This window comes from Podarcis filfolensis, assembly GCF_964270895.1.
Source record: "Podarcis filfolensis genome assembly, chromosome: 5".
In the NCBI taxonomy this organism is placed as follows: Eukaryota; Metazoa; Chordata; class Lepidosauria; order Squamata; family Lacertidae; genus Podarcis; species Podarcis filfolensis.
In genome coordinates this window covers 51,584,520-51,656,608 of record NC_139608.1, presented here as the reverse complement: position 1 = coordinate 51,656,608, position 72,089 = coordinate 51,584,520, and the positions used below count along the sequence as shown (strand labels likewise).

Below are 72,089 nucleotides of genomic sequence, written 5' to 3'. Positions count from 1 at the left end.
AGGATCATAGCTGTCAACTTAACAGATTTGAAAATAAGGGACCAGCAGCCTTGAAAATAAGGGACCAGCAGCCAAAATAAGGGACCTGCAGCCTCACCTGTTCCAGGCACTCCAGTCTTCCTGTCCTCCTGCAGTCTGGTCAAACTCATGCTGGTAGCTTCGAGAACACTGTCCAACCAACTTTGTAACCAGAGGTTCAACTGAATAGAATCTGAATCACATGCACCACAAGGCCTATGCAGCCTCAACTTAAGATGGCTCCCAGGCCTGGCTTTGCACTGCAAAGTTTGCAGCAGCACGTGCAACAAAATGGCGCCCAGCATTCAAAAACCTCCTCAGCTTGCATTAACTAGCCACACACAAGGCATGCAAGCTCCACCCCCCAGTCGTTCTTAAACTTCTTATTGGGTGAGCAACACAGCCAAGCAACACAGTTGGAGCTTCCCTCCTCCCTGGCCGGCAGGGAGGGAGGAAGAGGAGCTGCTTCCTTTGAAATTTAAGGGACATCATTTAAGGGACATTTAAGGGACATCCATCAATAAGGGACAGCAGCGGGACATGGTGCTGGAATAAGGGACTGTCCCTTCAAATAAGGGACACTTGACAGCTATGGTCAGGATGGGGAAGCTGTAGCCCTCCAGATGTTATGAGAGTAAGAGTCCCACTAGCCCTAGCCAGCATGCCCAATGCTCAGGAAGGATGGGAGCCGCAGTATTCCAGCAATATCTTCAGGGCACACAATACAGTGTTTAGTTGCTGGTGGAACGTAAATTCAGTCTCTGCAACAGAAAATTAGTTTTTTGCTTGCGCTGGATAAAATGAGTTTAATCACTGTGTTTTGTTTTAAGGCATCTGGACTATATTTTACAAAGTAGACATATTGAGCTTGAAATTAGAAAGGGAGAAGACGGTGGACAGTCACATTTACAGTCTGAGACAGATAATCCAAATAGCACCTCCCTACTGTAAAATACAACAGCCTTATAATAATACAGTAAATAGCTCAACATTTGCTACTCTTTAGTAATGATCAAAGTCCAAGGAATGGCAAGTTCAAAGCATTCTGTCAGGTTCGGTTTGGGGTAGCAAAGCCCTTCCATCACAGAGACCACTCCAAATTCCAACACTGGCTTCCAGTAAAGAAAGTCTTGTTTCCATTATGGACTGAGCAACAGACATAGCTTTGCCCCCAGAGGACCTCAATGGCAACTGGAAACTGACTTGCCTCCATCATGGGTTGAATGAGAACCAGCTCATCCTCAGGGTCCCTTCCAGCTCTACAATTCTATAATTCTCAGTCCACCACTCTTGCTTCAGAGGACAGCATCAAGTAAGACGGAGATTGAAGGCAAGAGGAAATGACAGGTGAGTAATCCTGTCACTATAGAGACATTTCTTGGACATCATTTTTATTACGATAATTTTTTTTGTAAGCCTCTCAAGTTTATAAAGCATAATATAAATAAAATGAGAATTAAAATCTATCACCTGAAGCAGTTATCTCATTCTTCCTAATGGCAGGGCCAGTTGGCTCTTGGCAGTAATGTAACCACCTCAATTTTTGCCCTAGTTAGCAAAAGGATAAGGCTAGATATACTGTATAGGACTCTGTTCCTGCTTCCCCAGTTTAGATTGCTCTGGTAGTGTACTCCCCACAGGACAATCGGGGTTTCAAATGATTTATTGGCTTATTGTGCATGTCTCCTCAGAAGTAAATCCTACTGAGTTCAATGGGGTTTACTCCAAGGTATGTGTGCACAGAATTACAACCTTACTTATCCTGGTAGGTAGTGAAGAGAACTAAGACTGCAATACTATACACACTTTTTGGAGGCGTGTCCTACTGAACTGCATAAATGTGTATTGCACTGTGAAATGTCATGTTCCTAGTGACTCAAATAGCAGGTCAATTGTTTAAATGCTCTCACTGCATTTAACCAAGCAGAATATGACACATAACTTGGCTTTTTCTCTCTCTCTCTCTTCTTTATCTCTTTGGAAGACTCTAATTTGTCTTAATGGGAGCTTGATGTGATAAATATCAGAATGCAGATTAATATTTCAAACTGCACTCAGCATGGCTAACCTATTATTGCATAATAAATAGATGTATTAAATGTTTGCTCCTAGAGGTCTTTTCTTGAACTTAAGCATAAGTTATCTAAACATTTGAAAAAAGATTTATAGTTATGAAGAGGCCTATATGTCAAGCAAAGTTTTATGATATGTTCCATAATAAATTAGAAATAAATGGATACAGGTGACTGTGGAATTTATAGCCTTTAATGTTTTAATGTTCCACTAAAGGGGGGAAATAAACTATTATTAAGGTCTAAGAGGGTAATACAAGAATACCATCTACAAATTGTCAAATTAAATCCTTATTAGGTAGTTGAGCTGGAGAATACTTTAAATTTGACTAGTAGTCAGGTAAAGGGCTTAAAAATGTGCAGAATGTATTGGGCTACTAAAGATAGGACAGCAACCTTGATATAGTTACAGATAGGTAGCCGTGTTGGTCTGCCATAGTCAAAACAAAAAAAATTTTTTCCTTCCAGTAGCACCTTAAAGACCAACTAAGTTAGTTCTTGGTATGAGCTTTTGTGTGCATGCACACTTCTTCAGATACACCCTGAAGAAGAAGTGTGCATGCACACAAAAGCTCATACCAAGAACTAACTTAGTTGGTCTTTAAGGTGCTACTGGAAGGAAAAAAATTTTTTTGTTTTAACTTTGATATAGTCATTTTCTTTCTATCAACAAGGTTCAAGCTATTCGTGCCTGCTAGAGGATTTCAGTTCTGGAAGGAGTTGGTTAAAGTGGGAAGCTGTCCTTCAGATACTGGGATAAGAATATAGGAAGAACCTGCTAGTTCAAGCCAATGGCCCATCTAGCATCTTGTTATCACAGTGGGCATGAGCACAACAGTACTGGCTTTCAGAGGCATACCACCTCGACAAAGAAAGTGGAAGCCTTATTTATGAAGTGGTTCTGGACTGTACCATTTTGCGTCATAGGTGGACATGTTTGAATACCCGCTTGGGAAAAGCAGCACAGCAGGAAGATAGGAATGTTGAACCCTGCCCTAGTGGGCTACAGGAGAAGAATTCAGGCATGTACAGTCTTTCCTGTGGCCTGAAGTGGCACAGCCTAAGAAAAGCTTCACTTCTTCCCTCTGCTGCAAGCCTCGATCCAGTGGGCACAATGCAAGTGTACATAAATCCCTTGGAATTGAGAAGACTAAGTGCTAAATGTATTCTTAATACCTACAGCTCCCATCTAAAGCCTCTTTAATGTACCCCTAAATGACCTTAACTTGATTATAGAAAATTACGATTCTCTCAAGCAGGTTTGACAATGAAGATTTGCTCTTGCCTGCAGAAAGCCCCATTCACCAGAAATAGCTAATTTACCAGCAGTAACAAACCACCTAATGGAAGCACACACACATGAAGGAGCTATGTCCAGCAGAAAAGTATGGTATCAGCTTTGCATGTATTGTATAACTACGAATATAGATATTGTAGATCTATAAAATCTACTTGGAGAACACATTGTGCTCCAGTGACTGATATATTCATATAGAGAAGGTCTGGATAATGGTGTTCATGCAGGTTTGATAATTTTTAACAGATATTATAGCTCTAATCTAGTATCAAGTATTTTTTAAAAAATTGCTTTCCATAATGATTACAAACTATATTTTGAAATCATTTACGTCACAAGATACAGAATGGTCACTGTGGCTTGTGTCCAACCCAAATTAATGATATACTTGCATGTAGGCTGTTCAAATTAATGTGAAGAAGTAGTCATCATGAGTAATTTAAATATCATTGAAGTAAATAAGACCTAGGAGATGCGGGTGGCGCTGTAGTCTAAAGCACTGAGCCTAGGGCTTGCCGATCAGAAGGTTGGCGGTTCGAATCCCCGCAACGGGGTGAGCTTCCGTTGCTCGGTCCCAGATCCTGCCAACCTAGCAGTTCAAAAGCACGTCAAAGTGCAAGTAGATAAATAGGTACCGCTCTGGCGGGAAGGTAAAAGGCGTTTCCGTTCACTGCTCTGGTTCGCCAGAAACGGCTTAGTCATCCTGGCCACATGACCCGGAAAACTGTCTACGGACAAACGTCAGCTCCCTAGGCCAGTAAAGCAAGATGAGCACCACAACCCCAGAGTCGTTCACGATTGGACTTGACTATCAGCGGTCCTTTACCTTTTTTTTAAAAAAAAGACCTAAGGAAAACGAACTTGGAAAGGGCTGCAGTTCATTGATGGAGATCATGCTGTCTGGCTTAACTTCTGGCATCTTCAGGTAAGGCTGGAGAAGGCCCCTGCTTGAAACCCAAGACATCCACAGATGATCAATGTAAATGACCCTGAACTCTGGGATCAATAGTCTGCCTTGGGATAAGACAATTCTCTGTGTTGCATCCAACCCTTTGTGAATCTGGTAATTTGGTTGCTCTTGAGATAAATACTCCACCTGTAAAAAATATGGCAGGTGAATAGCCTGGGGCAAGGTCTGCATACATGCAAAAGAAATTTAAATTTGGCCAAAAAAAGGAGTGGAAAAACAAAGGCTGCTTGGAACAGCCTGCTGCCCTCTCTTTGTCCATATATGAGCAACACGCTGCATGGAAGACACAAGCCAGACACATCTGGGGGTCTGGTGTAAAGGACAAAAATTACTTTAAGGTTACATAGATCCGATCCATTATCACTGTGTCTGCACATTAACACATCAGTACAAAAGTGGGGTGTTTTAAAAGGCCTCTGAGAATGCCACGATGGCAGTTAACAGCTAAAAGGAACCACATGCCATTAGAGCCCTCTCCCTAATAGGGAGAGACATTTATTTTAAAAGAATCCATTCTTTTGGAGGCCTGGCTTTTAAGGCTAATAACTCACTGTGTTAATCTATTTGATCTACTGGGCTGATCTGCTCCAAAGGTCAGAGACCATGCCTTCTTCTGCTTGTGTAGTTCCAAACATTGTTTCTGCTCTGCAAATAATAATGGTTCTGATAATGACACTCCATCAGCTTGCAACAGACAGCAGATAAATCTTGCGCATGTACAGCTGCCTGCACCGATTTCAGCTGGTTCTCTGTGGACCACTGGTGCACAGTCAGACAAGCCACCTGACTGCTTCTGAAAGTAAGGCATCCTCTCTTTTTTTGGCCAAAGTTGTGTTGGAAAACAATCAGTCCCGGTTCCTATTTTTATCTGTTTGTTTGAACTTCTTTATTTGAAGATTTTTTCCCCTCTCTCCCCCAATTACAAAACAGCAATACCAACATTTCACACATTCGTTTAAATTGCAGCCACCAATTTTCTAGGATCAGGTTTGTGAGAAAAGTTAAAGCACTTATTCATTCATGCACCAAAAAAGGCATGAAAATTATACATTCAGGCGCCAGCTTCCAACTTCCATGCCATGTGAGTAATATAGTCTATTACACTGACTTGCAATTTAGGCTTCAGACTCCCACGCTATACATTGATCTTTCAACCCTAACCATCTTTCCCCTGCAGACTGGGGCCGTGGGTCAACCACCTGCAGTCTTGTGATTTACTGAAGGAGAAGCTGCAAATCCCAGCAGCGTCTGACACAAACTTGCCACTGCCACTATCTACATCTCCCAGGTTTCTTAAGTTACTGTGCTGTTACGAAAGCAGCCACCATCTTTAAAAGAAATAGCACCGCAACACACAAAACCTATGTTTGTTGTGGCATGGGAGCCCACTCAAACATTAGCTCATAGAGACAAGGCTGCTGCAGCAGTAAAGACAGGAGGTACCATATTTTTCGTCCCATAGGACGCACCGGCCCATAGGATGCACCTAGTTTTTTGAGGGGGAAATAAAGGGAATTTTTTTCCCCTTTATTTCCCCCCCAAAATCAGGTTGGGGAATCCAAACCAGGTCGGTGAACAGCAGGATGGTGGTGCTCCGCCTCCCCGCTGTCCCCCGAGCTTGTGGGGCTGCCCGATGTCTGCCAGAAGCGCGAGGCGCTCTGCTTCAGCGCTCCCCGCGCTCCGTGCAGCAGGCTGCTATCCGTGCAGAAGGCTGGGGAACTCCCGCGGACTCCCCAGGCTTGCTGATAGCTTCCTGAAGCCTGGAGAGCGAGAGGGGTCGGTGCGCACCGATGCCTCTCGCTCTCCAAGCTTCAGTGAAAGCCTGCATTCGCCCCATAGGACGCACACACATTTCCCCTTCATTTTTGGAGGGGGAAAAGTGCGTCCTATAGGGCGAAAAATACGGTACATGAAATGTAGCCATTGAGTAGCACCTGGTTTGGGAAAGTGGTTCTGGTGATCTTGAATCAGAGCTCAGAGATCTACATTCATTTTAATATCTCTGGTATGTCTCTCTTATTCTCAGTCAGTGTATCCAGATAATTGAAGTCATATGGAGCAGACATCTAATGATACACAAATCTTCAGAAATGCAAGCCCAGATTGGCAGGAAGGTGAATAAATATTGCACTTCCTCTGAAGGGTTGACACAAGGCCATCTATTGAAGGATATGCTATAGAAAAGATAGGAATCTCCCTGCCTTTTTAATTGGAGCAAAGAGAGGAATTTAGTCATTAGGAACTCATCCTGCTTTCATTGTGGTACCAGGTAATATCACCAGGGCAACTACAGTGGTACCTTGAAAGTCAAACAGATTCCATTCCAGAAGTCTGTTTGACTTCCAAAACGTTCAGAAACCAAGGTGTGGCTTCCGATTGGCTGCAGGAAGCTCCAGAAGCCACGGGTTTGGGTTCCAAAGAACATTCGCAAACCAGAACAGTGACTTCCGGGTTTGCGGCGTTCAGGAGTCAAAACATTCGACTCACAAGGCATTTGACTTCTGAGGTACAACTGTATCTGTAAACAAATACTAAACGTCCATAAAAATGGCAAAAATAGTTTCTTTCCCAAATTGGTTTCATCTTAAACAATAGCAAATGCAGTAAATAGAGAGTTCACTTGTAATATATATAGACCAAGTTAGTTGTGACAGATTTAAACCTCATTGATTTCAATGGCCCTTAAGCATGAGTTGGATTGGGGTAGCTGATTGTGAGGGTCCTTTATTCTACTGATACTGCTTCAGTTTAGTATCTGAACAGTACAATTTAAAACTTGGTAATTTCATGAAATTAGGGGGCCTTTTACACATCTTTCCTATATTGCCTAACTGCCTATAACAGGGACAAGTGAATAAGTATATTTCTCATTAATATCGCTTCTGTATATGTTCAAGTCATGCGTCCATCCATATTAGCCTGCAAATTTTTCTCTAAAAGTCTGCAGGAAAATTCACATTTAAACATGTTTTTTTTTAAAGGGCCTTTCTCTCAAAATGCACATTTTAAATGTTACTTGCTGTCAAAATATACATTTCAAGTACATGTTGTTGATGTATTTATTTTTTTTTGGTGGTGTTTGAGCCAAGAGCTGTATCAGAAGATTTGGGAACTAAAAAAGCCAGTGGTTAAATTGGAACTGTACATTATTTCAATACTTGCAATACAAAACAAGACCAGTTCACATCGGAATTCAGAATGAATGGATTTCCCCAGCTTTCCTAGCCTACTGTAAATAAATTGTGACATCCTTGCTGCTAACACTTAGAATCCAGCTTTTGCAGTAGTATCACAAACCACCCTAAATATGCCAGTGCAGGCTAATCCTGTACATCACAATGGGTAGACATGATGGCCTATTTCCAAGCTGGAAACCAACGAGGAAAGGTTTATTACCCCAGTTGAACCTTGAAGGCTGAAGTAGTAGTTCAGACAGGCCCTGCTCTTCATTAAAGTAGTTTACATTTATTAAAATGACTCATTATGCAAAATAACAAGTTGATCATACAGTGGTGCTATTGCCTTAGGCTTATTTGTTTATTATTTTTCCATTTTATTGCATTTATATCCCCACCCACTTTTATCCAAGGAGCTCAAGGGGGGGGGGTACTCAGCCTCTTGGAAGGTTGGCAGTTTGAATACCCGCAATGGGGTGAACTTTCATTCCTCTGTCCCACTTTCTGCCAACCTATTAGTTTGAAAGCACACCAGTGCAAGTAGATAAATAGGTACTGCTGCGGCAGGGAGGCAAACGCCATTTACATGTGCTCTGGTTTCCATCATGGTGTTCTGTTGTGCCAAAAGTGGTTTAGTCATGCTGGGCACATGACATGGAAAGCTGTCTGTGGATAAACACGGGCTCCCTTGGCCTGAAAAGCGAGATGAGTGCTGTACCCCATAGTTGCCTTTGACTGGACTTAACCATCCAGGGGTCCTTTACCTTTTTTACCTTTTTTACATAGTTCTATTCTTCCTCATTTAATCCCCACAACAACCCTGTGAGGTAGGTTAGGCTGAGAGTTAGTGACAGGCCCAAGGTCATCCAGTGAGTTTCATGGCTGAATGGGGATTTGAACCCTTGTTTCCCAGGTTCTAGTCCAACACTCTAACCCAGGCATAGGAAAACTCCAGCCCTCCAGATGTTTGGGACTACAATTCCCATCACCCCTAGCTAACAGGACCAGTGCTCAGGGATGATGGGAATTGTAGTCCCAAACATCTAGAGGGTCGGAGTTTGCCTATGCCTGCTCTAACCACTATACTGCACTGACTTATTTATTCCCACCGCCACCCCCACCAACAAATCTCCACTTCTTCCTTTAACATTCTGCCTCATCTGAGTATTGGAAACAGACAGAGCCCATTTTTGATGTGGTTAGATTCTTTTCAAGGTGTGAAATTGGTATGTGCCAACAACAAAGGGAAACATTTCTTTTAATATTACATTTTCATTCCACTTGAAACAGTATTGCTCACTGGCTCAAAGCCAAAAAAACAGAGTGAGAAATATTTCAGGGCATATGAGTGTAATATATATATAAAAATTAATCCTGGACTAACAATGGATTAAACAAGTGGGACATCGTTTGTGTTAGATCACAAGGAAGGGTATCAAAAATAGAGGCGATAGTTTTGAAACAACAACCAGCAGTGAAAAGTTTACTTCTAATGTAAACCAGACAGTCCAAAATAATTTGTGGTTTGTTTAATTCTTACCGTTCGTCCTGTGTTCTTTTGAGTAAGTTAAACCCATATAACATCCCCAGCTGGTTCTCATTTTCATTCTGGATCTTTAGTATGCTGAAAACTCTAGGCAGTGTCAGGGAGAGTTGGGGAGGGAGGGAGAGAGTCGTTTTTGTAAATAGAAGTAAGTGCTTTATATGGTAGGTGCATTTGGGGAAAAACATGTTAATATATTAGAATAAATTACTCTTCTGTCTTTATCTCCTTATATTTGAGCAAACATCAATTGCAGGCAGGCCATGTGAAAAGAATGCCTTTAAAATGCATGGCAAGTGTGCACCCACACAAAACCATTACTGTAACAAAACCAGCTGTGTGTAATAGAAAGCAAATGATTTATAGTGTTACTTAAGACACTACTTTATTTTACATTATCATAAAAAGAACAGAACTGAGAATTTGCATGACAAACACAAGGGCCCAGCAACTTCCAAATCAAATTTATTTAATTTTGGGGGTGGGGGTGGGGAGGCGTATCTGTGCGTTAATAGGTAATAAGCTATGAAGGTGGATTGTTAAGTATTAAAACAGTATTTCCAGGGAGTTTAGTTGCTGGATGAAAATACCAACTGATCTAATGAAAGGGAGGGAATATAAGCAGTCAGTTTGGAAAGACTCTGATAATTTAATTTGGTCTCATTGAGGGTTTATTTACAGGTCATAGTTCATTAGAACCTCATCAGCTGGAATCTCTTTCCTGTCTTCTGACGAGATACATGGGTATCTTGATGGACCAGGTTAATGGGAGAGAGCTCTGAGCTGCCTAGACTTCCCCTCTTGATCCCACCAAGTTCCACCCCTGTCCATAACTAAGAATGACACATCACCGATAGCTGGTAGTGAACTAGCCCTGCGTAGAAATATTATTATTATTATTATTATTATTATTATTATTATTATTATTATTATTATTATATTATTATTATTATTATTATATTATTATTATTATTATTATTATTAATTCCCCAGCCACTCTGGGCGGCTTCCAACAAAATATTACAATACAGTAGTCCATCAAACATTTAAAGCTTCCGTAAATGAAAGGGATCATGGAAATGCAATCTTTTGTAAGCAATTACTCCATTTCCCCTTAATTCTCGAATACTGTGAGATGCCCTCACACTATAAGGAGACTAGTGGCACTGGTACCTTATGTGCTTATTTATTTCTTGGTTTATATTTGGCACTTTACATACTGCTTTTTATCCATGCCCTCTGGGTGGGTGACTTTTTTTATATAAAAAAACAATAAAATGGGATTAAAACTATAATATCAATATAAATACTCACATAAAGCCAACACTTGCAGCATAAAATCATTCTGAAACAGCATTCAGTCCTAAGAAAAAATGATTTGCCTCTTAGAAAGCCTGGAAAGTTAAAAAGGTATTTTATCTGGGGCAGAAAATATTTCAACCTAGGCACCAAGGTAGGTGTGTGTGTGTGTGTGTGTGTGAGAGAGAGAGAGAGAGAGAGAGAGAGAGAGAGAGAGTGCTCTCATACACACATTTCTGCCTTCATAACAAGCCATCAAGATTGCTGAACTAGTCATTTGCAACCTGAAGCTTTTTGGTGTTTGACCTGCAACGAGAACAAAATACAGACGGGGGGTCAGAATGCCTAAATTTAAAGTACTACAAGGCTGAAGTAAATCATAGGACGGACTATCCAGAACAGTACTAAAAATATTATAGCCTTTTGTTAATGATACACAAAGAGTCTGTCTGTCTGAATTTGGGGCTTCCTTCTGAATAAACAATATGTCACATTCTTACTTTCTCCCCTTTTCTTTATAAGAATATTTAAAAACAGCCACCTCATAAGAAAAATATAACAGCAGACAATCAAATCATTAAAACGTAAATTTTTGATTTTTGTAAGAATAACAGACAAAACAAGTTACTAACACTGAATCAAATTCTCTAACAGAAACATTTGTGAAACACAAATGTTTTCAGCAGGAAACAAAATATCAAAATTGTAGATGCCTGCCTGGTTACAGTGGGAACAGTATTCCAAAATCCTGGTGTCACACAGTTCACATAGAAACTAAACAATCATGAGTTAATGGTGAGATAGGCAGGAGGGCTTATCCAGATGATCGCTGTGATCTAGGTGGTAATTCAGGTAATCTGGTCTAAGGCTGTTTGAAACTTTATACACTGGAAGTTATTCAAATAGATTTTATTCTTCCATTGTGCTCATTCTACATATCACTATTTCAAAACAAGACAAAATCAATGCACATTGATGCACACAGAAGCTATATGCAGACATTATAAGGCTGCAAACCTGTGCCCACATTTTCCGGGAGTAGGCCCCATTGAAAACAGGTCTTATTATTTATAAACTTCTGGTCCTACACATCCAAAGGATTTCACTTTGAGTGTGCAGAGCTATCAGTGGTGATATTTTTAATTAAATTTTAACTCAAGCTTCTATTGGTCTCTCCAAAGGAAACCTATATATTCCCCAATATAATACCATACTGTAAAGAAAATATGACAAACATGATATATAAAGAAGACGAAAGATTGTCCCTAGGGAACTCAAAACTTTCTAAAATGAAAATCAATTTATAGTGTCGATTTAAACTGAAAGTCAGGAAGGAACGCATTATAATTCAAAGTATGAAGGTACATAGAACATCCAGTGGGTGCTTTTGGTGCACTTTGAGCCTAGAGAAATAAGTTTGTTTGTGCCATTATCTCATACATGAGACATATTTCATTGCGTCCTCGCCTCCTAAAAGAAGTGCCCCTGTTCAGGCTGGAGCTTGAGATGCAGGGCTTTCTATTCCCCTTCATCTTTATTCCTTCTCCAACAGTCCAGTGAGGAGGAATGAGCATGCTCAGTCCTCATTGGGTTGTTTTGGGGTTCTTCCCACCCCCTATATATTCTGAAACGGCTAAGCATTAAAGGACAGGGTGGGTCAGTGTACAAAGAGTTCACCTATTGGATGAACACTGTTCTGGTCCTGAATGCTGCACTGACAGCGTGTCCAAGTTCTGTACAATGAAAAATGGTTAAGATCCTTGATGCTTCCTCTTCCAGAGCCAATTCCTCCTCTGGTGTACTTGGAGCCTTGTTTTGTTATGGTTTACAGATGTTGAGGGTCATCGAATGTACACCTATTAGGAACACAGGAAGCTGAGTCAGACCTGTCTTCCCTGGCCCTACCTGGAGATGCCAAGGATTGAACATAGCACTTCCTGTATGCAAAGCAAGTGCTCTACCACTGAGCTACAGGCCCTTCCCCTATTATTCGAAGAGGGTGTGTGTGTGAAGTGTGATACTGGTAATGGCATTGCCTGTTTCTCAGTCCAAAACTGTTTTCTCGTGTTGGAGTGGTGGAGTCAGCAAAGACCAGGACTGGCTCTGGTCAGTAAGAATGGAAGCTGCTGATGGTGGAGAGGGTAGCTTTTCAACCATTTTTCTGTTCCAGTTCCAGGATGGCACAGCTGAGGAGCCAAACAGCCAAGACTTCCCGCACTCTTTCTCTGCCCCAAACACCTCAATTGGGAGCTTTCCATTGGGGGGATAGCCCACTGGCAATTCTTTACTACCCTCTACTACAGTTATCCGCCCAGAGTGGCTGGGGAAGCCCAGCCAGATGGGTGGGGTATAAATAAATTATTGTTATTGTTATTGTTATTGTTATTGTTATTGTTATTGTTATTGTTATTGTTATCCCCCTCCATTGTCACAATTTCTCTCCAGGCCTGAGCTACAACTGGCCCCCTCCCAGGACTAGGATTGCAGCCTTACTCACAAGGAAGTGCTCGTAGCATTGCAGCCTTGGACTAAATTTCCAAGGCAAGCAATTAAGGTTTTAAGTAAATTTTCTGTGCTATGCTGACAAAAAAAAAAAAGGTAATAGGTAGGCACTTTAAGCAAAAGGAATGCTTTGACTGGACATTTTTCTTGTTTCTTAACATTCTTAAGTCCAATTCAGCTGGACTATTTCAGTTGGATAAACATAAGATTAATTTGGGTTGGGTGTAAGGATAAATCTCTGACACTTATAGTTTCAGAAAACTATTAAGTCTAGCTATTCACTTAATTAAAGAATAATGCTTTAAGGACTGGACTGCCATCAACAGGGGACAGCCACATGGGAAAGTTCAGATTGTATCTCTCACTCAGGCTAGGGTTTGTATCTCCCCTTTCTAATTGTTGCAATAAAAGTATTGCTACTCTATTTTGCAGTCACCTCACATATTTGTAAAAGTCAAGGTGGATGTTGGATGGAAGAATCTGACAAAACGTGTTATTAGAAGTAGACCAGATACATAGATGTCTGCTTCTGGGACAAGGCAGTTGCCGGTGGAGTGTATCCAGGATTTGGCATGCTGGTGTTTAGAAGAGCAGCTCTCAAATTCACCCCAACAAATTAAGTATAGAACTCTTTCAAGAAAGAAAAAAGTGAATTCTAATGCTCTTTTCCTCCAACTGCAGGAAGCAGTGTCTCTTTTGTATCCATTGTAAAATGACTATTCAGGCTATACAACTTTCCTTTCTGCCAAACACAAGGCCCTCAACAAATGGTATCAGGATGCAGTGCGAGTCACCAGGATCCTGACCCAGTTGGTTAGTCACTTGGGTGAAGCAGCACCCATTTAATTTAGGCTGATTTTAGTCATACGAGGAAACCGATAAGGTACTGTATGAATTGAACCTAGGCCCATTTTCAAGTTCCAGACTAGGCTAGTAAGAGCGAATGGATTTCTAATACTAAATTATGACCCCTCAAACTTCATATACCAATCAAAGGCCAGATTTCCCTGGCCTAAATCCATGGTAACTCCAACACTGACTTTCAATAGAAGTTCCTCAGAATTTATAATAATGCAAATGACAAGAATATTTGGCCCTAATGTAGCAATTTATTGGCCTCAATTAGAGTTTCCCAGTTCAATCTCCAACTAATCTGCCTAAAGCTAATTTATATTCATATGACGAGAACATATCCAAGATTTGTTTCCAATATTCTTCTAACACTTGTGAGTGCCAAAGTAAATTCAGACAATTCCCATGGCCCTTGCAATCATTTTTGATTTGGGGGTCAGAAAGAAGATGCTCAACAAGCTATTTGGAATGAGTGAAACACAGAATCATTCTTATCTTGGCAAAGAATGGGATAGTACTTGCCTCCAGCCAGACCACAGCAGCCATTTTATGTACAAATTCAAGAACCATTTTCCCCCACCACATGCTACATTGGAATTTTTCTATTCCAATTTTTACTGTATGTGGGTCGGGGGGGGGGGGAGGGAATCCTCAGATTATCTGGAACCACACCATGGTCCAAGCATGCTCTCTTTGTACCCACACAATTCATTTAGATTCAGCAACGTTCTCAATTATTTCATCATTCAACATCTGTATGACTCTGTTTCTGTGCACTCCCCAACATTACAAAACTGAAAATAGGGTTGAGTACTTTATATATGATCCTTGTTTTCAGAGCCAGGATCACTACTTCAATGCACTTACACTCTGTCACATATTGCTGAAGGATTGTCACAGGATCGTACATGGTATTCACTAATGCACATGCCAGCTTTAGAACCGTTGCAGGTTCAGCTGAGCTGATGTTTAACTCAGCCCTCTAAGATATTTAATTGTTTTTCAAGAAAGTAAGAATGATAAAAGGGACAGCGGGTGGCGCTGTGGATAAAACCTCAGCGCCTAGGACTTGCCGATCGCATGGTCGGCGGTTCGAATCCCCGCAGCAGGGTGCGCTCCCGTCGTTCGGTCCCAGTGCCTGCCAACCTAGCAGTTCGAAAGCACCCCCGGGTGCAAGTAGATAAATAGGGACCGCTTACCAGCGGGAAGGTAAACGGCGTTTCTGTGTGCTGCGCTGGCTCGCCAGATGCAGCTTGTCACGCTGGCCACGTGACCCGGAAGTGTCTGCGGACAGCGCTGGCTCCCGGCCTTTAGAGTGAGATGAGCGCACAACCCTAGAGTCTGTCAAGACTGGCCCATATGGGCAGGGGTACCTTTCCCTTTCCCTTTAAGAATGATAAAACAGTATGCAATGGATCTACGCATAGAAGAGCGTAGAACACATTCAGTAACATTTGCTATCGGGATGGGCAGTTGTGTAGTGGAATGGAATGGAAGGAAAACAAGTCTATACTCTTGTCCATATGCATACACATACAGGCTAACTTACTGTAAATAAATAAATAGAACACACACCCCAAGCTCCTCATAAGACAAAAAGAAGGATGGTAATTTACCAGAGACAGGTGTTGGAAAAAATGGACTGTGTCTAACAGAAACAGTTGGAATATATATTCTTATTATTTTAGAGTGTTTTGGTTTTTTTGGGGGGGGGGTTCAGGAAGTAAGCAATGCATAGCCAGGCCTTCAAATTCAACCTTTCTTTCTCAGCAGTTAGAACAAGGAGAGAACTACAGGAGCCCAAGCAAACCAAAAACACGCTAACTTACCCTATTAGCTGACACAACAGTATGCTTGCCTAGTTTACATACCTAATGTGTATATTCTCCACTTTTGAGCAACTACATCACAAGAGTTCTTACTACTATTTGAAATAATAATTAGAAATATTAAGATCTAGAATTCTGTGAAATCAATCAAATAATAGCAAATAAATTAGGAACTGGCTCATTCACTTCTTGTGAAGCTTCTACGTAAAACTGGTTTGTTGTTTTTAAGGAAACGGCATGCTAGGTCTGCTGAAAACTTAAGATGTTTCTTACACCTGTGAATTTCTGCTTGTGTCTTCCTACTCCTCTGACTCCCATCTTATTATCTGGAGTTGAGATGCAGGTTTGGAGCTGCACTGCGATGTTTTATCTCCTTCTGACTCATGTGTCGCTCTGCCCCCTCAGATTGCACTCACACAGGCGCAACATCAAAAGCAGGCCTGAACCTCTGTCTGTTACCATACTGTGTTAAAGGATGTGTGGTCATTCTGCTTTTGCTCATGCTGTGTTACTAGTATTTCAAAATTGTCCATAATGGGAAAGTCACCCCCCATCACTGCTTGTGCTAATAGAACAACTGCCATAGTGCCTGTGGCGCGACTTGAACTCGTGGAGAGACTTAGAATTTGGCAAAACATGGGCATGCCTGGGAGGAGTTGGAATAGCATACGGCTCAGAAGCCATGCAGCAGTTTCCAATACTGTGTGATTTATCTGAACAGTTGCTGCTGGACCAAACTCTGCTTAGACAAAGCTGTAAATGCAAGAAAGCTGTTGTACTATTAAGGCCAGTCACTAAATAGTAATTACTGAAGGGCCACTGGGTAAATTAGTAGCTCAGTTGAGCTCAGTCTGCTGGATTCAACTGGTTAGGTTGTACTAGAGAGGCAGGCCTACTTAGTGAATGAATATAGTGGTCCTCATAAACATCCTTGAAATATACTCAGAGTCAGGAGTGGATTTCATGCTCTTTATTCAGCTCATAGTGGTGAGGAGGAACAGAGTTCCCCCAGAATGTCTGCCTTATATATATTATTTACACAGTGGGCCCCATGTGATTGGCTAATTCCAGGATTCTCCTGTAGGCCAATCAGGTTGTGGATTCCCTTCCACCTGGAGCTGGATTGGGTGGCTCCTGTGGACCAATCAGACTGCTGCATTCTGGATCCTATTGTTCTAGGACCAATCAGACTGCTGCCTTTTGGATCCTATTCAATTCAGTACATAACACCCCTAAATCTGTAAAACTGAATCCATTCATGGTAATCTAATTCAGTTGTATCTAAAGATTCATCATTTGATCTATAACCTTACCTTTCAAAGGGCTCATAGTTGGTAAATTGTGAAGAAGGGAACCTTTGCAAGGATCTTAAATCCCTGGGCCTTCATCCTGTTGCTTAAGGTTGTTTGTTGCCACGAGCTTGTCACTTAACAATTCTGCAGGCTAATGCTATGGATTGGCACACAGTTGGGATGAGTAAATCCCATTACTTCACCAAATTGTGCCCAGGAACATTGCTAAGGCAGATGTGCTTGTGGTTCTCCTTGCATACATTTTCAAGTCCAATGCAGCAAACCAGCAACCCCCAAAACATAAACATAGGGCTAGATTTATAGAAGTCAATGGATTTTTCCACATGAAGTGATTTCAGGATTGCAGAAATAGTAGTCTTGTTAATATGAAGATACTCCTGTATGCCTAAATAATCTAAGTTTGTATGGAGACAGATATGTAAATGCATATGTTTGTGCTCTGGAGACACACATACACATACATACATACATATCGTTAAGTAAATCGAACCATTGCTGGTTTAGCGAGATTAACAGATGGCTTGAATGTCTTTTGATTGTGCCCATATTGGGGGCAGGGGAAACCCACTCACGCTGAAGTTATTGGATATCTCCAGTGCAGAAGCTTCAATGGCAGCTGAATCAAGTCTTGGAGGTGATGTGCCAGGAATTGCCCTCTCCTACAAACTGGAGCCCCTTTGAAAATCATAATGAGCTCCAGACATGGAGGAAAAAATCCTGAAAAATCATGATCTTTGAGCTAAGTGAGGCTGCTTTCAAACCAATTTAATTTCACATAGGGTGTATATATGTGCAGAATCATACTTTGTGTCTTTATTCCCATGTGTGCAGATAACAATTACTGATGAAAGTATTTACCCACTAATTCATACATGTCGAATTATTTTGGTGGGTATTCCTTATTCCAGGTTTTCTCCGTAGAGGAAATATGTATTATTATTTTTCATTCATTAGATAATTTCCCTAACTGGATGCCAAGAACACATTTTAATCTGGGATGTATTGCTTGTGAATGTGAAAGTGGAACAGGAAGATAAAGAGAATCATTTTCTTGTTGAATGTAAATTCTAGTTAATGTTGATTTTACATCTCAGTTGTAGACACATGACATACAATTAATTAATCAATTAATTACCAATGGATAAGGCCTCCTTGAACAGATCATTTGTTGATGGAAACAGAAAAACAGAGCAATTGGTTTGAGCTTTATGTAGCTTATCTTCAGGCAAAAATTATCAACATAAAGAATAAAGTAAACAGTAAGAAAAAATAAGTCTTGTGTGGTCTTAGAAGTCCTCATTATTCATAATAAGTGGGTATAGGATTGGAATATTTGCATATTAGTGTGCTGTCAATTTAATTAATTGACAGCACGATAGTTCTTTTTTCATCTTCATTTTAGGTTGGGTAAAGGTAGTTTACTACATTAATGCTGTTTTGTTGATTGAGAAAAATTTAGTCAAATTCTTGCATTTTCATTTTGAAGCATCAAAATAGTAACACTACCTTGATTTTCCAGGATTAAATCCACCAAGCCCCAATGTTGGGCAAGCAAGATCTATTTGTTTCAGCTGGAATTGTCCTTATTTTTGTGTAATCCTATTGCAATGAAAGGCACATATGCCACAAAAGTGTTTGGTGATCTGTATTAATGAATTGCACACATACTAGGTGGTGTATGATTTAAAGTGCCACTTCTACTGTTTGGTCTGTGGAACCAAACTGAAGTACAGTGAGTCCATGGTTTTACAATTAAAAATGCTTATTTTATTGAATAGCTTTAAGGAATAACATCGTTGCTTTAAGAGGCAATGACAAGGTATGTTCTTGGACATACTTAGGCTGCTGAAAAAGACCTGAGAGGCTGTAAAGGGGAGACAAACACTGATGTATTGTTTTGTTCCTTGTATTCACTAGATCAGTTGAAGAAAGATCAACCTTGAAACGAACTGCAGTATTTTTAATATTATGCCTTCACTTTAACACAGCAGAACTACTTTTCCAACAATGGTGCCTGCTGTGACATCACATGCATTAAATAAAAACAAAATATGTTTCTTCTTCTTCAGTGCTATTGCTTTTACACAGATACACACAATTTTAATTCAATAATACATTTAAATGAAATACGTCAGATTAGTCAACTATGATTTAGTCAGGTGACATTCCTGTTTTCTGTACAATGTCATACCAGCCTCTCTATACCCTGACACGCATTAGCAGGCTTTATTATTCTATTCTGTGTTATGGACTGCCATTCCATGGTCATACTGTTCCAGAAAATGTAATCTGTTTCTGTGCCTAACGTTAAGAAGTTAAGATTATGCCACCAACATCTCACTCCTAGCAGCACTTTTATCCCAGAATAATCCCTGTAATACACAGTACCAATCATTCAAAGTTTTGGAGCTCAGCTTGAATCTCCTTTTTTCAGGTGCTGAGCAAGGCAGAGAGAAAGGAGTATGCAGCAACCATAATATGGTACAAATGCTACTATCATTAAAACTCGTGGACTTGCATATTTTGGGGAATTATAATATACTAAAACTAGTTTTTCTCTGAATTTACCATTCTTAATTGCTGTTATTCCATTTGTGGAATTATTGTGGCACTATAATTCTGCTTCAGAACAGTACAGTACATTAATTCCACTTTTTCCCTGTATGCTGAGAATCATCGTTCTGTTTTGTGCTGTTTTCCTACTTTGGGGATCTTTTACTTCATTGTTCTTGTGGTCATTCCACTATGGTCACTGCATATACCTAAATGGTGGCCATTCCCTACGATTCCTCTTTGGAGTTTCTCCACCTTTCAATTCAGGTTTGGCTCTCATTTTCACTTTAGTTTCTCAGGCCATCATGACCCATAGAAATGTAATTTTTAATCTATGGGCAATTGAGTAAGAGTTTCTTTGGAACTGAAGGAGATAATTAATTAATTAATTAATAAAGGAGATAGTTTTCCTCGGGGTAGATGCACTGAAATTAAAAGATCTAACTTATGTCATGTTAATTTCAGTGGATCCACTCAGAGTAAAATTTAGCAGAATACCGCCCAGCTCTATTGTGGCAGAAAACAGGCCATGGTTTTAACATACTGAATAATGAGTGTTAAAACAAATCTGTTCACGCACAATGTAGACCAGTAGAAATCAATGGTCTTTTAAGACCATTAGTTTCAGGGACCTATTCCCATCACGTTCTCCGTTTTGCTGTTCTGGGATGTCTGCTGTGTAGTAAGCCGCTTTGGGCACGCAGCTGGTCGCGGGATAGCGGCATAAAAGTACAAAACCGATCGGCTCGAAAGGACTATAGGCACCCATCGGGAGGCTTCCCGCGTCTGCCCCACCATCCGACGGCGGTGTTAAGAAAAAGACCCCGCTCTGGGTACATAGAGAGGCAAGGCCGATCTCTCAGTCCTGGGGGGAGAGCTGACTTTAAACGCCACACCAGACGCGCGCAGAGAGAGAGACATGTCCTACAAAGGGTGCTCAGCTGCGCGCTCCCAATCTCGGCGCATCGGTGCCTTGCGGGGAATGCTCCGCTTGCCGGGGAGCCCCATCCTCCTTCCTCTGTATGCCTTGAGAAAGGATATGGGGGGGGGGAGAGAATAAATAAATAAAAGCACCCCCACCCCGTGCGCGGAGGCAGCTGCGATCTGGGCAGGGCAAAGCGGGAGTAGCGAGGAGAGGCGCGGCGGCGGCGGCGGTGTGAACCCTGCCCTCCGCCCTCTGACCGCCCAGGGAAAGAGGCGGCGCTGCTGCCGCTGCTCGTCCTCTCCCACTCAGCGGCGCCGGCTCAAGGCAACAATGGGGAAGGCGGAAGTGGCGGCTTCGGCCCGGCGGCCTCGCAGCCTCTGCCCAGGGGAGGCGGCCGGGCAGCGCTGAGGGGCCGGCGGGGCGTCTCTCCCTCTCGCTCCCGCGGTAGGACGCGCCGCTACTTCGCCCCAAGCGACGCCTCCGTGGGCGGGAAGTGGCGGCTTTGCCTCTCCCTCTGCCCCGGCTAGGCTCCCCCAGCTGCTTCAGTGAGGGGGGGGGAGGCATTAGAAAACCGCAGGGGGAAGCAGCGAGACAGGCCTGGTGCAGCCTCGCCCGGGCGGGCGCAGGTTTCCCTCAGCAGGAGCGCCCTTTGCCCACCTCCCAATGGTTTTGTTTAAATGCCGCTCTCTTGGGGTTTCCCCGCCCCACTCCTAGGGCGCTGGGTTCGTCCCCGAGGCTGTGGGGGAAGCGCAGAGGGTGTTTGCTAGGGAGGGAGGGAGGGGAGGGAGAAGTTTCTCTTGGGGACTTTCTCCCTGCTTCTTTAAATCCTGCAGTGCTGGTTTCTGCCCTCTTCTCCACCCCGCCACTTTTAAAAAAGCAAAGGGGGTAGCAGGTGGAAATCCCGCTCGCCAGAGTCAGAGCAGGGGGCTTAAGATACAAGCTGTGCCCTGAACACAAGTGCAGGGAAACAGGGCTGATGCTAGAAAGAGGGGGGGGGAGGGAAACAGTTCAAATGAATACTGAGGGCATAATCGAAGCTACAATCTTGCCCCACTTGTTGTTAGGAAGCTAACCAAGGAGCAGTTGAGACCCTTGTGCCTGTATGCCCTCAAAGGTCTGTCAGCCTAAAGTGAGCTGCCTTAGTATTAAGTGTACCTGCCTGTAGAACAGGTTACCTGTGTCATCGTTGCTGCTTAAGACCCTCCACCCCAGCCGACAGTATGTTGGCTGAGCAAGCCCAGAAGTGGTTCCCAACTCACGTGCAGGTCACAGTCCTGCAGGCCAGAGACCTGAAGCCGAAGGGCAAAAGTGGCACTAATGATACATACACAATCATACAGTTGGGAAAGGAGAAATACTCCACTTCCGTGGCAGAGAAGACCCTGGATCCTGTATGGAAAGAAGAGGCCTCCTTTGAGTTGCCCGGATTGCTGATGGAAGGGAATCCTGAGAAATACGTCCTCTGCCTGATAGTGATGCACAGGTCACTTGTTGGGCTAGATAAGTTTCTGGGACAAGTGGCGATAAACCTGAATGATATCTTTGAGGACAAGCTAAGAAGGAAAACTGAGTAAGTGTTATTTTCCTATATATGCTGGGAACTTTTTTGCTTTAAGGTTTACTCACATGCTCCAAAAACCAGTTTATATGCAGAGCAGTATTAATAGGTATATGAGTGTATTATCATTTTGTGCTTACCCGTGGGCACCTAGCCTTTCCTGATTTTGAAATTTATACATGCACACTTCATTACTGATGTGTGGTCATACATAGTAATTATTCCCAAATGGTAGGTAGGGTCTCATCAGTCAATTGGGGGCTGAGGATTGCTAGCCTGTCAACAGAAGGAATTTGGATGTTACAGAACAAGCTGTGCAGGAGTTCCACTTTGGATGAAACCAAAATGCTAATCTGAAATGCAGAAGAAAGAAAATCCCACTGGTATACCTCCATACTATGAAGTTTGCTATTTTGGGAATAGCCATTTGAAAGAAATGGTTTATTTTTAAAATACTGTACACCATTTTGGCCTACTCTGTTTTGTAGGTTCACTCTGTCTTCTGTTCTTTCACTCATAAGTTTGGTTGTTCTTCTGTTATTCCATAACACATGAATGTCTGAACCGTTACATGCTTCAGTACAGTACTGTGCTCTTTTACATTATGCCTTAGGACAATAATCAGTTTGTTCCCAATGAAGCCTTTGGTATTGTAATTTATAATGGCAGACACAATATGAGTGTGTGTATCTAATTGTGTCGGTCATACAGCTTTTGGTTTATTGGGATGGTATAACATCTCAGAATGACTAGTTTTCCTAGTTACAGGTAGGTAGCCATGTTGGTCTGCCGTAGTCAAAACAAAATAAAAAAAATATTTCCAGTAGCACCTTAGAGACCAACTAAGTTTGTTATTGGTATGAGCTTTCGTGTGCATGCACACTTCATCAGATACTAGTTTTCCTAGTTAACCCTTGATTCCAAACTTGGAAGTCTTAACTAATTCAGGGTTGTTTTTTTGCACTTAACTGTTGCTATTACATATCTGTCCCCATAATGCTGTCATGTGTTTAACATCTCCCTCATTCATGTGTTACATGTTACAAAACAGCCTATATATATAATTTATTATTTAATAGGCAATGAATTGTGTCTAAGACTCTTGACTGTAATGCTGTTCGTTGTAGGATAGAGTTCTGGGCCTTGAGCATTGCAAGAGAACCATAAAGGTTTCATAATGTTTACTATTAAAATTTTGACACCATGTCAAAATAGAATGGTTGAAATGTCCACCACTTCAAAGTCTAAGATAAAATAAGGTAAAATGATCATTAAATAGTTTCTTATTCACAGATCACTGCTAAAAATGGTTAATGGAAGACTAATGGAATGACATGATGAAGAAATAATGAAATGTCGTTTGTAGTCAGTCAAACAAATGTTTCTGAAATGCAAATGAATTCATTACAGGGAAGTGATTCACTGATTGCAACATCACCAGATCCATTATATTAGGGTTGCCAAACATCCAGAATTTCCTGGACATTGCTGGGATTTGGCTAGCAGAATCAGTATCCAAACATATATATGGCAACCCATGTCGGAAGTGTAGATTTTGTCGAATTTCCTTAAAAGCAGCTTAAAAGCTGCTGCTTCTTTTGAAATCTTGCAAAAAAAAAAAAAAAAGTTCAACAACTCTGCCAACAATGCTCAATAACTTTTGTGCCTGGATTTTCACTTTTTGAAATATGGCAACCCTACATTTTATAAACATGTTGAAATAAACTGACAAGTAAAGCTTGACTGTGATCAGGTCCCCTCGCTGCTGGTCTCTCAGAACCCACAAAGGTATGAAGAGGGTGGAACAGAGACAGACTAGACATTGGTGTCTCAGATTGCTTAGGAAGGACCTGGGAGAGGAGGAGACTTAGGGAGCTGTGGACCTTCAGTTGCAATTCCCCCATGGGGCAAGACCTGCTGGGAAGAGTTGCTTTGCTCAATAAGCCTGAGCTGTTTTGTTTCCTTGAGTAAAAAATTAACTTCATTGACACCTTGTGAGTTATTGCTGACCGGTTCCTGACTCCCGCCTTGACACTTGAGCTTCTTGGAGGAAAGGTGGGGTAGAAATATCTAAAAACTTCCAGACTGTGCGCATGTGCACGATTGCACACATGTAGGATGTGCCTAAATCAGGAATTGCCTGTATATTTATAATTTGCATTTTTATTCTGCTTGCCTTGTAGCAGCCCTGTTTAGTGAAGTTTTTAATGTTTGATGTTTTATTCTGTTTTTAATTTGTTGGGAGCCGCCCAGAGTGGCTGGGGAAACACAGCCGGATGGGTGGGATATAAATAATAAATTGTTGTTGTATATGAACTTCTTCAGTGTTAGAGACTGTAAATTCCAATTTTGCAACTTCTGAAGTGCATTCCTGTGCACTTGCATTTGAAAGTAGTTTCCATTGAGTTCAATGGAACTTACGCTGAGGCAAATGTGATTCAGGAGATGAACCCCTGGAGGAACATGACACAAGACAGCAGGACTGTCAGGGGCCATGCTGTGTCTCTGGAGCTACAAAATTCATTCCATGCCCTCACCTTGGACACCCTCCCTCTGGAGGTGATGGACTCTCTCCTTCATTGGAGGCTTTTAAGCAGAGGTTTAATGGCCATCTGTCATGTAGGCTTTAGTTGATATTCCTGCATTTGCCGGGTTAGACTAGGTGACCCTTATGATGCCTTCCTATCTGCAATTCTATGATCCAATGTGAATTTAAGATTTATGCCTAAGCGTACACACTTACTGCAGCAGTCATAGTGCTGTTTCAGTTAAGTGTTTATTACAAAATAAATGTGAAATTGTTACTTGTAGTTGCGGAAGCATCTGCATGCCTTTTATTCTTTTACGCCAATAAGTGAATTTATTAAAGTGAAATTGATTTTGCCAAGCAATAAACAATATTTTGTTGTTGGAGAAAGCTGATGTGCCTCTGCCTACCGCTGTACTCCCCACATTGCAGTTTGGCGTTCCGTTTGTTCCACGATTGTATCAGTATTAGAAGTATCTCTTGGCTAGTATCTGTGCCATCATTTGAAACCATTCACAAGCTGTTCTCCCATTTCTTGCCTTAATGAGTGTGCCATTAAGAAATACCTTTAACAAAGTGTTTTCAAATTATTCTTTGCTCTTGGTGGCTGAATACTCCCCATGGTACTACAATCATACACGTACTGTATTTTTCGCTCTATAGGACGCACCCAACCGTAAGGCGCACCTACTTTTTTTTGGGGGGGGGAATTCAAGAAAATAAATATGCGGCTCTTGGGGGCTTTTGTGGGAGGTGGGGGAAGTGAGAGAGCCTCTCTCTGTCCCTTTTCCCACCTCCCGCAAAAGCCAGGGATAGCTGCGCGAAGCCTCCCCAGGGCAGTGGGATGAAGGCTCCCCGCTGCCCTGCGGAGGCTTCGTGGGCTACTCCAGAGCTGCTCAGGAGCTTGTCGGGGCTGGCAGGGGAAGCTTGGCTTTCCCCCACCGCCAGCCCCAAAGAGCAGTTCGGGGCTGGTGGGGGAAGCCCGGGTTCCCCCTCCCCTAGCCCCAGGGACCACACTTTCACTCCATAAGACGCACAGACATTTCCCCTTAGAATTTAAGAGGAAAAAGGTGCGTCTTATGGAGCGAAAAATACGGTATTTCCCCCCCTCCCCCCCCCCGCAATTTCCAAGCATAATGAAAACCCAGCAAGGCTACTTGTCACCTTCTCATACAGTGCCCATCCAAGAAGTTCCACTTTCTAGTGCTGAAGCGCACATAGCATGCAAAATAGACGAAAAGAGATAGAGGGGGAAAAGAATGAAAAAGCAGTCTGTTCTCTTTTCAGTAAGGCTATGTCTCTTGTTGGTTGTATTGGGACAAAATATTAGCCACAAACTTCTGATTCTTGCATATTGGCTTTTACATTCGTGTAAGATGTACACACAGAACACATAGAAGCCATGTGCACATGCGTACACATGTACACAGAGAAGCCAATGTCTGTTGACCCAAACTTCAATGCATATTGCTTGATACTGTCGTGTACAGTTTGCACAGTTCTAATCTATATGTTTGAGACTCTGCTTGAGTAAGCTTCCTATGCAAATATGAAATCCCGGGCTCTGGAGTGTGTATGGCAGTGCAATCTTGACCCATGACTATGCATATTTTAGGGACTTCAGCATATGGGCTTTAGCGTTACTAACTCAAGATCTGGAATACTCTTGCTGTAGCATTGAAAATAGGGGCGAGATCATGTTGTTTTTAACTGCTATTTGGAATGTCCGGTTCTGACTTTTGTAACATGAAAAGGGCTATGAGTTGGCCCAGAAATCTACCTATACAGTTATACCTTGGGTTGTGAACATGATCCGTGCGGGAGGCATGTTTGTAACCCGGAATGCCGCGTCTGTGCACGCGTGTGACGTGATTTGGTGCTTCTGCACATGTGCGAGCGCCAAAACCCGGAAGTAACCTGTTCTATTCTGTGCGTGGTGATTTCGGAACTGTGAGATAGAACAACATAATAGTGTGACATTACTATCAGGAATGCACTGCAGAGATGGAAGATGCTCTTTGTTCAGGAGTGGAAAAATTAGGGAAATGTTATCACTGTGGTGTTTAGAAACTTGCCAGCACAACTGGGAGGCAGGTAGCCTATTGCTTTTTCAAATGGTATATGGCTGAATTGTGTATGTGCTGCCTGGAAAAAAACACAACTGAAATTTTACTCTGTATTTCCATAATTATTTAAATTAAAATTAAGGACACACAGCTGTGACCCCATAGTTTTAAAACAAAAGTTGATACCTAACAATATAATTTTGATTTCTTTCAAAACTGATGATAAATACAAATTTTATTAAATAGCGGTTTTTTGCTTTCAGATGCATTTAGCAGACCCAGAGCCTTATATCCAAAGTGACTTTTTAAAGTTGATGTAACCTGAACATTGCTTAGTTTGTGGGTAAATGAGATCCACATATTTGATGAAGTGTCTTTATTGGTAATATTTCTAGTTTTTAATATATTTAATAGCTTCCTCCTTCCAACACAGCTGTACATATGGTTCTCCAAGAGACAGACTTCAGAGTCACTAGAGTATTACAAAAAAAGATATTTAATATTCTGCACAATGCTGAACCTTGTCAGCAATTCCCTCATGTGTGTTTTTTCTTGTAAGAAAAATGAAGGCTACCAGCTGATCTAGAATTTCTAGGAAAGCTTCAGCGCATGCAACATGCAGGGCTTTCTTTCTTTTAACAGAGAGAAGTGTGTATGCCAGCCCATAGTGACTTTAACCACGTACTAAGCCACAAACTAATAGCCGGCTGCACGTAACACTTTTTAAGTTGCTGGTGGTTGCACCTTAAAACAAACATATGCCTTTAAAAATAAAGGCAGCGAAGTTTCCTGAAGCAGTGGTGTTATGAGAGGGCCTCTGTCGTATATTTTAATATCTTCATTCTGGCACAAGATATAAGAAACTAAAACAATAGCTAATATAGCTTAGCACATAAATATTTTTATTCCAGAATGGCTCTCCCTTTCATGAGTGTGAAAAATCATTAGCTTTTTAAAGAAAAGGAGTAAGGGGTTATTGGAACGGCTAGTTGAGATTTGGAGCAGGTGGTGGTCTTCAAGGCTTTATTTACAGTCCTAGTTTTGTTATACCAAGAACACTCGAGCTATTCATATTGCCTCTTTCATGATTAGAAGTTGAGCATGGCAATATGTGCTGGCGTAAGGCCTATTTGCTAGTTACTTCCTGGGGAGAAATCGTAACCTGCTGCAGGGCTTGGGCGAACTCATTCTTCTCATTCTTCTTGTCAAGAGAGTTAAGGAATGAATAAGGCTGTACCACTTTTGTTAGGTGATTGGGGTGATGCCTCATTCAGTCCATTCCCAGAAAGAATGGAATTTATTATTATTAATTTTTTTACAGCAATCTAAGAGATAAGATATCTCATTTGAATAGTAAGTGGCACAGCCTGGTTCATATTATACCCGGTTGGCATTTCTCACTGGAAAGCATTTTGTATTTGGTTTGGATCAGTATCACAGCAGGAGTAAACAAAAGCATTGAACTACTGTACTTTTGAGGGCATTTTGATATATTTTCTAATCCCTGTATTTGGGGAAACTCTTAAATCTCTGTAAGCATCAGGCAGAACAAATTTGGCAATCCTTGTGGTGAGATTCTGTGGCAGAGCCACTGCTACTTCCTGAGCCCTGCCAATTCACTCCAGCAGGGATGGAGGTGCAGGATGATTTTCATTATCTTTTTTTGCCCCATTATTTTTTTTCTCCCCACCCCGCAAACTGTAGTCAGTGGGAGGGAATATACTGTTCCATCTCTCAGGCTGGTCTATTTGAAGGCTTCTCTTTGGGAGGATGTCAGGGGAAGAACTACTCACAAAGGATCCGGTGGATCCTTGCCCACTCCTGACAAGCCCAGTTTTGGCATTTGGTGCAGCAGAACATCTGCGCCTGCTGAGCTTTCCATGGGTGCGTGGGGAGCGGGACTCCAGCGCTGCAAGACTTCCCTCTCCATTAGCAAAGCAGCACTTGACATCACTTCCTACAGTCCCTCAGCTGGCCTTTGGCTAGTTTAAGGATCGTTTCCTAAATTGAACATTGATACTATCATTTATGTGTTGCATTGAAGAAAGCATAATGGAAAATACATTAGTCTTAATCACTTTTGATTTTCACATTACAGATTAAGTTATTTTCTTATGGGCCTTTTACAACTGCAGTGTTTATTTGGAAAAAAAAATTTGTTCATAAAGTAACATTTCATCAAATTGTATCATAGGGTGGTTTATTTGGTTGTTTGTTTGTTTTAAAGAAGAAGTCGTCTTAATTCTTTTTTGTAGCTTTCCAAATACATGGCTCTGGACAAGTGAATTTTTGTTTTCTGTATTCGTCTACATGGGCATCATTTTAACTGAATTTTGCAGGAGGCTGAATGGTAGATCTCATGCTTTTCATGCAGAAGGTCCTGGTTTCAGTCCCTGGCATCTCCAGTTAAAAAAAGATCAAGTAGTAGGTAATGCTTTATAGAGCATTTACCCATATCTATATAGGTAATGCGATGAACTTGCTGCCAGGCAGCATTGACCTTACTGGGCTAGGTAGACAGGTGATCTGCCCTGATTTAAGGCAGCTTTTCTTATTATGAAATACATATATTTAAAACACCAGCCCAAATCTCTGGTTGCAGGCAATTTTTATTTCTTGGATTATTTGTTCTTAACAATTACATGATTTATCTGATAGGATTAAAGGGAGATCAAAAAAGCAGCAGTTTAAATAATTTTTTTTTGATACAATGTTACACAACTTACAGTGTGTTGTTATCTTATCTTGAAGGTGGTTTAGCCTGGAGTCCAAACAAGGAAAGAGAACTAAAGACAGAGGAGAAATAAAGGTCAATATTCAGTTTATGAGGAACAATATGACAGCAAGCATGTTTGACCTTTCAATGAAGGACAAAACTAAATCTCCATTTGCTAAACTAAAGGACAAAATGAAGGGTCGGAAGACTGATGGAACATTTTTGGATACATCCTCTGCAATCATTCCAAGCAGTCACATGCCAGAAACTAACACTGTAACTTCCCTTGGTGAAATACCGTTAAAATCTAAACCAAAAAAGCCTTTCCTGTTGGGACCTCAGCGACTATCTTCAGCTCATTCAATGTCCGATTTAACTGGGCCCCAGGTTACTTCGGAAAAAATTAAATCGGGCACAGTTGCCAATGCATACCTCTTCAGACGTCAGCTTGAGTCTGTTGGTTCTGCGGATGAAAGTGGTAAGTGAAAATTGTCGATGCTGTTTGATGTAAGAAACTTCGACAGACCCTTGCTCGTTGCTTCCAGCCTGTTATCTTTTCGCTCTTACTTTATAGAAATGTGTGGTTGCAAAAGCTCACAGAGCAGTATATATTGACTACACTGTAAGGTAAAGGCAAATGGGGCACATCAGTAATGTACCAGCAGCAATCCTGTTCAAGCAGCTTATCACCAAATATTAGGTGCAAAGGTTTCTGGAAACAGCTGACAGGTGGGTGATGTTTTTAGGAAAGCTTGAGAGATAAATAATTCCAGGACCCACTCAAGCTGCAGCGTGCCGTTCAGTTAAAAATGTTCAGGCTGGTAAATAAAATGCCGTCAAAGAACAATACAATAAAACACAAAATAGAAATACAATAAAACAATAATTACTGGCAGTATCAAAACATTAAAAGGAACCAGCAGAGATACAACAAGATTAGTGATTGAAAAGCTTGGGGAAATCAAGAAACTTTAGAGCTCTGTACATCAGAATTGTTAATTTTTCACGTTGTCTGTTCCCAATTAAAGTTACATTCTGTTGATGAGATATAAGTTAGCTTGTTGGACCAGTGCAACACTAGATTATAATACTGTGTTGACCATTTGGCCCATTTTGCACATTCTATCTGGTGGTTCATTGAGTCTTAGGAGTTTGTTATAATATTGTCCTCTAATTTCATAGCATAGTAAACATAAAGTAGATACTGAAGCTAATTGTACATATATCAAGTGTAGCGTAGTGGTTGGAACACAGGGGTAAGGAATTTTTTTTTTTAGCCTGGTGGATCAGATCCTTATCTGACCCCCCATCCCCAGAGTCCATCTTTAGGCAGGCAGTGTAGCTGTCATTATGATGCCATGTGAATAGTTGCCCCATCCACTCCCAAAGTTTGTTGTGCAGAGCTTTCCAAGCGCTCATAATCCAATGGGTTGTTTGTGTTTTTGGGTAACCACAGCACAAGAGGCTTTGCTCCTCCAGTAGCACCAAACATTTTGTGTTGAAACCACTGCTGAAATGGAACTTCCCCATTCTTTTTTAGCAGGAGTTTCAGTGCAAATTTCTTGGTGCTATTGGTGCATGGTATACTTACCACACCCATCAGCTAATCGTGTTGGCGTGTCTTGCTCCCTCAGTGGAAAAATTGGGAGCTCACTTTAAGCTCCTGTTTGTTCCTTTTTAGCCACATCACCACCTTCTTCACACCTGACATGATGTCAGGGGAGGGGGAGGTGAGTGTGGCTTGGTTTCTTTATTTTAACTGTTTATTTGTGCTCTTACCTTATTCCTACTCTTGTGAACCATCCTGATATCTTATAATGAAGGGTGGTGAAAGGTAAAGGTAAAGGGACCCCTGACCATTAGGTCCAGTCATGGCCAACTCTGAGGTTGCGGTGCTCATCTCGTTTTATTGACCGAGGGAGCCGGCGTACAGCTTCCGGGTCATGTGGCCAGCATGACTAAGCCGCTTCTGGCAAACCAGAGCAGTGCATGGAAATGCTGTTTACCTTCCCGCTGGAGCGGTATCTATTTATCTACTTGCACTTTTGACGTGCTTTCAAACTGCTAGGTTGGCAGCAGCAGAGACCGAGCAGCTGGAGCTCACCCTGTTGCGGGGATTCGAACCACCGACCTTGTGATCGGCAAGTCCTAGGCTCTGTGGTTTAACCCACAGTGCCACCCGCGGCCCTAATGAAGGGTTTTATATAAGTCTAATAAATAATAATAGTAATATATGGGGAGAAGTGCTGGACCAGAGGTTCCCCAACCATAAGTTAGACTGTCAAGCCAGGATCGAGGAGTCCTGGATTCAAATTCCCACTCAACCGTCAATGCCTCAGGAAGATCTTGATCCAGCCTGTGTTTTCTATTTTCTCTACTTTTTCCTATGTTCCTTGAAGGAAGTGTAGGAAATTAATAATAATAACAACATTGTTTTGCCATTTTATAAAAAACTTGAGTCAATAATATCCACTTTTCTTTTAAACCATGACAGCCTTCCAGAACCTTTTGTAGTGCATATAGAATGTTACAATAAATCTTTAATACAGAAACATTATTTCATACCAAGTACCAAGTATGTGCCCAAATCTCTTACTAAATCAAATGGGACTTGGACATCCCTGTGTTTGGGTGGATCATGCCCCTCCCCTTTTTTTAAAATCAGCAACGGTTTGACTGGTTATTGTAATAATGCTGAATTGAGTACATTCAGAAATGAGGATGGGAAATCTCAGCCAGCCGGGTCAGAGATGATGGGAGTTGTAGTCCAGCAATACCCAAAGGGCCACAGGTTCCCCTTCCTGTTCTAAACGTAGTTATGCAAGCTTTTGTGTGGGTATTGCCAAATATGATGTGATGTCTCTTGTTGTATACTAATGACTAAATGATTTGCAGGAAATGTAAAATCTCCGCACAGACGGACGTTAAGTGCAGATACAACTAAAGTGAGTCAGCCAGACAGCACAGTTGATGACAGCGACTCAGCTTTTGGAGCACAAAATGACCCTTTTAAAAATGTGAGTGCTTCGTTGCCTCAGAAGTTTGCCACCCTGCCAAGGCAGAAGAATCCATTCGAAGAAAGCCCCATGTCATGGGACCAAAACGTAGGTCTGTTTTCAAAACCTGCTGAAATAAAAAAAGACATTAAGAAAGAGAAAAAGGAGAAGGTTAGTCTCTTTGAAAGAGTGACTGGGAAAAAAGATAGTAAGCGGTCTGACAGACTTAGCAATGGAGGATCAGATGCTTCTGCTGATTTGAAATCACCTAGTGCACTCGGCGAAAATCATCAGGACAGTTTTGATTTTGATTCAACTAATCCCTTTACAACAAGCTTCAAGCCAACAAAAGTGCTGCCATCTTCTAGGTAAGCTTTACTGTATTTGAGATATGATGTCTTGGAGTCAGTTTTATAAAAATGAAAACAGAGTTTGGGCAAACCTTTTTTTTAAAAAAAAAATCATCAAGGTTATCATTTTTTTTCTTATTAGAAGTATATTTCAAAAGTAATATTTAACCCCAGATGGCTACTGCTATGCTATAAAGGAGCTCACTCAGCTGTTGTGTGGGAAGCTCTATCCTTTCCTTCCCCCAGTAACAGCCTTGCATAGCTCAGCATGCAAAGGCCAATTCTACCCTTAACTGATTAGATAGAATTCTCTGAGCACTGGAGGAATATGCCCCCAAATCTGCCTTAAAATAATGAGACCCTGTTCAGTGTATCCTTATTATCAAAGTTTTGGACAGTGCCTGAGAGATCGAGCACATTTTGCAGTGTGCTTTCCACCCAGAGAAGCTAGCCTGCCTGATTCATTGCCCAGTTATTTTTTAAAAAAAAAGATTTACACAAACTTTATTCAGGAAAGCATTTTGGCTGCATTGTTTGAGTTCTGTTTTATTGAATAACCGGCTTGTTTTTGTTTAGTTTAAAAAAGGTTGCATTGTAACTTTTTATACTGTGGGTTTTTTTATAATTATTTAACATTTTTAGCTACTTAAAAAGGCTCAGGGCTAAGAATGCAGGATTTAAGTCAATTAAATCTAAACAAGAAAAACCTCTTATTGTCCTTGAAATGCTCCCTCCTTTGTAGGGTGGACCTTTTTAGAGGAACAGACTAGAGATGTAATGCTGACCCATGTTTTGGTCACTCTCACTTTCACACATGTGTGCTCTGATTTCTCTCACACAGCAAACTGTAGTTTGCTATTACAGTGTGTGAAAACAGAGAAGGTAGTAATGCACACAAAGCTTGTGAGCTGGCTAGCATTAAATCATGGTTTTGGAATTAGATCTGAATGGACATACTGTCTTTCTTATGCTACCAAAAGTAGTGAAGTAGTAAAAAGTAGATGTGTTCCACACTTTATCTATGATTCTTAATTATTATATTTAGTTGCTCCCCCCCCAATGAAATTAAAGGTGACTTACAAAATGCACATTTAAAAACAGATCTAAGCTCACCCTACTGAAAGATAAGCAGAAAATTAAGATCCAAAGGCCCTGGGTGAAAAAGAATGCATTTGCCTGGAGCCTAAGTTTTTAAAAAATGGATTATATTTTGAGAACATGAACAATTCAACTGACTGAATCTCTGTGATAATTTATTAGGTATTGATGGGGCACGAAAAGAATTCTAAGAGCAAAGGCCTTTGCAAAATCTTTAGGAAGAAGCTCCTTGCTTGGATTTGCAACTGACAAAATGTTGGACTGATTCCCACCCCCTGCTGGTAGCAGCAGTTCTCAACCTGTGGGTCCCCAGATGTTGGACTACAACTCCCATCATCCCTGAGCTCTGGCCTTGCTAGCTAGGGGTGATGGGAGTTGTAGTTCAACAACATCTGGGTACCCACAGGTTGAGAATTTTAAAAATGGGTGCTACATCAGAGCATCTGAATTACTGCCTAGTTAACTTGGGCAGCAGGCAATTTCTAGTCACCAATGGTGACAAGGTTGTATGTTAATGACAAGTCTGTGTTAGGCTCTGGTATCTCCTACCCGTTAGCATTTGGTGGTAATAGGGTTGTGTTGTTTTTAAGCCCAGTCCACATCTTTGAAAGTTTGCATTTGCAAGCTGTTTGATTGCTTTCATTAGTCTAATTGCAGTCATTCATTGCACTGGCTTTCAAGGGGTTAATCTGCAGCTCTCTGTCATGGCAGTCTTGTACAGTGAGCATACCGGAGGACAAATGTCAACTTAAAATACAAACTTCCCATAAAATAGATAGCACTATGTGCAACATTTCCGTAAAAAAATGTTTGTTTTTTAAAGCTACGCTACAGTAGGCTAATACACTGATGTGAAAATTTCTCAATTTACAGCACTTGACAGGTGCTAAAAGAAAAGCATCTTTAATTTTAATGTGTTGTTAGGCCCTCTTTAGAGGGATTGTGGAAGTTATTAACAAGGTCCTTTGAGACAGGAGACGGGTAATTAACAAGACCTACAGAAAGAGAGTTTGGGTAATTAACAAGCTCTTAGGCACTGGACACAGGGTAACAAATAGTCCAGTAGTTAAAGGGGACAGGTTGTTACTAGCATGATCAAATGCCAGATTTGAGAATGTGAATAGATAGGTGTCTCAGTGAGGTGTCTAATTAGTATTTTTTTATTATATATAAACTCCTTAGATTACATTTCTGCAATATAGCAGTCAGGGTAATAGCAACACCCACCCACCCGTGAGGACCCTTTTAAGATCGAAATTTCATTTAAAAATTGGCAATAAATGTAGTGCCCTTTACAGTGATTACTAGGGAGAAAAGAGAAAAATGAAAATGACATATTAAGAAAATAGTAGTTTTAATGAGGTAATTTATCTTTGAATGAGACACAATTCACTCTTAGATAGCAGCAAGAACTGAAGGTGCCAAAGTTGGTGTAGACGTCACTTGAATGTTGGTGGTGGGATTAGGCTGAAGAGATTTGTTGCCCTTTGTCCTCCAGGATAGGTAATACCTTTATTCTGTGCTGGTTTTGGGATACATAAAAGGTTGTATCCCAGAGGGGCAGCCCTTTCCTGTAAGATTTAGGAAACGGATCCTTTTCCTGCCCCAGGCAACATTCAAGGCCCTTTAGTAGTGGGCATAGGAGCCAGTTTATAGGGGCCAAGGTCCCTTTGGCTCCTCCCAGTAAAATATTTGAGGGGACCAGGGCCCCCCAAAGTGCATGGGCATTGCCGTTCAAATGGTGTGTGTGCACTGCATCTTGTGATCGATTATGCGGGGCGGGACTTACCTCCCCTCCCCAATAGTTTGTTCAGGTTGGCACCCCTAGAAGTGGGTATCAGCTGAAATGGGGGCAGCACTGAAGGACGTTTGTGCTCCAACCCACCTTGAAAGTGATCATCCCTAACTGAAAGAGGGTTCTAGGTGGAACTCATAGTTTCACTGAAATAAATGGGATTCATGTCTAGACAGGGTAGATCAACTTAAAATCAAATCATTAATTTAAATCAGAAAAAATGTCATTTGGAATCATCCAAATGTCATATTGACATGTCATATTTCCAATTGACATGTCATGTTTCCAATTGACATGTCATATTTCGTTAAATGATGGTGAAAATCTGAGCACTAAACCATATTACTTTGCAACTAAATAAGAATATTGTTTATTTATTCTTGGAACCGGGCCTTGCATCCCTATATATTTTTGCATGCTTTCCCTGTTAAGCTCTAGAGGGAACATCTTTTAAATATTTCCCTTTTTGGGTCTTTCTTGCAACTAGCACTCATGATGGTTGTGAGTTTAGTAGTGCAGTTTTATCTACTCCTATTAAGTTTTTAGGCTCCAAGACTGTACCCACGTACATAAGTATGGGGCTGTAAATAACATGCACACTGGACAGTTTTGTCATTGTCACTCATTTTTGTTTCACTCTACCTTTGGCAGCATAAATTGATAATAACTGGGCCAATGAGAACAGTTATATCATTATCATCTTTACTGTTATTTTTATACGAATAGGTAGAAGGTTGGTTGTGTTGAGGTGTTGGTGAAGGAGTCTCTGACATTGGATTGGCCTTTCCAACATTAAATCTCTGTCTTCAACATCAGGTGGCAAATCTGATTTATCCTCTGGCCCTGGAATGCCCTTCCAGGGACCACTGGATTGCATCCCAGCAATAAGGCTAACATGCTTATATAACCATCTAAGCTATGTCCCTCTTGTGTCCCCAAATAAATAAAAATAAAATAAATATATGAGCACTTCTCCTCTACTGAAAAGTTCTTATTTTACCGTGACTCCTTTGAAGTTGAGGAAGGAAGCTTTCTAAATATCTGACTCCAGAACAGTCAGGTGTCAGTATGACCTTTCTGTAACATTTTTCAAATATTCTGTATTAAACTTGTTGCTTAAAAGCTATTTCTGGAGTAGCTATATTCCAGCTTTACCTGATCTGTAGCTTTATTCACATGTAGCGTTATCATGTATTTGACTTCTGTTCCACTAAGTTCAGCCTCTTGTGGAAGTTGTAATCTTTGTCTCTTTGATATCTCTTCATGCATTTCTAGAAAAGTAAGTTCATTTGGTAGTTATTTCCCAGACATTAGTACAGGTTGTTGCTTAGCACATCACCTTCTCCTTCCTTCTGGTTATATTATTTCACAGAAGATGAGCCAGCTGTACTTCGTAAAACAGAGTTTTAATAAATTTATTAAAATTAAAATTCACAAAAACCTAGTGACATTATAAAACAGTTCTAAAACCTCCTATAAAAACATAACAGAATGCCCAGGTAATTAAAGTCTTGGGCTGGTGTTGAAAAGACATTAAAGTTAATTCCAGGCAAGCTTCTCTGAAGAGGGCATTCCATATCCAAGAGGGACTCAACTGAGAAGTCCCTCAACCAGCAGAGAGACTCAAGAGAAGAGCGTGAGAGGGTTTAGGCAGGCTTATGTGTGTAGGGGTGAAATAACATTTTTTGATTTACTTTCATTTATATCCTGCTTTTTTTCCATCGTGGAACGTGAAGTGGCATTCACATGGTTCTCAGGTGATCATCTATCCAGATGCTGACCAAGACCAAAATTGATGGTTTAATGCTTGGGACATTTTCAGTCATTTAGAGGGAGAGTCAAGTAGCCGGGCCGCAAGCTGTTTAGCGTTTCAAAGGGTAACAACCAGCATGTTGAAGTGTGCTTGGGAACAGTCCCAATCAGTAATCTAGCACCTGTATTTTGTTTCCAAGAAGTTGTCAAAGGCAGCCCCACAACAGTTCTGTCAAAGAGTTACTGTGGCATGAATCCCAATGAAATAAATGATTTAAGATGGTACTGCTAGGGATGTACCCGTTAAAGTGAGATTGATTAACCCCAGATCACATCTGGAGTTTGTTGCATTTTGGGAACAGCGGAACAGAAAACTGAGATAATTGTGTCACAAAGTAACATATATATATGCTGCATGTTAGTTTAGTCAGAAAGGTGCCCCTTCTTCCTTTTGAAGTAAAATTGTGCTTTTATTTATTGGTGATTTTTTAAAAAAAATAGTAATCATAAATTGCTCTTCCTTTTTTAAACCTCTTTTTGCAGTAATATAAATGATTCCTAGATTACCAGAGTAGTGTTTTGTAAATCTGCCAATATGAACTGATGAAGTACATATACTTCATAATGCAATAAAGTTTTTTTTAAAAAAAAAATTGTTAATGTGTTTATTAGAAAGTGATTATTGTGTTTTTCAACTTTTGTTTCCTAATAAATTGCCCTAGGAAAGACACTAATTGATTAAAAGATCTTCTAACTCCTGAAAAAGGAACTAATTACAGGCAAAACTAACATTCTGAAGACAAGAAGAAAATAGCAAAATTTTAAAGTGATTTTGAGCAGATTGACATATTTTTTAGTCTGCTGTATCATGGCAAATAGAAGCAAAGCAGGTTTGACTTGTATCTTGTAATCTATATTTACAGCTTATGTTTTGAAATGTTCTTTTGCTACTTCAAACATATTTTTTTAAAAAAATCACAGCTTAAGGAAAAAAATAAATATTTTAAGTAATCTCCATCTGTTATGTTTATCTTTCTGCTTTCTTGTCTGTCAGTCTCAGCTGCAACATTATTTGCCTCATCTGTGAATTTTCATTCTTCTGCACGCTGATGAGCTTTAATGTTCAGGCTTGATGGCTTTAGGGTGTTGGGCATTAACTTGGAATGCCTCTTGTTGACAATACAGGTATTTGTAAAGTTTTAAACAGTCTTAATAGTTCCATTGTTTTCTGTCTTGAGACTTACTTTTTTCCCATATTTGCAAAGTGTGGTTCTTTTCACTTTTCCTGAACTATTTTTTACTCTCTCTGTGTGAGAGTAAGTGTGTGTGTTTAACAATCCTGAATATTGGTAGATACTATAGAAATACTGGCAAAGCACATAAATGGTGTATGTGTTTGTGTGTTATATCTGAGTGAAGTTAATTACAAAGTGTCCCTTGGTTTTAAAATACAAAAAACAACAACTGTAAAATTACAGAATTATCCAGTTTGCAGTTCAATTACAAAATAGCCAAACAGAAGTCATAATGAACAGGAACCCAGAAGCCAGATGAAATGGATATGTCTCCCCTGTTCAGATGGAATGGAGAGAGAGAGAGAGAGAGTAAGGTGTCATCTGCATATTGATGACACTGCACTCTGAATCCCTGGGTTACTTACAGCATATGGGTAAAAATTGTAGGAGAGGTAAACACCACAGGCAAGGGAAAGCTGAGTGAAGTTGGACATGCACTCTGGACTTTCAAAAGGCTGAAATATTGAAAGCACAATGGTAGACAGTTCCAGCAAGAAAGAAAAGTGGGAGGCACCTAAAGAAACTGGTGTGGCTGCATAAGGAGCTTACAGATGATCTGAGATGTAAGCAGTGCATATATAAGAAATGGAAGGAAGGAGAAATCATAAAGAGATGCCAACAGCTGCAGGGAGAAGGTAAGGAGGGCCAAATCTCTGAATGAACTCAGGCTTGCAAGGGAGGTTAAGATAATTAAAAAGGTTTCTTTGACTATGTTTGAAGCAAGAACAAGCAAGCAGTATGTCCCTTGCATGGAGATGATGGAGAAATGCTATTGGGTGACAGGGAGAAGGCAGAACTGCTGAACGCCTATTTTGCCTCTGTCTTCACTCTGAAGGAAAGCAGTGCCCAACAGAATAAATGATGCAAGGAGGGAGCTGCAGCCCAAACATAGGGAAAGAGGTGTTAAGGGAGCACCTAGCTGCTTTAAATGAATTCACATCTCCAGGGCCTGATGAGAATTCCTGGAGACTGGAGATGGGGAAATGTTGTTTCCCATCTTCGAAAGGGGAAAAAAGAGGACCCATGTAACTACCAACCACTCAGCTTCACGTCAGTATCAGGAAAGGTCCTAGAACAGATAATTCAACAATCAGTCTGTGAGCACTTAGAAAAAGATGCTATGATTACTAAGACCCAGCATGGGTTTCTCAAAAACAAATCATGCCAGACGAATCTCATTTTCTTTTTTGATAGAGTTACAAACCTGGTGGATCAGGGGGATGCTGTAGATGTAGTATTTCTTGATTTCAGTAAGGCTTCTGACAAAGTCCCCCATTATAGCCTTTCCAAGAAGCTGGTAAAATGTGGGTTGGACAAGGTAACTGTTAGGTGGATTTGTAGCAGGTTGACCGAACCCAAAGAGTACTCACTAATGGTTTCTTGTCATCCCTGAAAAAAGTGACAAGTGGAGTGCTGCAGGGTTCTCTCCTGGGCCCACTGTTGTTCAGTGTCTTTATTATTTACTTGGATGAAGGTACTGAGGGGATGCTCATCAAATTTGCAGGTGACACCAAACTGGGATGACACCAAACTAGCTAATGCTGTAGAAGACAGAATTGGAATTCAGGATTACCTTAATAGTTTAGAGAACTGGGTCCAAACTAACAAAATGAATTTCAGTTGGGACAAATGTAAGGTTCTACACTTAGGCAAGAAGAACCAGCTCCAAAATATAAGATGGGGAACACCTGGATTGCCAGTAGTACATGTGAAAAGAATATAGGGGGTCTTAGTAAACCACAAGCTTAACATGAGTGCCCAGTGTGCTGCTGCAGCAGCAAAACAAAAAACTAAAAAACCCCCACTAATGCTATTCTAGACTGCTTGAAAAGAAGTATAGTGTCCCAATCAAGAGAAGTAATAGTCCCTCTCTATTCTACCTTGGTCATACTGAGGCTGTTCCAATAGCCTCCTTACAAAAGGGTTAAAATGTATTGGTTTTAAGAATTGGCAATAAATAATCTTGATTTTCAGATCTTTAAGTACAAAGTCAAATGAATGTCATGGACACACAAATTATTTAGATCTTTGAACAGCAAATGTTGAAATGGATCTACTAACACATACTAAACTGTAGGGGCTTTTAATCTGTGACACTTAAATTTATAATCTTTTGATCCTAGCAACTCTTATTTTTTAAAAAAATTGTACAATTAAAATCTTGCCTTTCATAAAGACAACTTTTTGTTTCTTGTATAAACTGCTTTAGAAAATTATGTTCCACGAGGGCATTTTTATTTTTGAGATTCAAAAAGGCATGTAAGTCATCTTATAATTATTGCAGTTGCAGAATTAATAGCAATACAGAGATAGTGGTAATTATACCAAGGAGTGTATCTGAGGTGCCAAAACATATCTTAAGGCTTTTATATTTAGAGTTGTCCCTGTGAATTTTCCCATAGTCATTCTGAGAGAACTAGGAAAAATTATCTACTGTTCCTTGTTTGCTAGCTCTTAAGCAACTATTTCTTGCAATTTAGAGTTGATGATGCATTGAATTTAAAAATGCAACCCTTGGTGGAGTCAGTACAGTTTAATAATAATAATAATAATAATAATAATAATAATAATAATAATAATGATTCATAAATCCCTTTTTCTGGTAAGTGGAGGGGATAAATTTTTCATCCTTCATGATTGCCCCTCCTACACAGTAAGAATGAAGGTCAGCTTGTTAATTGTCTCCTCCAATGACAGACTCCTGCACTTTAGGGTAGGCCTTGCCTCATTGGTGTCCTGAAGAGCTTGCTAAAACATTTTTTTCCCCTTCTTCTTCTTCTTCTTCCTTCATCATTGGCATTTCAGCCAAGCCCATGGGTGTATTAAATTTTGTTGAATGAGTTTCAGAACACCCCTGTTGGATGGTGCTTTGAAGAAGGCTGGGAAGGATTACTTCTTCACTGACACAAGAGTAGGCTTGAAAATAACCATTTTTTCTTGTGTCATTCTGTTGATGACACACTGGGACTGCCCCATGATTGTCGTGATGACTGTGAAGGTAGCTTTGGCAAGGATGTTGAAGTCCTTCAGAGTCTACATCATGGAAGTCCTCAACACCAAACCAGATACATGCCACCTCTGTCAGCTCATGCAGGGAAACTATTGGGCAATGTGGTGGATGTACTCTAACAGAGTCCTCAGTCCTGACTGTCAAGTCTGGAACGGGAGATCAAATCTTTATAGATTCGTAGCAAACCAGTCCCCTTACTTATCAGGCACAGTTAGGAGAAATTTAGTCCTAGCTCTTCCGCACAGATCTCAGTAATATAAATTGAGCCAGCTTCCTTTTGCAGGATCGAATCATGGATAATTGATGTTTTGTTTTGGACGCATTTGCCATGTAACAGTAGCAAGTCATTACTTAGTGCCTTGCAAACAACAATAGTTTGCAAATGTGGCAGGCGGGGTCACTGAGTTTGCAGGAGGGATCACAAAATGGTACACCCACCACTGGGTCTCTTTAAGTTAACAGCTGGATTACATGTGACTTTCACTAGCATTTAAACTCTCTAACACACTTCTGCCTTCCTTCCGTTCCCATGTATGATTGTAATGAATAAAGACTTCCTCAGTGACAATGATGGGGGAAACCTGATTGTAACATTATATGCTGTTATTTTGTGGGTGATAAGGCTGCCGGTGGGAATTGAAGGTGACTCTGTTCTACCTGTATATGGACAAAGGAAAAAGGAATTTATTATATAATTTTGTTTGCTTCCATAGTTTTAATGTGAATCCTGCGCATATCGAAGACCTCAGGAAAACTGTGGTAAGTTACTGCTTAATCAATACACCACTTGATGTCTGAGAGTTGTTTTAAAATAAAACAGGGTAAATTTTATTTAACCCTATTTAAGTGTGTCATAAATATTTACTTTGTTGTATTATATATATAAACATAAGAATTACCTTACTGAAGGGTGTTGCATGTCCAGCATTTTGCATCTATCTAGCCAGGTGCTTCTAAGAAGCTGCTAAGCAAGGCAGTCTTTCATTGTTGTTCATCCCAACACCTGATATTTGCGGGTCTACTGCCTCTGAACATGTGGACTCAATTTAGCAACCACCATCAAAGCTAGTGTGGTAGTGAGTTTCAGTTAATTATATAAGAACATAACCCTGCTGGGTGCAGAATGCAGCATTCTGTTCTCCCAGTAGCAAATCAGGTGCCTATAAGAAGCCCAGAAAAAAGACATTAGCGCAATAGCGCACTCCTGTTCATGAGTCCCAGCAACTGGCATTCAAAGGCATACTGTCTCTTGGTTTGTCTTGCTCCATACAACCTTTCCAACTCTACATCTTTTTTTTTTAATGCAGCTGCTACAACTGAACACAGTTTTCAAGTGCGATCACACCACAGATCTACATAAGTAGATTATGATAATGGCATATTTATTTATATTATATAAATGTTTTTGTCTGTCCTAAACTGGCTGCCAATTAATGTAATGTGGTGATCTTTAGTTCTGTGGTTGTTATGAAGAGTTCTAGCAAATGGAGCATCAATTTGCTGCACTGGCTACACACACACACACACACACACACACACACACACCACCACCAGCTGTTGTAAGAATCTGCTCTCCTTTTATTCTGACATACATGAGTAGAGCTCCTCCTCATGTGAGGTGGGGGGTGGAATCATGGCTGACCTAGGATCCAGCTTTATGTAGAGGAGTTGTACACATGTCTCTCTTGGAATTCATGTAGGGATTCTTCTCATACTTGCTTAACATGGAGCTGGCAGTGCGTTTGACTGGTTTGCTGGTGTGCTCACCAACATAACCCCACTTCCCCTCTTAGCAGGTGAGCATTTCTTACATGAAAGAAAAATAAAATCCTTCATCCATAATTTTAAGAGCAGTTACCATGTCCCTCCCACATCTAGCTCTTCCCTTCCTTTTCTAGCATGGACAGCCTCATCTCTTCTTCAGCTTTTCCTTGCAGGGAAGTCGTTCCAGTCTCTTAGTCATGTTAATTGAGACAACCAGAGCAGCCAGCATGCAGTACCATAATGGAGTTATGGTTAATAAATTAGCTGCAGCATTAGTCTTTATTCAGTCTTTATTCAGTGTGCTCAGTGGAATACACACTCTTAAGGAACAGATTTACTGGAAGACAATGAACTCAACTAGTCTTTCACAATTCCAAATCCTATGAATCTTTATGAGATGTTTTAGGAGGATTTAACAAAGTGAGTGTGCTAAGTTGAAGAGTAAATATATCAAGATTGCTAATACAAATAACAAATGAACTCTCATGATGATCAAAAATGCTCACAAAGTGTAATCTGTTTTTGTTTGGAATATTCAGCTGACCCTGAAAATTCAGGAGAATAGCTAATGTGGTGAGAATAAAAACAAAACAAAACAAAAACCTTCCCATTGCTTTAGAAATGTACTAGTGCTCAAGCCTATTCTATGAGTTAGGTAATATTTTTATAAAAAATGTTTTAACTTGTTTTGGGGTGCATTCTAGTGAAATTTAGTCATATTTATTTTTTTTTTATTTATTTATTTACGGCTATTAGCCCATAAAATATGTACAAACATAAAAACACAGGGGCATAAAAACAGATATATCCGACAACGGAAGGTGAACACCACGATGCAAGGGTGGGTCACTGAGCAGAGCCAAGTGACGGCTTGGGGCCAGGAGAGCTCCAAGGGATGGATCACAGAAAAGGAAAACTAAAGACGAACTCCGACATGCACTCTCAACGTAACAGTCCAATTAGTTTTGATGTTGTTGTTGTTTTTTGGTGGTTTTTGAGTGTGAGATAACCGCATTCAGAAATCTCGCCACCTGCAGAGTTACAGAAGGATCTGTATCCTGCAAAAGCAGTGCGGCGTGTGACTCAACAGGCCTGCCAACGAAATTTAGTCATAACTTAAGTCCATAGGCATATCTTACATATGTATATATGTTTAATATCCAACATTAGTGACACACAATGTATACCCATTGAAATCAATTATTTAAAATGGGTCTACTCTGAGTATGACTAATATCAGTCACTGAATTCATTTGTGGCTTATACTTAACTGCCAGTAGGTGTGTGTAGGATTGCAGCCTTAGAGATGGTTTTCAGTATATTGTCTGGAAAATGCTTAATTGGCTTCTATGTATTTTAATGATAACAGCCAACATTATGCAATAAATTGCTAGCGAACGAATTTTTTTTAAGAAAGCAATTAGTTTTCCTTAGAGAAATTAAAGGTGATAAAATAATCCAGTTTTGGACTTGTTCCTCTCTAGGAATGAGCTAACCTTTGTTACTTGCAGTGATGATGCCCAGTTCATTTTGGGCAAAATACAGTTAGAGTATGTTTTTATATAGTAAGTTTGAAACACAACTATTGTAAAAATTCAAATGTTGTAAGATTATTCTGTAAGTAGTTTGAAGTAATTTAAATGACGTTCCTCCAATGAATTATTTCTTTTATTCCCTTGGAAGTGGTGTTTGGTAATTAAGTTTATATGCCTTGTGCTCTGGTGATGCCAACACCTGTCTTTGAATGAACAGTGTTTAAACAGGAGCAATAGCCAGTTGAAAGGGCAGCAAGAGCTCTTTAAAGCCTAATTAGGAACTGAAAGGGAGATGAAGCAAGTAGGACAAGAGATGAGAAAGTGGTTTAGATGATATTCCCAAAGCAAAGTTCCTCATTAGAACAATAAACAGATGATCAAAGTATGCCAAGTTGTCATTTTATCTCTCCGTTTCCCAGCAGATGTGACTATCAGTTTGTACCCAAATAATATTTGGTTATCAAGGCTTTCTCTACATGTTTACACATTTGAAATCTTACCCTTTTCCTTGCTCTTTCCTGAATGATAGGTATCATAGTCTGTGGGATTCTTTGTTGTTGTTGTTGTTTAGAAAGTTACAGCAGAATATTTATTTTCCAGCAAGATTTGTCCTCAGTCGTTGAACACATGTTTTCATTTTACTTGAAGTACTAAAATTGTAGTTTTCAATAGCTATGGCACTTGTATGCATATGACCATTTTACTTGAAATAATCATATGGTCTGTTTTATAAATGAACATCTTAAAGATACATCACACAGAACCATCTGGGATATATTATATAATTAAAAACTATATGACTGCTACTAGCTTTTTTGTAGGTTAGAAGTACGTCAGATTTTCTTACTTTCGTTTACAAACATGGTTTTAGTTTTAGTTTGTGTACATACACACAAACATTTTTGATTATCCAAACCCTTCATTTGTAATGCAGAGATAAAATAACTGTACATGAATATACTGAATTGGCTTTGAATTCAAATCCTTAAGACAAAAACTTACCACATTGTAAGTTTCTCTTAAACACACTAATCTACAAAATATTACCTCGAGATGTAAATATTCTTAATTGTGGTAATTGATAAAGGAAAGTTGGCTGAAGTGTAAACCAGGCAAAAATTCTTCTGCTTACAGTTATTATCAAGAGCTCAAAAATTTAACAGTTGACTGATGTTTTAACTTGTAACATTTATACTGGCTCACTAGCTTACTTTTCTAATGGGCTATATTTTACACACTCATTTTATATTTTTAAAAATGCTTCCATTCTACGCTATTATCCAAGTTATTATTAAGGTCTGGGGAAATTTGGGGTGGAGAGAATGTTTGCTTTTTCCAGGGATCCGCCCCCACAATTTTTAGCACAGCCTCTGACATTTCATTATGCTTACTTCTAAGGCTGCAGTGCTAAACCCCACTAAACTGAGTGAGTCTGAATAAACATCCATAGAATCGCACTGAAAATATAATAAATTTATCAGATTGTACAATTGTATATGTTGAGTTATGAATTATGTGTGTCATCATAGTGTGAAACATATATAGATTTGATAGGGATACAAGCACTACATATATTTCAATTTCCCCCTAAAAAATTTCCACCCACCCACAGCTTCACTGCATGCTTACCTGGGAGTAAGTTACTGAACTCAGAGGAGAATCCTTCCCAGTAGACATGTATAGGATTGGACTGTAAATCAATTAAATTTGTCCATCAGTGTTGTGAGTTTCTAATTTTATTTTGTAGGCTAGCTCAAAATTCTGTATGCAACATCAGCAGCCCTGTAGGTCAGTTTTAATAGGTCTTCCTTTCCAGCTAACTGCTGTCTCATAATTGTAGTATATTTCTTACTTTGTTCAAATGTTGCAACACACATTAAGCAGTCTGGAAAAAGAACATAAGCAGCCTGATCCATAAACTATTTAGTCCCATTGAAATCTGCTTAAATCCAAGTGCTCTGATTTTTGTATCACAGACACAGGAGGACTAGAATGGGTAATTAGACAAACAAGGCTTAAGAAGCTACATAAATCCTTGGCTGCATTCCTAAAGGTTGAGTTGTGAAAGAAAAGCAGTTCAAACAGTAGTTTTTGGATATGCCTTGGTTTACACAATTCCGTTCTCCACATTCCCATGGTAGACAAGGCTTGGCATGTAAAGTGGCAGAGAGGAGCTACCAAAAGAAAGGAAAAATGGAGCACAGAGGAATGTATTCTCTCTCTCTTCCACACATAGGATTAGGGCAAGGGGTCAGATTTAAAGAGGCCAATAGATAAATATATTAGGGTGAGATATTGGGGTTAGCTGGGACTCAGAAGGTTCAGCAAGCTTTCAACTAAACAGGGATTTTTCAATTGTCAGTTCTTCATTGGCCATCCATCTGCCAAAGTGCTTGGGATGCAACTACGGAATCTGGCAAATTTTTGTAGAACTGTTGTCCAGTTCTGTTTGTCTAACAGTGCTGATGAGTCTGGCTGTTATACTTTTAAATAAAAAACCCTATTTTGTGTTCCTGATACTAATATAACTGATTTCAAAAGGCAGCAGTATTTTTATACATATTTGTGATTTGATGACTTGCAACTTCAAATGATGACTTGCACTTGTGAAATGGTCATCGCAGACAAATCACCATACCAGACATAACCACAAATACAATACTTCTCAAAGGAGGCAGTTCACTCATTGAGCCACAGGTTTTTGAGCAGTCAGTGGTATGTGCATATGTGAATTATCCATAACTTGCTTTTTAAATATAGAAAGTGATAGATGCAGACAAGTCTTAAAATAGCGCCTGGATTCATTAAAAAGCAAGAGTGCAAAAGAATTATCTCACTGTTGGGAAGCAACCAAGAAATGTTTTTGAACCACATCTATTATCCATTTTAATCGTTTTGGATTCTTTTCAAATATAGACTGGTTCCCTTGCAGCATCTTCTGCCAGGAAAGTGGGAAATGTTCCAGAGAAATGTTCACTTAATAATGCTGTACTGTGGGTCCCAGATGGAGGCCTGTTTCCCTTAGATCTCAATTACAATCTGCTCCTGCTTTTGCTACAGACCAACAGTGAGAGCTTGAAAAGTTGGTGTACTATAAACTCCTCAGTATTTATATTTTGCTGCAACTTCTCTTTCCTTTCTTACTGAAGTGCTGCCAGAATTAATCAGCAAAATCATTCTGATGGTTGCAATATTCTCCTGGGACTGTGATTGCTTAATGAATTATACTATATGTAAGCAAATGCTCCCAAATCAGAAATGATCTTGTTTGAGACTGACTTCATTATATAACATAATCGTTGTTAGAAAAAGGAGAATTGTCAACTGGTGGTTCAACCCATGTTTTCCTGTGTAATGGCGAACTGACTGAAAAACAGTACAGGGGGTGCTGGCACAGGTGGTGTTGTCAGTTGTTGTCCTGGCTATCAGAGCCTATTCCAATTAAACCACACAGAAATACACCGGGCAAACACTTGAAATAACTTACATGTAGTTTTCATGCTAGCATGGGTTACAAAGTACCATGTAAAGCTTGTACTACACACAGTGGGAGATCCCTGTAGTGAATATTCTCAAATGATCTGACCACCCAGTAGAAATATTTACAGTGGCTCCACATGGTAGGTGTAGCCTAAGAATCAAGTCCTTAGTCCATATCAGTCCATTTGGTGCAAAGGATATGTACTTTAGTGAGACAGTATTCCTATATTCTGGTGCTCTTTCAACATTTCTTTGTATAATGATTCGTAAGGTATTAAGAATCTGGGATTCTGTTACAGCAAACTGCTCACTAATTCATGAAGTTTGTGACCCACTGGGTGTTATCCTCATGTTCCATGAAGATGAGAGTTACACAGCATCAGTGGCTGATGTATTACAGTCCAGTATTTAATGACTGGGTGGAGGAGTTAGGTTAGACAAGATTTGACTATACTTTTCACATTTTTAAAGAATTTGGCATATTACACTTTTAAGCCAGCATGAACTTGGAGCATTGTAAAAATGCATTTACAAGGTATACATAGACTTGATGAATCCTCTAGCTATGCATTAGCTGAACCAGATAAACAGCTTGTTCAAGGTACCAACAGCTGCTTTTCTCTGTTCCTCTTTATGTAAATAGGCTGTTATTGTGCTAGTCAGATACTATGTCAAAGGGGGAAGGAGTTGCTATATATACATCCTCTCTTCTAGTACTAGTACTGGTATCAGTGTGGTTTGAAGTTCTGTAATGTCCCCCCTCAAAAAAACCCACCTCTCTTTATTCTAGGATGCAAATCCTTTTGATGCTGCTGCAGGGTATCGTAACCTTACACATGAAGAGGTCTTACAAGAATTAGTGAAACATAAAGAACAACTGAAGAAGAAGGACACCCATATTCGTGAACTTGAGGACTATATTGACAATCTTCTCGTGCGAGTAATGGAAGAAACTCCTAGTATTCTCCGAGTGCCATATGAACCTTCTCGGCGAGCTGGCAAATTTTCAAAAAGCTAAGCCAGTGCCAACACCCGATGGTATTTCTTCAATAAGGTGGACTGCTTATTTCAGTGTTTTGATATCTTTGCTTCCCTTTTTAACTCATTGCATCCTGAGAAAGTTTTACTCCAAATACTGATTAGTATTGTCAAAACTGGCAACCCACACGAGCTGCATAACGCTTTTCGGGAAAGTAAGATTTAAATTCCATTTGCTATGAAACATTCCTCTTAACATTTACATGCAGGCGTCTTTTGTTTTGTTTTTAAATTTTGTAGTAACTTGTATACCACTATGAGCTATACAATCCCAGACACATACTTGAATATTTATTTTGCACTTCAATCAGTCTCTTTGATGTTACAGCATGCTGTCTATGTGTATGCGCACAAGCGGGATGTGTTTTGCAGCTCTAAACACGAAGGAAAATCTGAAGATGTGAGATTTTATTGTTAGCATTTTATGACTAGGAATCACCAGTAGAGGATTATCAGTGAGGAAGTGTCATGTGTTTTTACATAAGGATGCTGACAGTATTGGTTCCTGAATGGAATGTATTTGAAGCATTTGTGCCCAATAAGAGTGAGGGGCTTTTGAAATGGCAAGTAGCAATTTATTAAAATTGGTATGGATACTAAATATGAGGATATGGCATGCAAATATGCATTAAGTAAAGAAAGCATAGGAAAGTGATGAATGAATACCTCATTTTCTGAAAGTTTATATGAATTATGGGAGATAATGCTGATGGACACATCAGCATTTACATCTTTCCTTGGCTTTTGCCAAATTTGGAAAATGAAAATTGTGTGCTCACTTGTGTTTCCCAATCTAGGAGAGTGCTTTTTAAAATGGGGAGTTGCTGTTCTTTTCTTAAGTACTATATTCTGTGTCCAAATCAAATATTGACCTTCACTTATGAGTGACAGATGTATTTGGTTAAGCATGTCTCTTGACTAGGTGACATTTGTGTATAGTGTTGTGTGCCTGTTGCAAAATGGCAAAATGCGATTCTAATGGGAAGCACTGCCATGAAGAGAAAGATAGTTTGCTATACCAGTAATAAAAACTTTGCGTTGTTTTAATTTGCTTTATACAAAACTTTAAACAGAACGTTTACTAACATGAAGTGAAATATAGGTTTAAACATAAGGTACCTGAAGTGTTAAGAAGAGAATTTCTTTTTCTTTTCAGATTTTCATTTTTCTTGCTTGTAATCTACATTTCTCAAGCATGGACTTAAGGGGGGTTTCCCCATCCTTTTAGTCTGATAAAGAATACTAATTGAAATAGCTCTAATTTTTTGTTGTTACCATGTCAAGAACCTTTCCTTAATCAAAACATTATTTTAACTAAAATAATAGGGCAGAGCTGTCATCAGAAGATGATGGAAAGGGAGTGTTTCTATTATTGAATATCCTCAGCCACATTAAGCAGAATATTGTGCCATGGACAGATTCATTTCCACTTTCCTATAGCAATTTTGTCATTCCTAATACATGAGTAACTCTAAATGTTGGTACTGTGTCTTAGAAGAACATGAAGATCTTTTTCTGTAAGTCTACGTACTTTCACTTTAGATGAATACCAAAGGATGCATATTCTAAGCTATTTTTGTGTTTTAAGATTAACTACTGTGTTTGAAACAGATGCTTTACCATCATCATTTATACCAGAATGTATTTTAAAATTCCATTGCTCACTTAAAGCTTGCAGATCCAAAGTACCATACTTAATGACTACCATCCATGATACTGGAAATTACAGGGCCACTGATGTTTAACTTGAACTTCCATTATATGCAAGTTCATTATGTGTCTTCAATGAGCATTCCTCAGCTACAACAGAAGAGTATAAACCGCAGAATTCTGAACTCATGTTAATTATTAACTCTTTTATTTTCAATCACCTTTCGAATTACTTCTGTTAGCATCTTAATGTGAAAGATCAAACTGTTTGACTCTAGAGCTTTTCTCATACACAGAATTAACAAGAACTTTAGTTAACATTTTGTGAAGGGTTGTCGTGTGCTTTCAGTCTGATCTATAAGTGAATTCAAGCACCTTTGTATTTCCAATATTTAAGTGCAAATATCAGAAACAATGGCAAATACATTCGTAAAATTATTATAGTTAAGACAGAAAAATACAGTGTTTATAAGCAACAAAACCTCTTCATAATTTGTGACAAAAAGTGACTACTGGAAATATAACTTTGAATACTGATCCATATTCTCTGAGCAATTCTGAGCTACACTATAGGGTAGGCACAGAACTGTCCTGTACAAATATATGCTTCTAGGAGCAATGACCAAGGTTCAGCTATAAGCAGAAATTAGGAGAGGCTGCTTATGAAAGGAGGGTGGTTGTTCCTGTACCACCTCGGCAATTCGCAAGTCAACTCTGGCCTGAGAATAACTTTGGTGAGAGCACACTCCAGTATTTGTATGTCTTCAGATTCTATGTTTCTATTTAAACTATATACAATTTTCATTTTATAATAAAACACTGCCCCCCAATATTTTTTTATTTACCTGTAGCATTAAACAATTTCTGCTGAGTTGTTTTAGGAGCTTCAAAACCCACCCTTTCATGCCACATACAGTTCATCACCAGGATGGACAGTATTGGGAATGCCCACATTTTTACCATCCTTCTATTCTCTGTCTTGTGAAAAATTAGCATGAAGGGCTTTTTGGCAATCGTACTTTATTCCTTTTCAAATTGCACCGCCTAAGAGCAGAATGGCTAGCATTTCTTGTAAAGTATATGAAGGCCATTCTTAGGTTGTAGCTATCAAGTGAAAAGTTACTACCAGAAAGAATGTTTAGTGTTATATTGCTTTTCACTGCTGTATTTTAAATGTTTATGTTGAACTTGATTGCCACTTTCCAATGAATGTAGACTCATTCATAGATTATGCTTAGCTACATCTATTGTTGTTTGCTGTAAATCAAGGGCTAGTTATAATGTTCCAGCTGTTAAAACCTTGCCTTGTATTTGAGCGCTTTATGAATGGGGTCATATCCTCAATTAAGCATTTTAACGAACCGTTATTCCCACCTCCCACCCCAAGCTCTTTGCTCAATTAAAAAGGAAACGTATGTCTTAAAATATATTTACTGCTGCAGTGGAATATTATTTACAACTATATATTTTTAAAAATTGTAACTTAGGCTAAGGCTTTCCCCACAGGCTGAGCTCCGTGTGTCCTTAAAAGCTGTAGAAGTGGAAGAATTGAAAATGTATGTATTTTAAAATATGTTTGTTGTGTGTCAAAATTCTTTGCTCCCAAGCAACTAACGAAGGATTACAGCACTGACAGATGAACAAGTCTGTTGTGGGTTCTGTTAAAATATTTTTCTCCCAGGAGTTCTAAGGGCTGAGCAGGAGAAGCAGGTTGTGCAGCAGTATGACGTGCATTCTGACATCCCCATTTATCCGTGTCCAAATTGGCTCTAAATCTAGGTACCATTACCAGCAGTATTATGCAACAGTTACAGCACTTTAACCGATTGACTTCTTTGGTGAAGATTCTCAGATTGATATCTATCAATTAAGGTACCTCTGCCAGCAGCATTGTTGGCCATCACTTAGTCCTGTAGAATATAGGCCTCTTCAGTTGTTACCTGCTATCGGGAGCTCAGCTGTGACATCTGCAGCAGAGCACCTTCTTTATTCATGGCGGTTCCTCGTGTGACTTTACAAACTGCTCTTCCAGTGCTTACAGTACAGATAAATTTGTGTGCAGTCACAAGTAGTGCAGCAATGGGGTGGGACCACATGCATATCCCCACAACCATTTGTACATGTCCCTTTTCACATGAGTAATGTCCGAAGAGCATTTCTATGTTCCGGGAATCTGCAGCAAATACAGCACATTCTGTTCTGAATTGGTTGCAACTGTATTTAGTACAATAAGATGCTGCACTAGAGACGTACAACAACTATACAAAAGATATGCGCATGTCTTGGATAAAAGAGGGTTCCTTTGTTTTTGTGCAATGACTAATCATTTGTACGCATTTTCCCCTTCCAAAATTAAAAGTCACATCTTATGTGACACCTGTATATATAGAATGATGAAATGCATGAACTATCATTTTGATTGCTTTTGTAAACTTGAACATGTTTTATTTGATCAAAATTGTAATCTTAATTTTAGAGATTCACTCCAGTTATTGTTGCATGTCAGACATCAATAAAATGCTACTGTGCACTCCATAGCCACAGCCATTTGTCTGGTCATTCTAAAACATTCAGTGCAGCAAGGATTTAAAATCCACTTCAAGGTTTGTAATATTCATACTGTGAAAAATTAACTAATACAAGTTTGATGCTCAGTGATGCAAATGGGTGGCATAAATTGTCAGGGAATTTTGAGAGTAGTATTTGTACTTAGCTTCTCAATCATAAATCTGAAAAATGGATAAAAGCAGCAATTTTGTAAGAAAATAAAAAGAATAGTCATGAAGTAAGCAAGTCATTTCAGTTCATTTTAAGCAGTAGGTCTTCTGTTGCTCCTTGCAGTGTGTGTTTCAGTTGCATTAATAATGTGATGGATGTCGTAAGTTCAAGTGTAGCCTACACCAGCCCTGCATTTTCTGATGTCATGATTTCCAACACAAGACATTTGCTGTGGTCTAAACCACTGAGCCTCTTGGGCTTGCCAGTCAGAAGATCAGCAGTTCAAATCTCCGCATCAGGGTGAGCTCCTGTTGTTCTGTCCCAGCTCCTGCCAACCTAGCAGGTTGAAAGCATACCAGTGTGAGTAGATAAATAGGTACCGCTGTGGAGGGAAGGTAAATGCCGTTTCTGCACGTTCTGGTTTCCGTCACAGTGTCCCATTTCGCCAGAAGCAGTTTAGTCATGCTGGCCACACGACCTGGAAAGCTGTCTGTGGACAAATGCCAGCTCTCCTGGACTAAAAACAAGATGAGCGCTGCAACCCCATAATCACCTTTGACTGGACTTAACCGTCCAGGGATCCTTTACCTTTTTACCTTTATATTCCTGTAGAGTTGCCCATTTTAGTGTCCTCCAGCAAAGAAAAAGACTTCTGGCATCTTAAAGGCTAACACATTTAGTTATGGCATATGTTTTCATTCGCAGTCAGGGTGAAGGAATTGTAAACCAGGAAGTTAGAAAGGAAACTAAGTGCAGAAAAGTACAGATAGTGTCAACACAGACTGTTTTTCTGAATTATCTGGGCAGTAGAATTATCAACGCAGGTAGGAGATATGGGTTGCTGTCCCCAGCATCCCCTCACACCCACCCCACCTTGACTTTCTTATGCAAAGGGAGCTATCTTCCCACATTCACTTGAACATGGGCAGAATAATAATAGTAGAACCTTTTGTGATCAGGAGCCTTGATAAAGCAGGTTCCCCAATCACTTGGGGGCTTCTTGCATTCAAGCCAACATTCATAGAAGCCCCGTTCAGACTTAATCTGTTCAACACAGGAAGGTTTGGTCCACAAGGTGGTATCCAGTGCTCTCATTCTGCCCAGAATTCTGCTAAAGGAATTTTCCCCACCTCTGATCCCTATGTGCCCTCAAAATCAGCTTTAGGGGTGGGTTGGGGCACCTTCTGGAGAAGATTTTGGGAGGGGGGGATGGGAATGTAGTTACACCTGTGGCTGATGTTAAAGCCTAGGAAGACCTGTACCATTTGCAAGCATTCCTTTAGAAAACCTGGTTCAAAACAGGATAGGAACCTGTGCTTTAAATTGTGCTTGGAAATGCACCTGCTTCCCATGCAGCCATTGTAGATAATCATGAGCAGGATTGTACCCAACTGCTCATCCTCCATACCCAAATCTGTGTCTTTTTTTTTTTTTTAATCCTGCCTGGAAATTTCATTTGAAAAAGTGCCTCAAGACAAGAAATGTTTTTGCTCATTCATTATTAAATTGATGTCCCACCTTTATTTCCAAAGGAGCTCTGGACAGCAAAAACACAAATGATAAAATAAATCATCTAAGAAATAAAACCACAATAAAAACAGGACAACTACAAATAGAATGAATGCCCATGTTCCCATTGAATGTTAAGGTAATTCACGGCTTGGCGTAAGTGCACTGGCTCACAGGAAGAGGGTTGCTGCTGGGTGACTCCTCCCCAGTCCTTTTATTTCGTAGCTCAGCGCAGATTGTGTTACAGATTGTGGTTAAGGAGACAGCTTAACCGCATCCCCCATTCGGACAACACACTGAAACAAATCTTAAATATAGTTCAGCTCAGTTGTGGGGTGGGAGGAGGAGATCTGTGTGGAGCTCTGATTTCCAGTGCAAGACAATGACAAATGTTAGGAAGTTTAGCAGATGGGTTAGTAACTAAGGGGTTGTCTGTAAGACATATGTCAGGGGCAAATGTATTGCTTCAGCCTGCTGTCACCTCCATTTTCTAGGTCTCTAGGACACTTTTATAAATCTTTAGGGATTAAACTAACCAATATCAGCAGGGAACGTCTTAAGAAATCTGGTGTCACAGGCTGACTGTGGCAGACCAGATTGCTTCTATTGTTGCCCTGCGTAGGTGCCTGTCGCTTGGTGCCAATAGCTTTAACAAGGAAAAACACTGCAATGTGTCATGTCACCTCCTCCTCTAAATGATTCATGCAGGCCTTGTTAAGGTGATGTGGGCCTCATTCTCAGATATCTGCGGTTTCCATTAGGAATTCCTTGAAAATTGACTCCCCAGGACACCTTTAGAGGTAACTTCAAAGGGTCTCATTAATGAATATCATGCCATTTATACAAGAGAGTGAACAATAGCATTAGAAAAACCTGTGTTCTCCTTGCTCTTTGGTTAAGTCAATGTATTAGCTCCATAGCAAGGTAGAAAAGACAAAGCAGAAATCTGCTTTAACCAGATGTGGAGCTGATCAGTTATCAGTCCTGCTATTCTGTGGTGGTGAGATTTTACCATTAAAATAGCACAATTAACAAGCAGCTAGTTATTAAAATTCACCTAGAGAGCATAGTGTGTGTGTGTGTGAGAGAGAGAGAGTTAGAGAGCACATGCCTGAATACTTTCAAAATAGTTTGTGAACAAGATCATGCATAATTTCATGCCTAATTCCTCCGAAATACAATTTGTTAGAAACTTTTTTGCTCCAACAAGGAGTACATAAAGTGATGAGCAGGCATATCAACAGGCAGGAAAAGCCTTTGCAAATCTTCTCTTTAAAAGCCTTCACATTAGAAGAACATATTTCTTGTGCATAGTTTGGAAAACAAGGATGGCCCTTCCAGATCAGACCAAAAGTCCAGCTAGTTTAGGACTTTCCTATAGGTAGGGTTGCCATATTTTGAACAGCAAAAAAGAGGGCACATTTGCCATCTTCTACTTTTAACTATGGATCTCTAGGCCAACTCTACCCATGAAAAAGAGGATGTGTCCTGGAAAAAGAGGACATGTGGCAACTCTACACAGTGTCCAGAAGAGGCAGTCCATAAGTGAAGCATGAAGATAACAGCCCTTTCCTGCTGCTGCTGCTCCCCAGAAGCCAAGTTGAGGGAGAAATAACCCATTTTCCTTAAGCTGCTTCCCCTATTTAAATTGCCCATATTGTATATGTCATTAATATGCCACAGTTAATAGTGCCTAGAACAGTGGCGGCCATGATGTAAACTGAAAAATGAATGGGTAGACACCCAAACCAGTACTCTAATTAATTTGCCCCGTGGCTGATATTTTACGGAAAATTAAGGACATTGCAAGAGCTTATCACAGATCTCCCAAGGCTCATGTAGTTTGGATCTTGGATTTGTTTTGCCAGCCAAACGTTTCACTGTATTTCAGATCTAATGTTACCAACAAACTAATGCCACTTTGCCAGAGCTTCTCCATGCAAGGAATGGGGCAGTCTCCTGTCCAGGAAAGGGCTAAGTCTTAAAACATTTTATCTATGTTATTACATAACATTTTATCTATCTTATTACATAAAAACCACATTCTATTGCTTATTTTATATATCCAGACACACACATGCATAATATATTACTTCAGCTTCCATGTTTAGGAGGCGTCAAAAAGTATTTCAGTTTCAGTTAGATATGAATTTTAGGACTACAGTTTGGTAAATTTCAATCTATCTGGATTATTAGTATGGTAGACAGAAGGATGGTTTTCATGAAGACAGAAGTACAGTACCGACTGTGTTGAGACATGTTTTTCTACATTGATAAACAAAACTACTGAACATCACGTTCAACCAAATAAAAAAGCTATCTGTTCCGCTGAAGAATTCATACAATGCTCAGGGCAAGTTACAGCTGGCTTAAAGAGCAAAATCTTTTCTAGTTAAATGACTTATAAAACCATTACATCAATGAAGCTTTTCAGCAAATTTATTCAATTAAAGGGGATTTGTGCCATTTCAACAGTTACTGGATTATAACACACAAATTCTTGCAATTTCAAAATTTTAGAGAATCCAAGGCATGGTTTTAAACACACTGCTTTCAGCTAGTAGTGTGGTGGAAGATAGAACAGAAGAAGCAGGAGTCCAGCTAAAATGGCCAGTGCTTAGATCATTTTTATTGGGTGATATCCTGTGCAGCAGCAACACCAAAAGTACAAGAATGCAAGTTGAAAAGAGAGTGATCGTACTAATAGATTTGGCCACTCCTACAGAGTCCCAAACAATGTTATCAACAAGGAACAATCAAAAGAGTCGCCCTGGCTCCATCTCATATTAGCTACATACTGAAGGCCCCAATCAACAGATGACAACTATGGTTATGCCATGACAATGTTGCCTAATTGTGCCTTCCACCCATAAGAGGCAAGCACACTACCAAGAAAAAGTCTACAGTTCTGCCTCCACTACAGATCGCTAGGAGCTGTGGTCAGTAGGAACTAAGCCAGTGCGGTATAGTTCTTAAAAGTGTCACCAGCCAGCCATGAAGCTCACTCAGTGACCTTGGACCAGCTATCTTTTCTCAATTACCTACATCACAGGCTTCCCATAGGATAAGACGTGTCATGGGAGAACAACGCATGCCACTTTTAACTCCTTGGAAAAAAGGCGAGATAGAAATGTAATTAACTAAGAACACCATGGCTAGGAGAGCAGCAGCTGCATTTACAAGCACCACAATGACCCCAGACAGCGTTAAAATCCTTCAGCAACACAAATACAGCCATCCTTTTGCCAATGAAAACACTAAGGTCATATAGAGATGGACTGCAATTCCAATCGCGCAGTTGACAAGAGGCGTGCTTGGAGAACCCAAGGACTCTCCAGGAAAGAATTTTACATTTTGCCTTGGGATGAGAAGCTTTGCTGTAGGACGCTATGTGAGAATAACCAATTTGTCTTTTTAGTGAGGAAGAGAGAAGTGTGAAATACACAATGGAAAATGGAAGGTGCAACAAGAAGATCAAGGAAGATACCTCCTGGAGCTGAAGCAGGAAAGAGAGTCAAGGCCCGTGCTAGGGAGAGAAAAGAAAATTCAGGCTCCCAAAGGTAAACTTAACACATGGAGGTATTTTTAACAGGTTGCATCCCTCTCTAATAATGATAGTTATTTTTCTTTCTTAAATTTATGCTGATATGGAAAGTAGGTCCCTGAGCAATCTGCTTCTTCCCATTGAACATAGTTAAGAAAGGTGCAGGACTCCTGTCAACTTAAAGGTTTGATGTCATAATGGCATTGCTAAAACATGATAACCTTATTATTCCACTCTTACGCTGGCATAAGAAATGTATGTCCTGGGCAATTTTGGAGGAAGGTGAGTGCTATAAACTTAATAAATATTAATAGCAACCCTATCTTTGTCCACCCAATGAAATGCAAGAAGGTTACACATTAGCACTTCACATAAAAGGCAAATGATGTTTACAAATGTTTTTGGGGAGAGGCAACTGGTAAAACGTATGACGCAGACCAGTCATGATATATACAAGCCTCATCCTTCTCATTGATAAAAGCACCTCTAAATACGAGAGATTTGTAGGGAAAATCGACGTGTCTGAAAGCGACATGTATCCTTGATTAGAAAGTCAAAACCATAGTAAATCTCACCAACCGTTCTGAGATAATGCTCTCTCTTCGCTGGATTTCTTTATATATATAAAGAGCTTACTCTGTGTGAAGGCAAACCTGTTGATCTTAATCTTTCAAGTTCCACATTACATTTATAGATGTTTCATTAAGTTCCATGCCAGCTTTTGCCGGGTAAAGTGGATGCTGAAATAAAGAGGGATGGATTTCAAACAACGTAGCTTCACAGGCACCGACGATTGTCTGTTTTCTCTTCAGCAATGCCCTTAACGAAAACAAAACAAAAAACAGCTTTTGAAACTTCCCACGACCACATAATAAGAAGAAAATAGGGATGGTATAGAATTAATAAAACAATAGACAAATCTATGTCTACCAAAATTCTACTTGTGCTTTATATTTTCATAGTTATTGATGAGAATTTTGCATAACAGAATGTGGTTTGTTTGTTTTCTTAAAAAATTACTTAATTTTCAGATAAGTAAAAAATTTAGAAAAACAAAAAATCCCCCAAAGTTGAATACAATATAATGATATAACAAAATGATAATAACAAAAAGAGAGAGCATAAGCATATTATACAGATTTCATATTTGTCAAAGGGGCCAACAAACACCAAATAAATTAGAGCATCCCCACATAACAAAGATTATTTTCTAACTAATATTTCATCATAAAATATAGAGTTACTTTAACTATTCCCAAAGTATCACTTATTCATTCATTCATTCAGACCATTTCTATCCCACTTACATTTCATGGAAATGCAAGGTGGCTAACATATTACATAATAATGCAATATAAAACAAAGAACATTTCAAACTAATTCCAGTAAAATAACACACAAATGAATAAATCCAGCAGACACTAAAACTCAACCTAAACCAAGCCAAAAGTTATTTAATCAGCCAAAGCTTTATTAAAAAGCCACATCTTCAATCATAGTATACAAATTAAAATAAATGCGTAATAATAAACACTTCAACAATAACAAAACCAATTTTGCAGAAGTAACTATACAGAAAAGTACTTAAAAGCTTGTTGTGCAATATTGTGATAATAAGGTTGTTTAGATGGTTTTTGAGAGCTGCATCTTTTCTTTTGCTATTCTTCGAGAGTTAACGTCTACAGCCGGTTGCTTCCAAGAAATATACAGAACAAATGTTGCTACAATTCAGTAACAGATCTGGAGGCAATATCCTAAGTTAAGCAGCCCATTCCTGGGGCTTTTGAAACCATGCCTTACTCTTGGGGGATATCAAGTTGAAAAATATGATATTATGGCAAGAATGTTGGAAGAAGGGAATCAGGATCATAGAAGTCTTTTATCAATAGAGCATGTTGCTGAATTTCTGAGAACCAAAAACCCAAGTTTGGCTGGGCAGATAATCAAGAACAAAGTTGGGAGCGGCTGGAAGCATTGTCTCAGATGTTCACTTAGAGTTCCACCCACAGTCAGCGTTGGAGCTTGAAAGGTAATGGAACTGGTTGGGGGATTCCCATTTGATCTCCAACATGCATTCTTTTGTATGGAATTTATCATGTGCAGTTGAATCGATACAGCTGTTGAAAGGAAAACCTGCCGGGAAATGGAGCACACAGTTTAATGAGAGTCAAAGGAAGAAAGTTGATTCGCTCACTGTGGAAATGGTTCAATTTTGCAACAACTACTCAAGATATTTGACACTGATGTCAGTTGGAATTGTGTGGTCTGCTGATGTTAGATAGATTTCTTAAATGGAACTACAGTGAATCTTGTTTGTTTTTGTTGGGTTTTAGAGAGAGGTTTTGCAAATGAAGTGTGTGGATTATCCCAACTGAGCAGTTGAAACGGTTTGTAAGCTGCCTCGGCATCTGTGCAAAACTGTAAGGAACTTTCTAAAACGGCTAGTTGTTGTTGTTGTTTTTACAAAGAAGCTGCTCTTGTCCATCACACCTCAAGTTAAAAGCTATCCATCAAAGCTGGAGAACTCACTGCTTTCTGAACTGCTTAAAGAAATGGGTGTGAGTGGCAGAAGGCAGAGTGGATGCAGATGATCTTTCCCTGTTCATTTCTCCATGCATCTGCTCCTGATGTGTAATAACATTCTCCTTAGCCCTTGGCAGGATGATAGATGACCCAACTATCTTGGAGTGAGAGGGCTTAGCCTGAGGTACTTTGTCCATCTGTATGGACTAAAGGAGGACTAGGATTGCAGGAGTGCTCCCTTTCATTTTGAGATGCTGGAAGGATTGCTTTACTCTTGTGAGCTAAAGCATGTTTTTGATCTAGTCATCAGTTAAATAAATATATGGCTGGCATCCAAAAGTGCCTAACTGAAGCCAAGTTCAAGATTAGCGACTGGGAAAGATCTCAGTAATAAAATGTAAAAAAATAAAATAAATTCTTCTTGCATGTGGGGATGTTTGAAGAATTTCATTTCTGTGTGGATTCCAATGCAGAATTCCAGTGCAACTCCTGGACTGCAGTACAGAACTAGGGACAATTCTCCTTCAGAGTTTAAACTTCTCTGAACTTTGCAATATAGTTCTCAGCTCAAAAATGCATCAAAATATGTTGATATATGTAATTTAGAATGAAATACATTTAGAAATGTATACACTGAAATAATATGCATGCATTTAAAACATGTATTTTGTAAGAATATCTTTAGTATTTTTGTTCCACCTCTCCTCCAATGGACTCAGTGCGGCTATAAAGTTTTCCCCTCACCATTCATCTTCATAATGTGTCTGTGAGGTAGGTTAGACACAAGAGACAGTGACTGGCCCAAGGTCATGCAGTGAGCTTCATGGATGTTTTGAGATTTAAATCCTGGTCTTTCGGGTCCTAGTAAAGCACTCTAAACACTGCACCATACCAGCTCTATGTATCTTAATATATATTTGCATACTAATTTTCATGTGGATTCAGAAAACAATCTGCCATTTAATGCATTAAGCATATACCTACCTGGGTTCAGACTCGGGTTCAGGACTGGATCTGCCTTGGTTGCCTTGAAGCACGATCTCTGTTGGGAGAGGGACAGTGGGAGTGAGACCCTGTTGTTCTTACTAGATCTCTCATTGGCTTTTGGTACCATTGCCCACGGTTTCCACCAGAACCATCTACAGGAGATGAGTATTGCGGACACTGTTTTGCAATTGTTTTGATCTTATTGGAGCCCTAGTGATAACCAAGAACGGGGAGGTGAGGGGCTGGCAAATAGATTCGGGAGCATTTAATTGGATTAACCAGCCTGTGAATTGAAAGGCACAGAGAAGAATTCAACACCATGCTATTAGGATCATTCCATCAGCACAACCCTCTCTTTCCCCCATGCATTGTTATGGGGGTTATCCTGACCCTCTGGAGAAGACTTGGGGGAATGTATGAGGGAGTGTATGAGGGAAGCCCCATTTTAGTGGGAGCCTTTGAGCTGGCTTCTGCTATCACACCACGTTCATATTCTAGCATGAATGAGTTAAGAATATAAGAATAGCTTTCCTGCATCAGACCAAAGGTCTAGCTTCCTGTTTCTCTCAGTGGTCAGCTAGATGCCTATGGAAAGCCCACAAGCAGGACATGAGGCCAATAGCACCATCCCACTGTTCCACTGTGACTGGTATTCATATGCATTGTCTGTGATACTCGAGGTAACATATAGCCATCGTGACTAGCAGTCATTGATAGCTTTGTCCTCCATGAATTGGACTAATCCCCTTATAAAGCTGTTCATTGGTCAGCATCACTATAGCCCGTGGGAGTCAGTTCTGTAGTTTAGCTATGTGGTGTGTGGAGAAGTACTTCCTTTTGTCTGTTCTGTATCTTCCAGTATTCAGCTTCATTGGATGCCCCTTAGTTCTAGTATTACAAGAGAGGGAGAAGAACTTACCTCAGTTCATTTTTTCCGCAACGTGCACTATTATACACACTTCTAAATTGTGTCCACCAACTTACTCTTTTCCCCCCTAAACTATGTAGCTCCAAATGTGTAACCTTTCCTCATAAGGGATTTGCTCCAGCCCCTGAACCTTTTGTTTTCCCTTTCCTGAACCTTTCCCAGCTCAACAATATTCTTTTTCAGGTGTGGCCCTCAGAACTGGGCAAAGTCATCCAAATGAGACTCTGCTATCACATATTTGAAGGCTTTGTTCATAAACCTTTCTCCCATTTCTGCTTCTGTAGGACAGCTATCTTCATCCTGAGGGAACAAAATCATTCCCTGAGAGCCAGGTGCCTTTTGTACCAAGAATACAACAGGGACCCAGTAGGACATTCTGTCTACATCTAGTGGGCAGTAGATACATGGGACATTCTGTGCTGTATTGCCCTCATGCTTCATTTGGCTTTCTACCTTCATAACTGTTTGTTGTTGTTGGGCTTTATCACCTGGGAAGTTGGGATATGTATGATCTCAAAAAAAGGAGGGTTGACTGCCCTGGCTTCTTTGCCCTGTCCCTGAACTCCCATAGGTGTTTTAACCAACCTGTCTGCTTAGCTGTTTACCTTTGTAACTGGGGATGAGATGCTTTGCCAGCTGGGGTTCAATTGGGAACACACATCTTAGCGATGTTTAGCACCAGAATAGAGGCTGGGGTGAATCAAGGTAAAGGTGGAAAGCCTTAGCTCTTGTGACCATGTTAATTTGATTTTTGCATCTCATGTTCCTCCTCTCCTCAGCCATATGCCTCTGAAGCTGCCTACAGGGGCTGGCACTACTACCTTATACTTATGTGATATTTTAACTTGCCTGTACAAATGTTTAGTGTTGAAGAGTGGTGCCTAAAGGTTAATTCTGATTTCCATGATATTCTTCCAGTCTTAGCCCTGAGTGCAGAGGGTGCCTCCAAACATTTGAGCACTGTTACTTTTGCATGCCTAATGCTGCCAAAATTGTTCAAAACAAATGTTTATAAATGTAGTTCCCCCACCCCCCCATATCCGCTGCACTAAGCCTACGGTTTGAGGAGTTATTCTAACAAAACTGCCTAACCCCAGTCTTGGTTGCGTGATCTTTAGTCATTGATGTGGTTGTTTATGGCAGCCTGATAGTCTGTGTATGTTGTGCGGGAATAAGACAGCATATGTCAGTACTGAAAATCCCACATCAAGGTGTCAGTGTGCTTGGCAGCTAGGCAAAGATCTCATGAAACTTAATTTGGGAATCCCTGTTCTGAGATGCATGATCTGGCATGCAGTACATTTGTCTCTGAGGCATCTTGTCTACAGTGGTGCATTTCTTGTTGCTGTTGGAGCCTGCTTGTTTGCAAAACTTGAATGTGTTATTCTTGGAAGCTGCCTTCCATATACGAACATATGGGTTGGCATCCAGAATGCGAAGTTCTGCAACATTTTTGTGGTGCAGAAGAAGATCTTACCTGGAAAAGACAAAATGACTTCTGTTAATGATAGCAAGCATTGTCTGTGCCTGTCCAGAACCCCACTATTTTATTTGTGTTAGGTACAGACCACAACTGAAAATACCCATGTCTTCTGCAGGAAGGTGTCTTTGGAGCTTAAAATGGTAATAAGAGGCAGTGATTGCTGTTGTATCAAATGGCTCACCCTTTAGCATAGTATGTTGTAAGCTTTCCATTTTAAGCCTTTCCCCCCAGCCTTCTGTACAATGTACAGGTACAATGCAAATGTTTCCATGCAGGAGATGCATTACACAGCTCTGTGTAGGTTGGTAGGACACGGCAAATGATTAAAATTCTGCAGTCCCCATGGTTTCATTAGCAGCTCAGCATGTGCTACGATGAAAGCAGTGCCATCTGACAAACCTGCTTCTTAATCATATCTAGAGGAAGTTCTAAAACCATGCCAGAAAGAATATTTAGCTCTGTTTCCAACACACAAGTTCGGATTTCAAATCATCATAAAATAAATGTCTATCCACAACACTTTCCCATTTTCCTTGTGGTATTTGTTATAAATAATATTAGCGTACAAAACCCATATAGTTCTGATGTGCTTCAAAATGCTTAGATTGTGTACATTAAGGTGGGCTACTAGATAAAGGACTAAACAACTAGTGTTAAGTTTGCTAGGCACCAGAACCAGTTTCGATTGGGGCCCCCATTTTGGGAGAACAGGTTAAAGTCCACCTATTCTCCCTGCCAAGAGCCCAATATGTGTCAGGGGCCATGCTTTCTAACAGTAATAGTAATAGCAGTGCTTCTTTTATGGCGTTACTCACCAGTACACAGTACCGACACTCCCCCTCCAAAAAATAAATCTTGGCTTCTAAAGCGAGTGTGTCAGAAGGGTGCCCCCTTTCTCTCGTGTCCATGGCAGTGGGCCCCTTGGCACTGCCAGCCCCAGCAGTGGCGCTTCTTCCTTGTCTTTCTCCTGTGGCGGCACAGCTTCAGGAAGCTTCCAGGCTGCTGCTGCACCTGCTGCCACCATTCAGCCAGCTCTGAGGTCGGCAGAAAGCGCTTGGCAGGCAGCAAGCAGGGTGGGTCCTTGGCGGCAGCCAGGCCGGGCAGCACCAAGAGGACTCCAACTTCCTCAAAGGCCTCATGGATGGCACAGAGGAGGAAGGCCACATCTCCCGGCTGTGGTGAGTCCAGCTCTGGGCACTCAGCAGATTCTCACCCTGCACCAAGCCCAGCCCACAGCCCAGCCCACCCAGCAGCACCCACAGCTGGTTGGCCGAAAAGGGTACTTCATGGTGAGTACCAGCACCATTTTTTTCTAGTAGAAAGGCACTGAGTAATAGTAATAGTAATAATAACAGCAATACTGCAATTGGTAATTGCATGAATGGTGTCTTATCGCGTTAGGCCCTTAGCCTTCATGTAGCTATTATGATGAAATATTTAACTGAAACTTTGCTGCCAAGACAATTTTTCCATGGGTGAGTTATGTCTTGGCTAACCTCTGTGTTGTCATAAAGCATCTTCGATAATTATTGCAGTTCTGTTCAGTTTGCAGAGGCTGTCATTTGAAAATGTTTCACTTGAAGTATTTATGTGCAATTAGATGCAATAATTGTAATACGTTCGGCAGTCTTGGATGCTACGCGGCTGCGAGTCTGTTGGTATGTGGTGCACTGTTGAAATGGAGCCCTTGTGATCACCTGCCATTTGGCAGTAATGTCACATTCTGCTGGAGTGAAAGCATTTCTCACATTTCATGTGGCAATAAATATTGAATTTCGGAGTGTGATCAAGCCTTAGGTTGCAGGTGAATGCAGAAAGTTTGCTCCCAGGGGCACGTGCCGAAAGCGTTTGTACGCTTTTGATGCTGTTCGGCATGTTTGCAAATGTTGCTGCTCTTTCTCTATCCCATTGGGGCTTGAAATGCTGCAGGATTGTCAAGGTTCAGGACATGTTAATAATGATCTGCTGCTGTTCAAACAAAACAAAAGGCCCTGACAACAAAAGCGACTAGGGCTGCCTGCATACCATACACGGAAAGCACATTATTTCATCCAAGGAATCCTGGGAATTGTAGTTTGCCCCTTGCATTAATACAATTCCCAGAGCGCTTAAGAAACTGGTTTCCTGAATTCTTCGGGGTAAAATAATGCTCTTTAAATGTATGGTGTGTACGCAGCTGAAGGCAATTTTTCAGTTCTGGTGTTGCCTCAGACAGATTGGAAGCTGGGAGAGGATAGGGTGGTCTTGGTTTTATAGCTGGTTAGCCAACACATTTTATAGCTATGGTGGGCAGTTAATTCTGGCTATGGGTAATGCCTATATCAAAACTCAGATTTGATATGGCACAAGTTTTCAGGCTAGCCATGTCTACTTCATAATCTACAGTAGTACCTCGGTTTTTAATGTCTCTGTTGACGAATCGTTCAGAACCCGAACACCAAAAACCAGAAGTAAATGCTTCCATTTTCAAATGCTCCTCGGAAGTTGAATGGCTTCCACTGCGTGTTTTTCAATTTTCTCAGTTGAATTTGCAGACAGCTGTTTGCGCCTCAGTTTTTGTTTGTCTTGGAACTCGAATGGTCTGCCGGAAAGGATTACATTCGAGAACCGAGGTACCACTGTACTTGATAAATGTAAGCTGGTTACTGGGTCAGTGCTTTCCGGTGAATTCAGCCACCTCTTTCATATGCTACAGGAGGCAAAGTCTTGGATACGATGAGAGCAGGTTGATAAAGGGTTAACCCTCTTCCTTTTCCCACATGGGACCCCTCATGTTCTGCGTGTTTATCATCAGAGGCCTTGCTCTGTGCCCCCATTCCCATTGATTATTTGTGTGGCTGGGACTTAGGACATGGCCTTTTCCATTGTGGCACCCAGACCATGGAACTTCTTCCCCTGAAAAGTCCAAGGGGCTTCTGCTATTATGGCCTTTCAGTGAAACATAAAAACATTTTTCTTCACTGAGGCCATTGGTTTGACCTGAGGTGTTTTGCTTTTGTTGTTTGCTCCTTACAATGAGTTTACTTGGCTCTTATTTTAGCTCTCTGTTCTTAGTTACTGTGAATTGCATTTTGTTTTGGGTTTTATTGCTTGCAGTTATTGCAAGCTGCCTTGGGAACCTGTTGGGATAAGTAAACTACTTCCAAGAGGTAGGGATGTCAGAGAATTCCAATGGAAATGGAAACAGGAACGGAAATTGCTATGTTTGCTTATTCATGCTATGTCCAGAATAGAAATAATCCATACTTATTTTCTGTAGTTATTTTCATTCTGTAAATGATATGTAAGATATATAATGAATGACACCCCCCCCCCAGTTCTATTGTGTTTCCTTTACATTGAAATGGAATGGAGTGGAATAATGTAATAATTATTGATAACATAATTAATTATGTAAAAATTCTGCCACAGCAGATGGAGAAACGAATAACATAGTTTTTGTTTGAAGCTGAGCTGCAGTGGAACAGAAATAGTGTTGAATGCAACAGGTCAGGGTAGAAATGGATGTCTTCCTACATCCCTATGAAGAAGCCACAGGATGATATCTCTCCTAAGCCTCTGATCTGCACACTCCATTCCCATATATCCTATCCTCCTGCCAATCATTCCTTCCCTTACTCCCCTCCTCTTCTGGCATGCCACTGTCTTCTCCTAGTTTCAGTGGTTACTTCTAGTGCTCATCAATAAGTACTCATCCACCTACCTTCAACAGCCATGTGCACCATTCATTGATAGGTGAGTAACGGTTGCCCAAGTTTTTCTTACTCAGCCCACCAGTCACCATCAAATCCAGAACTGGAAAAACTCAGTTAGTGTTCCCTGAACAGAAGTGAGTAGGATGAAGACTGTGCATTATGAACTCATATGCTGCATTTCCCAATTCCAAACAAGGTTGTTGTTGAATAACTCTTTTCTGCAAACTATTAATACAAAATGGTTGGGACACAATAAATACTACACAGCTTTCAAGGTCCTGCTAACCACAATTTTGCTTTTCCAGTTACACCATCTAGTCCAAAATCCTGTTCACACTGTGGCCAACAAGATGCTTATGGAAAGTCCACAAGCAGAACCTGAGCTGCTGCTGCTTCTCTTCTTCTTCTTTCGCAATCACTCGTAGCCAAGTAAGATTGTCTTCCATAAACATGGTTTTAACAGTGAGTCCATAAGTGACTGTGGAGGCCAATTCTGGATCCACACGTCCTTCCACAGTGGGGACATAGGTTTCCAGGCGGGAGTTGATCATGGTGAGGGTTTGCCAAACATGCCTTCCTCTTGGTTCGTTTCATCCTGCGTCCGAGTGTCTTCAAAGCCCATGACACCTTTGGAGCGCTCACAGGCCAGTGTTTCCCAATTGTCGGTGAGCTGAGCACAACAACTTTAACCATGCACTGTATGAAGAAGTTCTTTCTTTTGTCTAGTTGAAGCCGCAAGTTGGATAGAGCACCCTAATCTGGCCTTCAACTTCCATTAGTGCTAGCCAGGATGGGGTTGACTTGGTTTTCCCAACCTGATGTTTCCCACATGCTGTGGTCATCATAACTGGCATATTTCTTTCACCAGGGTCTCATGGAGTAGGATGGACCTTGTGTTTTCATTTTGAATTCATGTGGTATTGCAGAATATTTAGTAGCAATCAAACATGGTAGATACTATTTTTAAAATACTATTTTTACTGTAGCAAAGTTTATATGCACTATAAAAAACTGTCCAAATTCAGATCTTTATGGTTAGTTAATGCTACTCATGTAACATGGAGTAACACCTTTAGAATCTATAGTGCTACTTCAGATTTACTCTTGCACCTGTTGGGAAACAATGCTCTCATGTTTTTGCTTGACAAAGCTGTACAGATGGGCTAATTGAAGCTTTACTCAGTCTACTTAATTGGACGAATGGCCCTCAAAGCTGTCAATAAATGGTGTGTTCACAGTGAGGTAATTAATAACGCCATTTCCTTCTGGTAGACATATCATTAGCCATTATTTCTTGAATCACGACATTGATGTCTTTATTCCAAGAGGTAATTGCAGGTTTCTGGAAAGGGTTATGGTTTGCCCACCAATTCCCTAGAAGTGACATCAGCGCTGAAAAATTAAAACTACCCAAATCTGTTATTTTTGAATTAATAATTAGGAGAAATTTTGAATAGCAAATATGCCCTTTACTGAAAGACGTTTTTGTGCCCGTGTGAACATTTACACGGAGAATAACAAGTTCATTTGATGGAAGAACATTTTGAAACTCAGATAGTGACTCTGAATTGCTTCAGCTGAACATTTCTTCATTTTGCTGTATCGCTGACTTTTTCTGTAATTGCCTTGATACAATACATTAACTGTGCTATGATGTTGTTTTCTATTAGGGCCAAACTAGATATGACGCATGTCACAGTTTGGCATTGCTTAGCTGATTTTGTTAAACAAATAGCCAGCATGGGGGGGGATTGGGACTGTGGTATGCAGGGAGGAGAATTTCAGCCCCCTCCCCAGGCAAATGCAGTCCTAATCAGAATCTCTTGCCCCGCACCAGCTATTCACCACGGGAGGAATGCTCTTCCCATTGCAAATAGCAGGAATGGGTGATATTGCAATGGCAATTTTACTCCCCAAATACAGCTGTTCCAATTTACCTTGGAGTGGCAATGGATAATATATCTGGCTTCTTTTAGTAAAATTATCACAGAGACTGCTCAGGATGCAAATGCTACATAAGTGTAAATGCATACAAATGCAGCAAGCTTAAACGTCTCATTTTTTCCACTGGCAGGAGGACAGGGACCTTAGTGATCAGTGTTGTGTGGTTTGATTCCTTTTCTGTTTAGTAGTTTCAGATGTCAATATGGTCGAACACAGACCTGGATGCAGTGTGCTACCCCAACCCAGCAGTGATTTGAATCCAGATATCATCTTGGCCTTAGGCACAAAACACTGGTAATTAGGGTGAGATGTGAGATCAGTCCTCCAGGCAGATGTGCAAAGGTTTCAAGCACCACTTTTTTAGGGGTCAAGTGAGTGCCTCTTCTCTTTGCTGCCCTGCCTGTATAGATATGCTGGGCAAACTATGAAACACTCCCTGCAAGGGACCCCTGTTGTGCACAGAAGAACACTAGCTCAACTTGGCAGCATCTTCAAAGAGATAACAGAAGGGAATATTGTAGCCCCTGTGAAGAGGAAGTCCCAGAGAGGATTTAGATTTGAGATTTCTTCCCTTGGAAAGAGAGAAAAGGGCTTTTCAACATCATGGAAGGTGGGGCACAGAAATCCTCAGGGAGGAAAGTGAAGGAAGGCCAAAGGAAGTCCTATAAAAGTGCTATAAAAATCAGCAGATGGATGTGCATCAAATTCAGCATTTCCAACACTGAAGCCATCATATCAGTAGCTGCAGATGCAGAATGGCGAGTTGTAGCAATACAGATGCCAGTCACAGAGGAGGGAACGTTTTAATTCTTCTTACATGGCAATAAATTCTAGGAAGAAGTTTGCACACACGCAATCTGCCATTCAGTTTAAGTGAATCATTTCCTTTGACAGGATGGCCTCTGCCAACCAGCTGGCTTTGGGAACACGCTTTTCACGAAGTTTGGGTGTCCCAGGTGCACTGCTTGAAAGGTTGCGTTCTGCCCTCTAGCAACAACTGAGTGAACATCCTTGACAGTCCCGAGAGTACATGGCTTTGCGCAATGCGTCTCTTGCAAAATAATGATTTAAGGAATGCAGTGTTTCCTTGGGATTAAGCTGAAGATATTTACAGTCAGGGGAAAAAAGAGAGGACTGTCCCCAAAAGCAGAGCAAGTGGGAGAGAAAGAAATCAGTTTATTGTGGTATGTTCAACACATTTCACACATGAAACCTTTCTTCAAGGGCAACTAAAATAAGCATGTATTCAGTAATTCTGAAAATGCAATGGGGAGGGGATGTAGCTCAGTGGTTGAGCATCTGCTTTGCATGCAGAAGGTCCCAGGTTCAATCCCTTGAATCGCCAGTTGAAAGGATCAGCCAGCAGATGATGGGAAAGACCTCTGCCAGAGATCTGCTGTCAATCCAAGTAGACAGTGCTGACCTATGAGGATAAATCATCTGACCTGGTATAAGGCAGCTTCCTGGGTATACCCTTTAAAGTCAAACATAGTCTGTTGCAATCTTCATATATATTATAGTATTGCAGTATGAGCACAATTTTATCCATGTTTGCGCAGAAGTAACCCTGGAATGTGTCATTTGGTGTGGCTTTTTCTCTTATCAGAAGATAGATTTGCATAGGAATGAATTCCTCTGAAATCCAAGGTCTTTGATGCCATAGGATAGGACTGCACTTCTCTAATGAATTATTCCTAAGTAAATATTAAAATTCTTTAAAAGTAATAAATAAAACTAACTCATGATAATATGTTGTTGTTGCTTCGTTTAAATTTCACA

General features: G+C 40.3%; 1 protein-coding gene across 1 annotated transcript; it reads left to right on the top strand.

Annotated features, from left to right (window-relative positions):
- Positions 1–20,089: 20,089 nt before the first annotated feature.
- RAB11FIP2 (RAB11 family interacting protein 2) lies at positions 20,090–53,514 on the top strand. The gene is made up of 5 exons (XM_083616718.1): positions 20,090–21,919; positions 29,252–29,694; positions 32,112–32,580; positions 42,226–42,271; positions 49,082–53,514. The coding sequence occupies exons 1-5, from the start codon at positions 21,570–21,572 to the stop codon at positions 49,307–49,309; spliced, it is 1,536 nt and encodes a 511-aa protein (XP_083472844.1). The 5' UTR covers positions 20,090–21,569; the 3' UTR covers positions 49,310–53,514.
- Positions 53,515–72,089: the final 18,575 nt, after the last annotated feature.

Coding starts and splice junctions, on each gene's coding strand:
- RAB11FIP2 (XM_083616718.1), top strand. CDS start 21,570: ATGTTGGCTGAGCAAGCCCAGAAGTGGTTCCCAACTCACGTGCAGGTC. Junction 21,920..29,251: donor AAGCTAAGAAGGAAAACTGA/GTAAGTGTTATT, acceptor CTTATCTTGAAG/GTGGTTTAGCCTGGAGTCCA. Junction 29,695..32,111: donor TGGTTCTGCGGATGAAAGTG/GTAAGTGAAAAT, acceptor AATGATTTGCAG/GAAATGTAAAATCTCCGCAC.